The 72089-nt window shown below is 38.4% G+C and overlaps 1 pseudogene; it reads right to left on the reverse strand.

The window, feature by feature from the left end:
• Nucleotides 1-29426: 29426 nt before the first annotated feature.
• On the reverse strand, nucleotides 29427-41075 carry LOC118705460 (annotated as a pseudogene).
• Between the last annotated feature and the right edge of the window lie 31014 nt (nucleotides 41076-72089).

Here is a 72089-nt window from a genome sequence, read left to right on the forward strand (position 1 = left end):
ATACTTTTTTAGGAACATAAGGAAAAACTTCTAGTTTTATGTAACAGTTCCGTTAAATTTGAAATTGTGATGAGGTAAACAACTTACCAGAAAGTTCTCACAGGAATGAGAAAGGCATTCATTTTGAGGGGAAGTGGGTGGTGAAGGTCTATCAGGAGAGCTTGACATAAAGGGTGCCTCTGGCCTGACCAGCATGGCTCAGCGGTTGATTGTCAACCTATGAACCAGAAGGTCATGGTTCAGTTCCTGGTTAGGGCACACGCCTGGGTTGCAGGCTCAGTCCTCAGTGTAAGGCGTGCAGGAAGTAGCCAGTCAGTGATTTCTCTTTTATCATTGATAATTCTCTCTTTCTCTCTCTGAAATCAATAAAAATATGTTTAAAAAAAAGAAAAGAAAGGGTGTCTCTGACCACTGTACACCTACTGGTGGGCAGAAATAGGCAGGAATGCAAGTCTTGTTGGTCTCTTCCTGCCCTGGAAGTGATGTTTAGTGAAGTGCAGGAAATGAGGCAGAGAAAGAGAGAAAACAGAAGGGCCGTGTGCCAGAATAATTTTTGTAATAGCGTTCAAAGATTTTCTGGATTGGTGGGCTTGACATAGAGAATAGTTGCACTGCAAGAAAAATGGAAGAGGGAAAAAAAAAGATTTGTATAATATTGCTGTGGGTTATAAATTAAATCACTGAAATCTTATTTGATACGCAAGTGAAGACTGCAGTTCCTTTTAAATCACTGTTAGTTGTTGGGCTGTGCTGCTTTGAATGTGACTTTGAGTTGAGCCTGAGTCACATGGTATCCTGGATTTATGTTGTTTACAAAAATCCATGGTTTTTAAGTGTGAAAAGCTACATTAAAAACTGATATATCTTTTGGAATAAGAGACACAAACTGGAAATAGAAAGAACAATAGGTGCCTTGAATCCTTACTCTGCTCTTCTCCCAGTTACAGTACCTACTGCCACTCCCTCCGCTGGCCTTATCCAAGGGGGACACATTTCTGGACCTCCAGTGGATTCCTAAAGCTGCGGGTAGTTCCGGATCTTATATACACAACTAGAGGCTTGGTGCATGAAATTTGTGCATGGGCCAGGGAGGGGTATCCCTCAGCCCAGCCAGTGCCCTCTCCAACCCTATGGATCGGGCCTAAACCGGTAGTTGGACATGCCTCTCACAATTCAGGATCACTGGCTCCTAACCACTCACCTGCCTGCCTGCCTGCCTAATGCCCTCAACTGCCCTCCTCCACTTGCCTGGTTGCCCCTAACTGCCCTCCCCTATCAGCCTTATCTCGCCCCCAAATTGCCCTCCCCTGCCTGCATGATCTCCCCCCCCCCCAAATTGCCCTCCCTTGATGGTCTGATTACCCCTAACTCCCTTCCAGCCTGATCTCATCCCTAACTGCTTTCCCCTGCTGGCCTGATCATCCCCTAACTGCCCTTGCCTCAGCCCCCACCATCGTGGCTTTGTCTGGAAGGGAGTTGGATGTCCAGAAGATGGCCAGTCAACCTAGTCTAATTAGCACATTACCCTTTTATTAGTATAGATGTCTATATACATATATACTTATAATAAGTTTGTAAATTAGGTACAGTAAGAGATGAACAATAATGATGAAGTAGAGCAACTATAACAATATACTGTAATAAGATTTATGTGAACGTGGTCTCAAAATATCCTAATGTACTGTACTCACCTTTTCACTTCATGGCTCTTCTCTGGCTTATCCCCAGGTGCTAGCATCACGACTCTCGCACTGTGTGGCTACTATTAAGAAAAATAAGGATTACTTGAACACAAGCACTGCAGTATCATGAAAGTCAATCTGAGAACCAAGATGATGGCTACCACGTGGCTAATGGGTGGGCAGCGTGGAGACACTGGACAAAGGAAAGATAACATCTTGTGTGGGGTGGTGTGAGATTCCATCATGCTGCTCTGAACAGCACAAATTAAAACTCCTAAATTGTTTGTTTTTGGAATTTTCCATTTAATATTTTCAGACCACCACTGACTGCAGGTAACTGACAGTGTGGGAAGTGAAACCATGGGTAAGGGGCGGGAGGGGGCTACTGTAGTGTATGACTCTGGAGAACTTTTTTTTTTTTTTAATATATTTTTTATTGATTTTATATAGAGAGGAAGGGAGGGAGACAGAGAGCTAGAAACATCGATGAGAGAGAGTCATTGATCAGCTGCCTCCTGCACACCCCCTACTGGGGATATGCCCGCAACCAAGGTACATGCCCTTGACCGGAATCGAACCCGGGTCCCTTCAGTCCCCAAGCCGACGCTCTATCCATTGAGCCAAACCGGTCCCGGCAGACTCTGGAGAACTTTTGACTTCTAGACCACATTTACTTAATGTGTAAGCCAAAGGCTTGATGAGGTAATCGAAAGAATAGCCTTTATCTTTAAAAAGCTGTATTTTATGAATTAAAATGTCATGTTAGTTAATACAAATTTTCAGCAAATAGATGGTAACAATGAGATTTGAACCCAGGTCTGTCCAACTCTGAGATCAGGCCTATAAAAGGAGTCTTGAGACCACTGGCCCAAGTATCAGAACTAGCAATCTCTAAAAGGCATTCTGGAAACTTCCTTCATCCTCCAAACAGGACTTTGCAAAAAGCTATACTCATTCAAGTCCTCTGGAGCCTCAGTGTGGCATCTGGCCCATCTTCTTCAGCTCCAGAGAACTGCTGCTGATTTTTTTTTTTCTTTTCTTTCTTTCCTGAAAACACCACTGTCTATATTTAAGGCAAACCTACAACTTGGTCTGGGCAAGGTAGAACCACTCTGATGAGTTCTATGTAGAGTGGTTAGTGTAGAACAGCATTCTTACAAACTCCGGGCTACTTTTTTTTTTTTAAATATACGTACAGCATTGGGTTTCCTCTATTGCCACACAATCAGAATCTCAGTAAGTCTCCTAGAAAAAAAGCAATTAGGAGGGTTTTCTTTTGTTGTTGTTACTTTAAACATAATTTAAAATTAACCCACAGTTCAGGCAGGCTGTAAATATACTGTATTTGCCACTTTTATCTATTCTCTCTTAGACAAACATTTCCTCCTTTCCTCTAGTTTCAAAACCTAACCCCCAAACACACCTAAGTATTATATATAAGTCCAGATAGGAAAGGAAAAATGATGGATGGAGTGGTGTGCTTCCGTTTTAGCCAGCCAATATGCCATCTTATACCAAATTTATGGAGGAAATATCTCAGTTAAGTGCTAGCCACAAAGAGCAATTCTAGAAGTTTACTGTCTTGATATATAAATCAAGTTACAAAATTTTAGGGAATGCATTATCATCATCTTTCACATGATTTTGTATACATAATTCTGATTTTTTCAGATTCAGTTAGTTGTTCCCTCTTCTGTGGTTCTATAACATATTTAGTTATATCTCTACTAGAGGCCCAGTGCATGGGGTCCCTCAACCTGGCCTAAGCCCTCTTGCAATTCGGGACCCCTCAGGGGATGTCCAACTACTGTTTTTTGCCTGATCCTTGCAGGCCAGGCAGAGGGACCCAACTGGTACATGAATCCCACCCTTCCTCCCATCCCCCTTCCCTCTGAGATTCATCAGTCTGTTCCATGTTTCCATGCCTGTGCATTGAGCGTCTGCCCCCTGGTGGTCAGTGTGCACCATAGCTACCAGTTGAATAGTCGAATGGTCAGGAGGTCACTTAGGCTTTTATACCATATTTTCTGGTGTATAAGACGATTTTTGAAATGAAAAAAAAAGTCAACCGAAAATCAGGGGTCGTCTTATACGCCAGAAAATACGGTATAAAAGTATATACCGCTGAGTATATCCCGAAAAACGTCTCGATATGCCGCTAAACAAATTTTCCAACTCGATCCCGCACCAATCACTGCAAGGCTGCTCGGACCACCTCTCTAACTCAGCCAATCCAAGCAGGCTTTTTATGCATGCAAATTATACATATTCTGTACCCGAAGCTACACTGTGTTCTAGTAAAAAGCCTGCTCAGATTGGCCAGAGTCAGAGAGGCAGTCTATTAAAAAAAGAACTGGTGTTGCCTCGGAAGTGGGGGGTAGTCTTATACAGTGAATATAGGCCTAAACCTATGTTTTAACTGTAAAATTAGGGGGTCGTCTTATACGCCGGAAAATACGGTATGTATAAATGGATTATGATATGGATATTAGTTTTCTTTTGCATTACAATGACTTCTAGATTGTACACTTCTTAAGGCCAGATACCATATTGATAGACTTGAACTAAATATTTAAATCTTTAGAAAGATAGCTTAAATTTTTGATATTCTCCTTCTCTATACCTGTGAAACATCTGAAGTTAAATTTTGATGTTCAGAATAATGATGGTAATTCTTTTTAAAAATATATTTTATTGATTTTTTTTACAGAGAGGAAGGGAGAGTGATAGAGAGTTAGAAACATCAGTGGGAGAGAGACATTTCAGCTGCCTCCTGCACACCCCCCACTGGGGATGTGCCTGCAACCAAGGTACATGTCCTTGACTGGAATCAAACCCGGGATTCTTCAGTCTGCTAGCCAACACTCTATCCACTAAGCCAAACTGGTTCCAGCATGATGGTAATTCTTAGTTCAAGGTTGGCTAAAATGTTTAGCATTATTTTTTTTTTAATATAGTAAACAAAATTATAGAAAAAGGGATTAATAAAATAAATAACATGTCCTTACTATTTGGTGAAGGGGATCCTAACAGAAGAAATTCTGTAAAACAGAAATAAAGAAGGCACAAATAATATTTTTAATTGACAATCTCCCTTCATAAAGCCAGGCTTGTTTCTCAACATAGACCAGCACTTTTACAACCAGGCCCTGATTTTGAAAGACAAAGTTATAATTTCTGTACCAAATTCTGTTCCTAAGAGGATAAAGATATATAAGGTAAATAATACATTTCAACTGAAGTGAGATCATTGCTTTATCAGATTGTATCTGTTGAAATTCTAAACTTTATTTACTTGGTCTTCCTAGAGATAACCAGTTTTATTTCTATTCCCAAGCACTTTGGAGCTGTTTTTTTCTACTATTTGTCTTTTGGAATATATCCTTTTTCTATCTGTCAATAAAGGTCAAGGTATGAAGTTTTAGGAATTTTTACTGATAAATTCTAAAAGGTCAATAAAGTGATATTTAACTTTGAGATCCTGATAATCAAGATTGTGTCAAAGCTTTTCACTTTTCTTATTATCTATTGAATATCTTTTATCTAATTGCCTACCTATTATCAATATTTATCTGTCATCTATCCAGCCACCTAGTTATCTTCTTTCTTAATCCCAGATGCTGTCATTGATAAACAACCTAACTCTTTAAGCATATTTTTCCTCCTTCATTCCTTTTAAAAATCTTCCTTGTCTCTCTTCCTTCTTTCATTCCATTGTTTCTTCCGCCTGGCACTGTATACCATGGAAATATACATACAATCCATGATATCAAGGATTGGAGGCCTTTGCAGTGATGCATACTGGCAAACAAGTCATTTTGCAAAATAAGATAAGCAGTCTCATAGATATATGCAAAGTAAAATGAGAGCAGACAGAAAAGAGCAGGTAAGAGAAAGAGATAACATTTGAGTTGAAATTTGAAGGATGAGTGGGAGTTTTTATACAGATAATTCAGGCAGAGGGAATTATATCTGCCAAGATGTAGAGGAGAGGCATGAGTCAACAGGGCTACCTCACTATTGGCTACCAAGCAAGTGTGTAGGAGGAGTGGGGAAAAGGATGATGAGAGACAGTGACCTTGGCTGCCATGCCAGTCAGCTTTTCTTTTTCTTAATGGCTCTGAGAGCTATTGGAGGATTTCAAGCAGGGAATGGCAACATCTAGTTTGCATTTTAGTTGGATGGCAGGGCAAGGCTGGAGGAAAGGGATAGATAAGGAAAGATGGCTTTACTTCTATTCTTACCTGTCTTGTATCGCACTTCAGTTGAGAGCTTAGGGATGGAAAAAAAAAAAAAAAGCAGTGGTAATGACAATGGGAAGCAAGAAAATTTAAAGAATTCCCTAGGAAATACAATTAACCTCACTCAGTGACTAAATAAGGGGGTGGCGGAGAAACTTTATAATCTTTTAGCCCTTACTGCACTCCTTGTATATTTCTCAACTGAACTGTAACATTTGTTTTATTAGGCATTGAACTTTGCTATTTTATACACTGTCAAGTAATCTATTGGCCAGAATACTCACCTATCAGCATTAGTCTAAAAGTTCCATTTTGGGATATATCATCAAATCATAACATCAGACTTCTGCTGAATTTCTGCCTGAGAATTTGGATGTAAGATGAAAAATTTTCTTTCAGAGAATCTCTGTAATGATTTGTAGCCCTATATTTTAGTAGACTACTCTGATATTTTTTAGAACAAGTTTTGATCCTTAGCTAGGTATCCTTTAGCTAGTTCTCTTAAGCCAGGTTGAGGTGTCTTACTCATATATGTGTACATCTCTTTAAAATGCTCATTCATAAAAACAATTGCTATTTGGGATCCTTAGAATTCTTATGGTTTTTATAGTATAGCATAAAGATATATGTTAACTCTGACAAGATTGGAAATATATTGGTTAATTTTCAGATATGAGATGATTAGATCTATGAAATTCCCACAATTATCAACATATAAAACTTTTTGACAGTTTAAAAAATCATTTTTTTAAAGAAAATGTTGTACTTGGTGTGACTCCTGTTTTTAACTTGTATTTAACATTCTCCTTTTGTTCCATCCTGCATAGTTGGAGGAGTGCATGATTGAGCCTGTCAATTTGAAATATGATTTTTAAATTTCAAGATGTGGTAGAGATATATCTTTCCTCTTCTCTTCACATGACTGCAGGAGTTAAGTAGCTATTTTGGAAGATATTTTTGTTCCCATTTTGTAAGGCATTCCACCCAGAAAATTCACTTCTTTTCCATTCTTTAATAATAAAAATAACAACAATATTTAAAGCTGAAAATGACTGAAATAGATATATGTGATGACACTATATAAATTTTTATATGCATTGTCTTATCTAAACTTCATAATAAATCTATGAATAAGTACTTTATACCCATCTTATAGATGAGTAAACTGAAGCATAGACCATTTAAGAAGCTTCTTTAATACTAAGTAGCTCAAACAAACAGAATTGGGATTTTAAACCATTTTGTCTGCCTATAGAGTCTTAATCACTTTATAATATCAGATCCTTTATATTCTTCCTTGAATATAAATATATAAACTTCAAAAAGAGAACATTGTCAAGATTGGCAATCAAGTTCTTTTATATTGGACTGTTCCTTGTGTTTCTGGCTAAGTGCGTAATTTTAAAAGAATTACTTAAGAAAACAAAACAAAACTCTACCAGGTGAAAAATAGTAATGAATGAATATACGTGTGACAAACAGATAGGGTATCTTGGGAACAGAGATCCAAGTTTTAAGTTTTACAGAGGGGTAGAAGAGAGTTCTCAAATGTGCACTCAGCTTAGTGAGAACCTTTTGACAGTGACAAGTCTGAAGTTTTCAGCTTGTAACCACAGTGCTAATAAAAACCTCAGGAACTTTTCTCACTTCAGTAAGCATTGCATAACAATTTTATAAAAGTGGGTAACCCCGACAGGGGAACTTGTAATTACCCATTTTTATTCAAAAACTTTACACAAATGAGAAATATATTTTAATTCAAGAAATTTCCAGAAGTATGCGAACTTATAGTGGAGACTATCACTGAAAGGCAGTGAAGTTAAGGATGGAAACTAACTGTAAGCAAAAATGTGAAGTGGACAGCTGTTGTCTTGGTTACCAGCCTTCCCAGTTAGCCTTTCCTCCTTTTTGTCTTAGGATAGCCCAGGGTCCTTGGGTCCACTTCACCAAGACTGTCTTCCTGATTCTTCACAGATCTGACTTGCAAATCAGAAGAAAATCAGGGGTCCTCAAACTTTTTAAAGTGGGGGCCAGATCATGGTCCCTCAGAGAGCTGGAGGGCCGGACTATATGAACTACTAATTCCTACTGTAACACCTCGGCTGCGCTCACTGCCCAAAAAACCTGGCGGGCTGGATCAGACTCCTCTGCGGGCCGCATGTGGCCCGCGGGCCGTAGTTTGAAGACCCCTGGATCATATGGCTTAGTGGTTGAGTGTCAACCTATGAACCAGGAGGTCACAGCTCAAATCCCTGTCAGGGCACATGCTGGGTTGTAGGCTCCATTCCCAGTGGGGAGCGTGCAGGAGTCAGCTAATCAATGATTCTCTCTCATCAATGTTTCTATTTCTCTTTCCCTCTCTGAAATCAGTAAAAAATGAGTTGGTGGATGAGATACCTTTCCAAAGATATTTTTATAATAGAGGGATCAGAGATATCACTTGAAGAGGCAATAAAAATTTTTATATAATGTAATTTTTTGACAAGAAACAGGAAATAGAGATGGTTATTTGAGCTCATGGGAGCTTTAGGTTGCCTCTAGAAAGCATAGCAATGTTTGTCTATATGCGAAGCTGACTCCGCCTCTTTAGCTAATGTTATCTTTCTCTGGCTGAACTAGGTTTCCTATTCTCTCCTGACTGGTCAAATCGGTCAACCATTCAAATGTCTAGTGTATACAAAGGAGATTATGGCAATGATTCATGTCCTTTAATTTCAAGCTAATGGGACAAAAAGAAGCTACAGATAGTAAAAACCGCAATTAACACTTATTTACTGTGTTACAATTTGCAAAAACACTTTTTATAGGCATTATCCCATTTAATCTTCACCATATATCTAAAAAGTGGGAATTTTTGTTATTTCTCCTTTATAGCTAAAGACACTAAGCTTTGGAGAGGATCTGAGCCAGTCTCGAGTCATTTGGCTTTTCAACTGCAAAGCGAGGGCTTGAACCCATGTCACTGCTTCTTGTAATTCTTGGGACATGGTAGCTAAATAAATATTGATTTTCTTTCTCATTTCTCACTTGTTTTCTGTCTTCCTGCCTCACTCATTGTTTCCTTCCTTTCCCCTTCAAATGTCAGCTCACCAATTCCTCCTAATGGAAATAAATTATATAAATGTGAGACATCAGAAGTATCGCATAAGTAAGTTTTAACAATAATTAATTGAATAAAAGCTTGTGAAATAAATACATATATGTATAAACCTTAAACAACAAGTATTAGTTGACGGAATGCATAGTGAATGAGTGAGCAAATCAATAAATGAAAGCTGTAGAGAAACTAAGCAAGGTGAGTTTTGTCAGCCCAGGAGAAGTGATTGTGTGGAGTATCTGGAAGCCTTTTTTGGCCTTCCCTCTCTATTAGCGGGTGCCTAATCACTGTCTAATAAGGATCCCATTTCCTTTTTCCTTTTTTTCCCAGCTATTTACTCAAAGACAGCTTTTGCAAAGAAAGCCTCTGATTTAGATTTGAGTAGCTTACCTGTTTTGGTTATAGGAGGGTCCTGAAAATTAGGGCAAGATCTATATAATTAGGAAATGGTCATTTAAAAAATATATTTATTTATTTCAGAGAGGAAGGGAGAGGGAGAAAGAGAGAGAGAGAGAGAGGAGACTAATGATGAGAATCACTGGCCTACTGCCTTCTACATGTCCTACACTGGGGATTGAGCCTTGACCAGGAATCAAACAGTGACCTCCTGGTTCATACTCAACCACTGAACCACGCCAGCCTGGTGGGAAATGGTCATTTTTGACTTAGTTCTTTCACTTTGCCATGCTGAAGCTTCACTATGTATAGAGCCAGGCAGGCAGAGGCGTGCTGCTGCCACTGCTGCTGCTGTACATGGGCTGGGAGAAGTCCTGTCTCAGCTCAGGGCTTGGGAAGCGTGACCAGGAAGCTTGGTTCTTTAGCACCATCACCCTATCTCCATGTGGGACTGGGAGTGTGCGTGGATGGCCAAGACTATGGCTGGGAGGCATAGAGAGCACAGAGAAGTATGTCCAAGTCAGATGGGCAAGACAGTCAGGTATGCCACATTACAGCCAACAGGACACAACAAGGAAGGCAGGTAAGAATAAAAGGGCCAGGGGACTGGAGTTCAAGGCTCAGCTTACCATCCCTTTTCTGTGTGGAATCTTTCGGTCACTTGTGCGTTATGAGCCGTGGTTTTCTTGTCTGTTCAGAGAGGATGTTGGTGTGTTGCATTGTCTCTATTTCATAAGATAAAGCAATACATACTTGTTCACCTACAATACCTGAAATGTAAGAAAAATCGGAGTGTCTTACCAGTAGAACTGGGGAAAGATCCTGTGCAGGCAAAACTGAGAGGTGTCACCAGGGGAGCTGATGTTATGCATCTTTGGTACCTGTCCCTTCTTTATAAAGTAAGGGTTGTGAGAGTGGTGTGCTGGCAAATGTTTTATAACTGGCTCCCCTTCTTTTATCCCTGCCATCACACACACACACACACACACACACACACACACACACACACACACTTTTTTATAACATAAAGGATGTGTAGCACTAAACTTACCATTACTAATATTTTATACACTGCTCTTTATTGGAATTTCATATAGCAGATTGATCCTCATAAAATACTTTCATTGAGTTTTGTTCAACTTTTATACCCATAGCCAACCCATGACTGCAGTTGATGGATGAGGATAGTCACAACAGTAATGTTTATGTTAATGACTAAGATGATCAAGAAACAATGAGGATTTACGCTGGAACTTCACTTATCCTGCAATGCCCTGAATGAATTCTCTGCTGAACTAGACAATAGCTTCTAAATACTACAATAATGGCTGCTGACATGACACACTTTTGAGTTTTATCTGCTTTAGTAACATTTTCTCTACCATGTTCTGCTTGCAGAAGTTGAATCCCCCATACTTCCTATGTCGAGGCCTTACCCTCCAATGTGTCATGTGGAGATAGGATTTATATAAGGGTAATGAAGATTTTTAAAAAAATATATTTTATTGATTTTTTTCAGAGAGGAAGAGAGAGGGATAGAGAGTTAGAAACTGATGAGAGAGAAACATCAATCAGCTGCTTCCTGCACACCCCCCCTCCCCCCCGGGGATGTGCCCACAACCAAGGTACATGCCCTTGACCAGAATTGAACCTGGGACCCTTCAGTCGGCAGGCCGATGCTCTATCCACTGACCCAAACCGATTTTGGCAATGAAGATTTAATGAGGTCATAAGGGGGGGGGGGCCTTGAAACAGTAGGACTGGAACTTGTTCTCTCTCCACCATGTGAAAACACACTGAGAAGGTGCCAGTCTGTAAATCAGGAAGAAAGTTCTCACCAGAAAATGAACCCTGCTGGATCTTAATATGGAAATTTCCAGCCTCCAGAACTCTGAGAAAATGAATCTCTTTTTTTTTTTAAGCCACCCAGCCTATGTTATTTTGTTAAGCCTGACACTCAAGGGATAGTAATCTGTGAATCACTTAAGCAGATTTTTTTTTTCTACACGATGACAAATCTTTTTTCTTCTTCTTTTTAAAAACATGTTGTTAAGGAGAAAATTAAATCATTTGTGTGTTACCTACCTCACATTTTGTCTAAAGAATGAGTCCAAATCGGTTAGAACTCTGCTTCTCAGATGGGCAGTGGGGTATAATCAGTGCACACAGAATCAACACCCAAAGTTATTCTATGACAAACAGTTTTCAAATGACTTTCTCTTACAACCAATAAAGATTCATTCCAGGGCATAGTGCTTACTTGCATTGAATTTTAAGCTAAGCTAGGAGAGTTCAAAGGTATTTTGAAATTGTCCCAAATAGAATTTTGTGCCCTTTCTAGACTATGGTGGGTTCACGTTTTCACTCTTCTCTTCCATTTTGGGTTCTGCTTTATGGAATCTCTAGAAACTCAGTATGTTAAAGACTCAATGTCTGCCTTTTAGGATGCTAACAGTGCAATTTAGTTTGCATTTGGATTCCTTCTCCTCACACTTGGCTAGTCCTCCTATGTGATGCTCATGCACATATAGACTCTCTCCCTGCCCCCTCCCTGCAGCCACAGAGCATCCTTTTAATTCACCCCTTACACCTGTTCATGGTGGTGCCGGTCCCCCACCTGAAGCTGACCCTAGGGCCTGCCTAGGGGCTCGATGCAGTCCTAAACACAGACATTTTCTGCTTGGCTGGTGTCCTCTAGCCCCATTAAAGTAATTCATGTAATTCAAATGAACTAATGTGAAGACAGGCCCCCAGTTCACATGACTTCCCAATTCTTGTATCATGGACTTGGACAGGGAGGGTCACAGTAGTTGGAGAAACGAATAGAGGAAGCTACAGCATTTCTCCAGATGTTTCCCTCCCTGCAGACTGCTCAGCTTAGAGAGGACTTGGAAGAGCATTAGAATTCTCCCATGATTACAGATACCTGCAAGAGACTTAACCTGCCCATCTGTGACAGCCAGCGCAGGCGACACTCTTATCCCCACTCCCATCACACCAGCAACAATTTTATATTGATTTTTTTTTTTCATGGCTGAGAGAATAGAGTTTAACGGTTAGACTTATCTCTGCCCCAGTATGGCGAGGCTATTTGGATTGGAAGGCACAGGGGCAGAAAATCTTGGTTATGTTTTAAAAAAGTTTGGTTAGCTCTCAAGTATGACGCTCCGTGGGTGAATCAAAAAATCATCTTGAATCTGAAGGTTAACTCATGGAATAATTAAGATGACACATTTCCAGCTCACCCTTCCTGACAAATGTTTCTTTAAAGAGACGCTGATGCCTCAGAGAAAACTTGCAAAAAACGTGACATATCAGCAGAAACTGTTTCTGCACAGGATGTTTTCCGAAGATTTTTTTTCCTGAGTAATCACTGGCATTTCCCCCTTTTCTCTCTATCGTCTTTGCACAACCTTCTGTTACTTCATGCTTGTTATTTTTGTGCTGTGAGTAAAGTTTTGCTTTGAAAACAATTTCTAAAGCCACCGTATATGTAAGATTGGGTTTAAAATCAGCCGAACCTCCTGATTTGAATACTGATGAGGGCGAAGCACTCTCATCAATAAACATAGAGTCACCGATGGCCTGGGGAGGGCAAGGAGCTTGTGGTGCGTGTGAATTGTGCTGGGGAAATAGCTTTTCCTTGTGATTCCTAAGTCTGCTTACATTCAGGTCCCCAAAGGCAAAGGACACGAAGCAGCTGCCTCACCTACCAGCGGGGCATCAGGCCCGGCCTCTATGTTTGCCGGGAAGCCAGGCAGCGTTATAACGTCTGCAGTCCTTTCCCTAGAACGTGGTTCCTTTTCCCTCCCCAGATGGCTTTGTAGGGGTTTCGGGAGTGGTTTTGCATCCTGGACATGCACTTAGGGAGGAAATCAATTGCCAATCTTCAGGCTTGCTCTGACTCTATTGCACAGATTTAAAAACAACAACAACAAAAAAATCAAATGTACTAGTAATTTCCTATGCAAAGAATAGGATGGTTTCATTGCAGTATGACTAGATATTGATCTCCTAACAGGCTGGTGGAGGGCCGGCGCTGATTGGAATTCAAGGCCATTCCTGTGATTGCTGCAGGAGGGGCTGTTTGGGTGCCCAGGGGAAGAGCCAGGGAATGACTCACCACACCCATTTCAGCCTCCCCTGGGGGACCTGATTGGCACACTTGCATGGCATGTCCCACTGGGCTCCATTGGTTAGCGGGGTGAGGTCAGGTGACTGCAAGTCCAGTTCCAAGCTGCATGTTGGGATGGATGCCAGCCCTGAAGGAAGGTGCAGTGTGGCAGGCCAGAATGGGCAGCTCCAATCTGCTTTGTTGCCAGCTGATGCTGTGTGGCTGCCTGGTTGTCCAGGGTCAATGTATGGGTGACACTCCATTTGTGCAGAAGAGACGACCTGCTGCAATATTTGTGCCTGCTGGGAGCTACTCTCCCACTCAGGCCCCCACCCCACCTGTTCACCCCGCTCCTGCCTCTCCCAGTCCTCCAGGCTGTGAGTCCCATCCCCTGCGGGCAAGCTAAGACTCAACGGAGAGAGATGGTCCTTGCTTGTTTCCGAAGAGCCTTCTCACAGGGCATAGGTTCAGTACTAGTGTGAAATCAAGGAAAAACAACATGGTGGTGGGGAGGAGTAAGATGAAGGTGGAAAGACAGAGAAAAAGGGAGAGAAGCTACATTCCAGGCCGGGAGAAGTCCCCACATGCAGTCACCATGAGAAGAATTTACAGCCCTGCTGATGGCTAGTTCGTCACACATCTGCGAGATCCAGGGCAGGTTAATGAGCTCTGACAAGTGGTGGCTCCATCTGATTTTTCCGCAGCTTTACGAAGTACCCTCCAGACCCCGTCTTATTGATATTAATGCTGGAACAGCTGCATGGGCCCACCTGGTGTGCTATCGGAGCTCTGCATGTGGTGCTGCCAGGTGCTCAGGGCTGCCTGGCAGGACGGCAGGCACCAGCTGCAGGTGTGTGTGTGTGTGTGTGTGTGTGTGTGTGTGTGTAGGGGGGGACGCAGTGCCTCCAGCACAGGTGTTCTGTGCCGCTTCAGAATCGGGGTCCTGGTGCCTTATTCAGATGGGACAGCGCTTACTATTGTAGATTTCAAGGTGTAAAATGTCCTAGAACCCAGGTGCTGGGAAACTCTGCTTTCATCCTACACTACTTTTTGGCCTCATTTTCTCCAAGGAAATAACTCCTGGTAAAATAATGAAATGGGTCTTCCAGATTCAGGGAGAGATGCGAGTGTCTTTTCCTTTTAAAGCAGGTGTGATAGGCATGGTGGCCATGCATGATGTGAGGTTTTACACTGAAATGCAGCCCCATGAGGTCATGGACTGACTTTTAAAATGGAAGCATCTTCTAGGGCAGTGATTCTCAACCTTTCTAATGCCACTACCTTTAAATACAGTTCTTCATGTTGTGGTGACCCCCCAGCCATAAGATTATTTTTGTTGCTACTTCATAACTGTAATTTTGCTACTGTTATGAATCATAATGTAAATATCTGTGTTTTCTGATGGTCTTAGGCTCTACAGCAGTGGTTCTGAATCTAGCAGGGTCACCTAAGACCATCAAAAAATACAGATATTTACATTATGATTCATAACAGTAGCAAAATTATGGTTATGAAGTAGCAACAAAAATAATTTTATGGTTGGGGGTCACCACAGCATGAGGAACTGTATTAAAGGGTCACAGCATTAGAAAGGTTGAGAACCACTGTTCTAGGGGCTGAGTGCATCACTGAGGTTTTAGAAAACAGCAGATTGTATTTGATTTACAAAAAAAACAAAAAAAATCACTTATTAAGGAGTGGCAGGGTAGACGACATAGTGCTCCCAGAGAGTGATCTTAATATTGATTCCTGTTTGTGTTTCCTAATGGAAATTGCTGCAGTAAAATGCAATAAATATTGATGGAGAGAAAAACTAGTATTAGAGAAGTCATTATAGCTAAAGGGTACTTTGATAATAAATTAGTGATTATTCCAAGACATCAGCAGCTGACAGAAGGTATTGCAATGGAGAGCGGTCTCCAGCAGATGATAGCTCAAAGGGAGTCCAGCTGTGGCCCTGGAGGTTTGGGATCATCTTGATCTTTACAGCTGAAACTTCCTTACCTGTGGCTTTTGTCACATCAATGTGGTGCTTCCGCACAGCAGTATGAAGACATTTATTTATGTCCTCTACAGAAATGTGTGCTGCAGGTGTGGCGGATAAAGGAGATTCTAGAAACTGAAGCATCGTTTGAAGAAAGAAGGCAATATGACCATGTGTGATGTGCTCTATCTACCTGCGCGGATGGGGAGGAGCGATGTCCTGGGAGAACCACTCTCCAAGAGTGGGCCACCCTGTTCTTTCTTGCCTGTGCACTGCAGTTCACTCTCTCACGGTGCAACTGAGGGCAGCTATTCGCCAACTGTGGTTGATTCACACATTTGTAGAATGGAAATAACCACATATGCAGCTTAACTAAGGTAACGTGAGAAAAGGCCTTTGGAAAGTTATAAAGCTTTTTTATAAATAACAGAGACCCTTGGGTAAAAACTTTCAGCATGAAGATTATGCCGAATGTGCCAGTCTGGCATGGGGTGGGCAGTATGAGAGGAGATGCCTGTCTTAGTCTCATAGCAAAGGCAAAGAGGTACGAATAGTAAGGTGCTTGAACCATTCACTGATCATGGAGTAACAGGGATGGTTTGCTGAGGTCTGGAGGTATTGGTCCTTAAAGAAAGCATAGAATTTCATTGGGCAGCTAATGAAGGTGAGAAGGGGCGGGAAGTGGAACATCTGCTCAAGTTTAGGAATCTGGGGTGCCCTCGACTATGAAATCTTTCCCAAGCCTCTAGTAAAATTGACCCCTTCCAATTTGGTACCCGGTGCAAGATTTTATAATAGCACTTATACCATATTTTAGAACTTAATATTTACATATGTCTGATGCACTTTGCTGAATTGAACTCCTGAAAGTTGATGGGGGTGATTTATTTTTAAGCAGCAAATTCTTACTACAATGCCTGGCCTGACATGGTTACCTACTGTGTATTTTTTGGAGAAATTAACAAGTGAATTCAAAGGTGTGAGGGCCTAAGAATCAAGGTGTGAGATTGACATATTTATGAAGCTGTAGGGCAGCTAGTCTAGTTTATAGGCTGCTTGAGCTGGGGAAAACAGAGAATAGGGTACAACTTTATAATTTTCAACAATAAAGATAAATTTAAAAAATCTTTAGAATTTCATAGGAAAAATTTGCAATTTTAAATTATAATTCTTTCATTAATAATGAGTCAATGAGTCTGAACATTTTCCCCTATCTTATTTAGACATTTGCATTTCCAATTTTAAAATAATTTATTCATATTCTTTGCCCATTAATTCATTGGTTTTTAATGTTTTTCTTGTCAATTTGAATTTATTATAATTTTAAAATATGAAAATTATAATATCCTATATAATAAAGAGGTAATATGCAAATTGACCATCACTCCAACACACAAGATGGCCACCACAAGATGGCCAGCATGGGAGGGCAGATGTAGGTGATCAGGCCAACAGAGGAGGGCAGTTGGGAGTGACCAGGCCTGCAAGGGAGGGCAGTTAGGGGCAATCAAGCCTGCAGGGGAGGACAATTAGGGGTGACCAGGCTCACAGAGGAGAAAAGTTGGGGGTGACAGGGCCTGCAGGGAAGGGCAGTTGGGGGGAACCCAGGCTTGCAGGGGAGAGCAGTTAGAGGTGACCAGGCCTGCAGGGGAGGACAGTTGGGGGGCACTAGGCCTGCAGTGAGGGAAGTTGGGGGCAATCAGGCCAGCAGAAGAGCAGTTAGGCATTGATCAGGCTGGCAGAGGAATGGTTAGAGGGTGATCAGGATGGCAGGCAGAAGCGTTTAGGGACAATCAGGCAGACAGGCAGGTGAGTAGTTGGGAGTCAGTCCTGGATTGTGAGGGATCCCAGATTGCAGAGGGCGCAGGCTGCGGGACACCCCCTCACCCCCGTGCAGGAATATTGTGCACCAACCTATTTTCCAATATTGCTTCATATATGTGGAAACACACACAATTTCCTTTAATTCTTTTTTTTTAAAATGCAAAGGATCTAATGATTTTTCAGAAATCTTTTCATTTTCTATTTCTTCTTTTTCATGTATTAATGTTTCAGGTAAATGTAGGAGGATCTCCTAGGTAACCTAAACTGGGATTCTGAGGTGGTTGAGTCTTAGAACATATCTTTAACATTTAGAAAACGTCCTACTCTCCAGAAATTTGATTAATATCAGAGATATTTTGAATGTAGAATTGACTGGACTTAGTGACTGTTTAGTTCTAAGATGTAAGAAAAGGAAGCTTCCCTTGGCTGTGTTGCAGTTTCCAACACAGGAAATTGGATAGTTTTTTCTCCCCCTAAACTTTTTTGTTGTTGTTGTTACTGTGGTCTCATGATATATCTAAATAGAGAGTATTAGAAAGCCACTTGGAAATAGGAATGGTTGAGTTTAGGAGAGAGATAACACTGCAGTGGGAAAAGCTATCTTGTAAGTAGGGAGAGACCTCAGGGAGGCACTTATTTCAGGTGAACCAGGAAGCATTTAAGAATCCATTATTTCTGGGCCTGCTGTAGCTCTCATGTGTCTCCTATGACTTTCTCCTCACCTCTGCAACAATGGAGGTACTCCACATGGCTCCTGGTTTCTGGCTGCTCCTTAATGTGCCCCAACATGTAAAATTCTTCCAAGTGCATTTGATTTTTAAAAAAGGGGAAGACTGTTCCTTCATGTACTCATATCTTGAGACTTGTATTTAATATTCTCCAGAAAGAAATAAATGTGATAGATAAGACCTACCCCAGGATGTAGATGGTCTGAAATCAAATGAATTGCTCACTGTTTTTGAACACCCCAAGGATTACCCTGAAGCTGTGATGAATTTTATTGCATTCTCCTCCTGGCACTTCTAGTTGGCTCCCACTTCTTAGTAGAGGCCCTCTGCTGCCCAGCTTTTATGATAAGGGGCTATTTGAGAGGGTGCAGGAGCAGGAAATGCTAACATCCTTCAGCAATTTTCATAACATCAACAGCAATGTTCAGTCAGTACATTCTAGGCAGAAGCTATCGATCCATGGACCGGCATAGCTCTCTAGATCAGACAGGCAGAAAACATGTGTTCTGTTTCGTAACAACACAATGTCCTTAAAAGGTGGCCTTGGAATGATGGAGGGAGGCGTTGGGTTGAATAGCTATTTCTTGCTTCCCTTAAATGTAGTGCTAATATTCTTCTCAAAACTTTCTATATAAAGGTCACAGTGTACACCGTCCCCCCTTCCTCCCCTTTTTTCCCTTTCTCTGAGAATGAGGATTTTCCAGGATAAGCTTTAACTGGTGAAACAGACTTCAAGCTTCTCATTTGCATTATGTTATGCTCTTTCATCGTTCCATGAACAATAACCTCCCACTTCTCCACAGGCTGATGGGATAATTAGCTCTGCTGAGGAGATGAAAACCAGAATATAGAGTTGTTTTTTGTTTTATTTTTTAAAGCACAAGGTTCAGTGGAAAAGCTTCCAGCAGTGCAGGCAGTGAAGTCTTGGGCCTTTTAGATTATAGCCTGGAATAAAAGGTCTTCCGCTAAGGAGGACTACGCACAGTCCATGTGATCGATATTTTTAGACTTCAGCTAAAGTCCTCTAATAATACAGCTGTCTCTCCTGTGGGTTTCTGGTAGTGACTAGGAGAGAGAAATCTACCAGGCTTGGTTCTGCCTCTGCCTGCCATTGGAATCATGTCAGGAAGGGTAGACCTCTTTTCTTCACGTATCTGGTGTTTCATAAATGTCCTTGTCTTGATGACTAGGACAAAGTAGATTGTAGAAGATGGCCTTTGAGAGAGAAATTTGGCCCCATAATCTTATTTAGATCCAGGCTTTTCCTTGGGCGCCCCCTGTTGGTGGTACATTTGAGAGCTGTAGCATGTAGTTCAGTTCACTCATACTGTCATGTGAAAGCCACATTCAAAAGGATGGTGGTGGGAACAGAGAGAAAAATTTGGGGACTTTTTTGATGTCCTGCCTAGAGATACTGTCTCTGTGAATATACCACTGGCTAGTTAAAGGACTGTTTCATTTAGCTTTTGCCTCTGAGACTATTTAAAGCCTGAAGATGAGACCTTTGGCTGGCTCCCATACTTTCCTAGTGTCTGCTGGTTGGTAAGGAGAACCTTCCCTTTGTTTCTCTTAACATTTCTCCCAGGGTAAGAAAAAGCTACTATCAGCCCCTGGCATATTTTTATTAGTGCTTACAGGAGAGTCTGCCTAGACTCTAAGTAAGCCCAATGCCAAGAACCAGTACCAAGGGATTATACTGGAGATTAACTTCTGGGGCTGAAGGTTTGTTTCTGAGTGACTGATTCATGGGAATATTCTAATGGGAGCATTCTGTGATTATTACCGTTGTGCTTTCTATGGGAAATGCCATGATCTTAACAGATGTTGTTCATATTTGTGGAAATGTCTACTGCATTTTTTTTTTTTTTTTTTTTTCACTAAGCCCCATACTCTGTAGCACTGAAATGTGCAGTGAGTGTTGGGCACATCTGGTTTCCCAAGCTGTTCCTCTTCATTTCCTACCCCCCACCCTACTTCTACTGTCAATTTGACACCTCAAAGCACCTACTTGGATCCCCAGAGGGGTTGAAGAGATGTACAGGTGGCTGATGTGACAATACACCATTATTTTTGTGTGTGAAAAAGGGTCGTCAATACTTGACTACTCCTGCCCTCTAGAATGAATTTAATCTGCTGTGTGGGGATTCCAGTTAGAGTAGGCTAGGCTGTGTGACAGAGACCCTCATTTTCCATTTCTCCTGGTAGCTTTGACAATGTTTGTTTGTAAGATTTAAGCTGTTTCATATATATATATATATATATATATATATGTTTCATATATATATATATATATATATATATATATATATATATATATTAGTTTTTTTTATTAGATTAATTGACTAATTTTTCTCCTTTTTTCATCTACCCATTTTAGAAACCATGTACTCCATTTCTATTATTCTTTTTTTTTGTATTGACAATATGCATGCTTCACTTATCAAAGTTTAAATTTTCCATTTCTGCTCTCTTAAACAGTACAAAAGGTCTTAGACACTTAACCCTATTCACCCTCTATTTTCTGTGTGGTTGTATATTTTAATGGCTTTGTTGATTCTATAACACATCGTTGACATACTTTTGAATAGGTAACATTTATTTAACTGTGATAATGGATTCCTATGTTCTTCAGTTCTTCTTAGAACACAGGCTGTCTTTCTGGAGTCACTTGCCTTGCTCCTGAAATGCATTCTTCCAAATTGTTTTAGTGAAGAACAGTTGAGCATAAATACTCTGGGATTCTGTTTTCATAAAAATGTTCTACTTTGTCTCTTGATAGATATTTTTGCTAGATATACCATTCTATAATTTTCTCTCAACATACCAAATGCATCAGTCTAAGTTTAAGGCTTCCAAGAAGCCGGGTGTTAGTCTTGTTTCTTCTTCGAAGGCAGTGGTCTTCTCCCTCTGCCTACTTTTAAAGTTGTTTCCCTGTTTTGGTCTTCATCAGGTTTACAATAATATGTGTAGGCATAGTTTTGTTGGGCTTTTTGGATCTGTTAATCTGAGTGCTTCAATGGTTTTGGATAATTTTCAACCACCACTCCACTAAATATTACCTCATCAATCCATGTCTCAGTTTTGAATTCCAAACAGATGCATGTAATGCCTTTTCACTTTAATGATTTATGTCTCTTAACCTTCTTTTTAGTTTCTCATCTCTTTCTTTTTATACTGCCTAATAATCTTGGTGATTTCTTCATATCTATTTTGGAATTCACAAGTTCTCTCCTCACTTATGTATTATTAAATCTATACACTGTGTTTTGAAATTTCATCTCTAGAAAATATTTGGTTTGTTTTAAATATATTTTGTCCATCTAACACATATATTCTGGTTTTAGAATGTTTCTTTAAACATAATTATTTCATCTTAGACATAATTATTTCAGAGTCCGTGTCTGAAAATTTCCTCTTTATCTGAAGTCCTTTTAAATTCTGTTTTATTTCCATTGTTTCTTGATCATGGAGCCTATTTTCTTTTGTTTTTAGTTTGTGAGCTGACTATATTCTTTGAAATGAAAGGATTTTCTTTTGAGAGGATTTTCATTTGCTTCTGTCAGACAACAATTGATAATGTTTACATACTAGAGGCCTGGTGCACAAATTCGTGCCCTGGTCGGGTCCCTCAGCCTGGCCTGTGATACTGGGCCAAAACTGGCTCTCCCACATCCCCTGAGGGGTCCCAGATTGTGAGATAGTGCAGGCCAGGCCGAGGGACTCCACCAGTGAATGATCGGGGCTAGGGAAGGATGTGGGAGGTTGGCCAGATGGGGAGGACCATGAGAGGGCTCCAGGGCATGTTTGGCCCATCTCACTCAGTCCCAATTGGCCAGACCATAGCAGCAAACTAACCTACTGGCCAGATCATCAGCCCCCTGGTGGTCAGTGCATGTCATAGTGACTAGTGGACTCAAACAGTCTACTGGTTGACTGTCTGACCTGTGATAGTCAGTGCACATCATAGCAAGCAGTTGAGTGGCCTTTAGCATATTACTATTTGATTGGTTGAATGGACGAGCAGACATTTACCATATTAGGCTTTTATTATATAGGATAATACTTAACTTGAAACTTTTTCAAGCACTAAGGTAGTGATATTTCTCCTATGGATATTGGAAAGATGTGGCTTATGCTCCCAAGTTTCTAGTAATCTTTCCCCTCTGTTCCCCACTAACTTCTGAGACATACAAATATCTTTGCAAAGCTCTGCAGTGGCAGGGGAGGGGGAGGTTGGGACAGAGAGTGAATTTTGGTTTGCTGTTACACTGATGGGTCATCTCTTTGGAGTTACAACTTTAATATACAAGAGTCTATGAAAATTGAAACCTAAATTTACCTGGTTAGGCAAATAGTCTCAGATAGAAAGATGGCTTAAGAGTTCTGCTTACTTCTTTGGTTTCTAATTTTTAATTATATATTTTTTCCTTGATAATTTTTTTGCCATCTTATTGTTTCTTTTAAAAACATTTACAAATATTTATTATATCTAGATTATTAATTATTTTTAGCTAGAAGTTGTTCCCGGTACTTAGCTTGTCATATTACCAGAAACAGATGTTTCTGGTAATATGACAAGCTATATTTGAATCTGAATTACAGTAATTAAACTGGCCCTATTTGAAACATATTAGCATTTGTTATTTTTATAGGTCAATATTTTCCTTATTATTTTGTGTTTTAGCTTATGCGGACAATTTTTATTATTTTTCTTTTTATTCCTATTTGTCTTTAAAACCTAGAAATTCTAACATATAAATTTTCTACATGTACATTTCTAACCTCCAGGACTATGTTGTAATACCTAAAGAATTAGGTCTTTGTCTTTTTACTTCATTTTTTCACTTGATTATTAAAAATAAAGTGCCCAATTAATCTTTGATTTAATATATATTTGGTCAACTATTGTCTTCCACAGGATCATAATAGTATTATTTTAGCAGTGTTCTTAAGCAATGATAGCATTTATTCAAACAAGTTAGAAATATAGTATTTTTAAAGATCAAAGTAAAGTTCATTAGTTTCCTTAGCCAAGATACTCTGAAATAGTTGATTAAAATCTCAATTTGACAATCTGTAAAATCTTTTCATATGTAAACACTGGAATGTGTAGGTTTTACTTCACTATAAGATTGTATAGAGGCATTAGATTTGTTAGAAAACCTGAAGGTCTGAGCCTTTTAAACAGAACTTAGATGCTTATTTTACTAGCATACAACTTCTGAAAGGATGGTAATTAAAAACCTCATTCATCACTTAATGCCCAAAGTTCATTCATCACAAATACTTTATGTCATTTAAAAAAAAAAAAAAAACTTTGTAAAAGATTCACATTTCTGTAAGGCTCATTGTGATATGTCCATATGGTACATTTTGCAGCTAACAAAAGAGGAAGGGAAATAAACATCCTAATCTGTTTTATTCATTCATCTGTTCTCTTTATTTCATTCAGGAGGCTTTTTAACAGAAAGAGTTTCAGCATGAGACGAGCTGCAGAAATAATGTTGGGAATGCATTATCAGATGCAAATGTTGGAGAAGAGTGAGGAGACTAAGCACTTCTTCCTGTTTTGCTTTGTATATCTGAGCTTGTGTTCCTACCAGCAAAGAGAGAATTTCCAATAGTATTTTCTGTAAGGGTAAAAGCACACAGGACTTCTCCTTTTTGTGGTATGAGACTCAGATTAAAAAAAACAATTTAGGAGTGTTTGGGGGTAAACTCTCATAAAAATGGTATAACTCTTAAAATATACTAAGCCAATTTTTGTTTTTTGAAATCCTCACCCGAGGGTATTTTTCCATCGACTTTAGGAGAGAGTATAGAAGATAGAAGGGAAGACAGAGAGAAACATCGATGTGAGAGAAACACATCGATTAGTTGCCTCCTGCATGAGCCTTGACCAGGTCCACAGGCCAATGCTCTATGCCCTGAGCCAAACTAGCTAGAGCTACTAGTATACTCAGCTGATTTAACAAGCAGTTGGTCTAAACCAGCACTGTTCAGTGCAAATACACTTTAAGACAGATATGTAATTTTAAATTGTCTAATAGTTACCATAAAAAAGAAACAAGTGAAACTAACTTTTACACTACATTTTATTTTAGCTCAAATATTCAAATATTATCATTTTAGGATAGGAACTATATGAAATAATTGAGATATTTTACTCTCTTTTATTTTTTGTATTAAGTCTTCAAACTATAATACATCATGTATTTTAATAATATATATACTTATGTATTTAATATAAATATATAGTTGATACTGACATAATTTATTATTATTATTTTTAAAATATATTTTATTGATTTTTAGAGAGGATGGGAGAGGGAGAGATAGAAACATCAACGATGAGAGTGAATCATGGATCGGCTGCCTCCTGCACGCAGCCAGGCATGTGCCCTTGGCCGAAATCCAACCTGGGATCCTTCAGTCCACAGGCTGATGATGCTCTGTCCACTAAGCCAAACCAGCTAGGGCGATATTGACATAATTTATATAAAGTTGCATAAACAAAGCAATTTTTGCAGTATTCTTGTCCTCAAGACCTAACGTTCTATGCTAATTTTGGCAGGAGTCCCTCTAAATACTCATTCACCCAACAGTCCCACAGCTGAGCACATTTATGTCCTGGTGAAATCTATTCTGTGTGGAAGAAGGACATTGTTTAGATTGGGAGGAGGAGGGAAGAGTGGAAAAATATTGGTAGGACTCACCTTTCCTTCAACTCCCTGTAGCCCACCTCTGGTTTCCTGCAGATACAGCATTTTCTGGGCCGAGCCTGGTTTAGCATCTGCTCTTGGCAGATCCATCTTTTGCTCTCCTGCCTGCCTTCTTCATGAGTCAATGGTACAATAGTCAGTGGGTTAGCAGAGGGTCTCTTATCATTATGCTTTGGAATTGTCTCCTACACTTTCCAGAAAATTTTGCTTCTCTTGAACTGTTTCTTGTCATGAAGCTCTTGAATTTTTCTGTTTCTGAAATGAACTTGATTTAGTTAGGACACATAATGCTTCTCACTCTTTTTTTTTCCCTTGCAGTAACTTCCTGCTTAGGAATGCTTGCATTCTTTATATAAACAACCCCCATTAAGAGATCATTACCCAAGCTGTTGATTTAGTATCTGGGTGGAACCTTCTTTTTTTTTTTTTTTTTTTAATATATTTTATTGATTTTTTACAGAGAGGAAGAGAGAGGGATAGAGAGTTAGAAATATCCATGAGAGAGAATCATCAATCAGCTGCCTCTTGCACAACCCATATTGGGGATGTGCCCGCAACCAAGGTTTATGCCCTTGACCGGAATCGAACCTGGGACCTTTTAGTCCGCAGGCCGACGCTCTATCCACTGAGCCATACTGGTTTCGGCTGGATGGAACATTTTCTAAAGTAAAATGGGTTCTTTAGGAAATAAAGGAGAATAAGAAGAGAAGCCATTTTCTAGTATATTAAGGAGAGGAGCACTTTATCGGAATAAAACAGCTCTGGAGCCCAGAGTCTCAAGTGGCTGCATCAGATACCTTTTTTTTTTTTTTTTTTTTTTTGTACAGAGAGGAAGGGAGAGAGATAAGAGAGTTAGAAACATCGATGAGAGAGAGTCATCGATCAGCTGCCTCTTGTACAGCCCCCACCAGGGATATGCCCACAACCAAGGTACATGCCCCCGACCGGAATCAAACCCGGGTCCCTTCAGTCCCCAAGCCGACGCTCTATCCATTGAACCAAACTGGTCTCGGCTGCATCAGATACCTTAAAAGTAATCCAATGGATTCTGAGACCCAAGAGAAGATGACTTCCAGAGAAAAGAATGCCCTTCACTGCCTGACTGATAAGGCGGAACTAGAAATTATCAAAGGCGTTGCCTACCTTGCAGTTCCCTGTTTGTCCGTTGTGATTCATATTGATCTTTTTTGACACTGGACAAGGGTAAATTTAAGAACTAATACCTTATAGCAGGAAAGAGCCATTTCTCTTTTCCTTAGGCACAGATTTAGGGATAAATATACTCAGACACAGATAAGTAGCTTCGAAAAGAATGAAAAGAATGTTTCATATCCTTCCTAGTGTCATTTATTTGCTTATTGTACAGATGTGTGGCTTTCAATACATATAACAGTGTTAACATTCATTTGAGCTCTGGAAGGAAAAGGATTATGTCTTCTTCATGTGATTTGTACAGTACCTAAGCTCAATACTCTGCTTATACTCGGATTATAATGTTATTTGAAGATGATATTATGTTTGGATAAATGAATGATATTTAATACTGTACAGAGTATAATAGGCATTTATCAGAAGCAGAAAACTTTTCCTTTTTCGATCAGTAGTTCTATACAAGTAAACAATTAGGATGATTTTTATATTTTTTCCTTGATGGAATTGTCTTTAGGTCTTGGTTAAATCTTTAGCTGTATCTTGTACACTGTGACATAGTCTGTGGCACTGGAGTCTGACCATTACAATGTTTGCCAAGTAGACACAAAGGTTAATTGAAAATCTGTAATAGCTACAATTCTACACAGCAAAATCCTCATAGCTATTTTCTTCATTTATAAAGGCTTGAACCTGCCTTGCCGTTAATGTCAAAAGCACAAATGATTCCTTAGAATGGGATTTTAGAGCTCAGAATCTGCAAGGGAAGAAAGTGTTGATGCATGTGGACTGCTTTCCAGGAGGTTTGCAATTTCTCTCTCAGGCTTACCTTAAAATGCCTTCCTTACATCAGCCTAACACATGTATGTGCTAAGAGCAGAGTAAGGAATTAGTTGTAAAGTGGATATAAGTTTAACTGAGTCATACACATTTGAGATTTTTCCCCCCTTGCAGATAACTAGTATTTAAAAAAAAATATTTTATTGATTTTTTACAGAGAAGAAGAGAGAGGGATAGAGAGTTAGAAACATCACTGATCAGCTGCCTCTTGCACATCCCCTACTGGGGATGTGCCCGCAACCAAGGTACATGCCCTTGACCGGAATCGAACCTGGGACCTTTCAGTCTGCAGGCCGACACTCTGTCCCCTGAGCCAAACCGGTTTCAGTGATAACTAGCATTTAATTAGAACTTTCAGATGATATTATAAGAAAAATATACTAATTTTGCCTTGGAGAACAAAAGATCTCAAGACAAAAAAAAAAAAAAAAAAAAAAAAAAAAAAAAAAAAATTGAACTAAACCCAGAGCCTATAAACCTTGAGCCTTAATGCTCTTGGTGATTCTCTCACTTAATACTCAGAGAATTGACCTTTTGGGCTGGACTGTCAATTGAGTCTAGAAAGGCTCTGATTTTGAGATTGTTTGTTTACTGACATTTGATCTTGGCTCACTCACAGAACTGTGTCTGCTCCATTTTCTCATCTGTAAAAGAAAGATGATCCTTGACACCCATTCAGCTTGTAAAATGTTATTAAAGTACCTTTGGTTAATGTGTCATCAAAGAGCACTTTTAGTATCTTAAACGCAGGTACTACTTAATGAAAAGTCTCTATTGCTTTTATGTCATTGCTATTGCCTTTTTGTGCATATAGGAAGAAGCATCCATGTGGCCTACACTTTCTGTTTGTAGTTATTTGAAAAGCATATAAATAACAATATTCTCCTTGTTTTGTATGGAACCACTGATATAAAATATAAAGTCAAACAGAATTGCCAATTGTTCCATTTTTTAAAATTAATTGCTTTTCCTATTCTATTATCAAAATTTGAAATCTATTTGCTTCATATAAAAACATCTAGTTAATTCTGCCTGGCCAGTATTGGTCAGCGGTTGAGCATTGACTTAGGAACCAGGAAGTCATGGTTTGGTTCCGGTCAGAGCACATGCTGGAGTTGTCGGCTCAATTCCCAGTTGTGGGTGTGCAGGAGGCAGCTGATCAGTAGTTCTCTCTCATCATTGATGTTTCTATCTCTTTCCCACTCCCTTCCTCTCTCTCTGAAATCAATAAAAATATATATTTAAAAATCTAGTTTATTCCTGTAATCATTTTGCATTTTAAAGCCTAACTTTACAGCTAAGAGACTGCCATGAAAATATTTTAAGTCATAAGTTCCCATCAGATGTTAACACATGATTATTCTTCATAGTAGAAATACAAAGAGAATCTTTATTAATGAACATCTTGTCTTTCCCTGTTGCTGTGATATAAAAGTGAAAGGTCTATATAGATGAGATAATCACTCAGAGGAAGGAAGAAAAAAGGAAAAGCAAATAAAACATATCTGAGAACTGATCTCAAGAGTTCTCAAGACAGAGTTTCTATCATTCATATCACCTTGCAATTTAAAATATTGTAATGCTTTCATGCTATTGCTGCCTATTTTGAGTGCTACCTAAGATTTTTGGCCCTTTGTTACTGCTTTACTGCTGAGAATTGCTTTCTCCTGTGATACTAAGATTATTTTTCCTTGTGCTTTTCCTTACAACTTCATAACTGCAGAATTTGTTCCCCTCAGCAGAAACTAGTTCCTTGTTATTTTCCCATCTTCGCTTATTTCCAATATACTAGTCAGCCAGGCAACCAGTAAAATGAAAGGCCCGTTGGCGGCATTATGAGTGAGGTTTTCAAAGGGAAAATATTTTTTTTTCTCATTAAAAAAATGCTTTATGAGATGAGGACATGAGGCAAGAAGCTCAGATTGGATTTTTAAAAATAAAAATATAGAAAAAGACACTACCCCCAAAACATTCCCATGACATCTTAGTTCTAAGAACCGAGTATATCTCTTTGAATTCAAAGAGTTCTTCATTTTGAGATCAATTCAGCTTAGAGAACTGAAGGCACCATATGGAATAAGCTCTAAAACAGTCATACCAATTAACAGTTTGTAATGAAATGGTTTAAAAATGAATAAAACCTGGATTAAGTAGGACCCAGTTAATTGAAACTTTCCGTTATTTATATTTAGTCTGCTTTTCTCCTTCAGAAGAATAGCTAGGTGATAAAATATGATAAAATAAACTATGAAAGTAAAAATCCCTTCTATTATTGGAGGAAAATGAGGTTCATGGCCTCTTGCGGAAACACCTTCACAGACACATCCAGAAATAATGTGTAACCAGCTACCTGGGCGTCCCTTGGCCCAGTCAAGTTGACCCACAAAATTAACCATCGTCACAATGGGTTTCTATGGCAGAGGAAGAAGAGTCATTTAGGGTACCATGTTTTGCTTGTGGTTTTGATTGTACCCAGGAATACTCTTAAGCCACTGTTAGGAACCACTAAAATTGAAGTATGTTGTGATTGATGTCTGGTACTTCTATTGCAATCCATAGAGGCTGGTCTCTTAGGCACGAGCAAGTGCTTGCCTCGTAGGAACTTGTTTTTGCGTTTATTGGAAACATCCAAACACTACAGGTTGCCGTTTAGTGTTCTTGGACAGAGGCGCAGTGTGGTCCTTCCTGTTTTTCCTGGGGGAGCTCAGATGAAGACTGCAATGTCACTTTAACATTGAAGATGGCCTGTTGATGCCAGTAGTCCCCGAAGATAGCTTGCCTTGTGAAAGTTACACCTCACGTTCTAAGCCTGATACCAGAGCTGCAGTGACTCTGTGTATCTGTGTTGGGAAGTATTTCCCAGGAACAACTCATGTGAGGCATAGACCTCTGAGCAATGTAAACCTAAGCATGTGAGAAAACATACTTTCCTTGATTTCCCTTAAGACAAGTACCCCTTCCCTTTATTGTCTTCTTTGCAAAATAAACCTATTTGTTTTACATGCTGATGTGTGGAACATTTCAAATTATTTGTCATATAGGCCTAAAGGATTCTAACCAACGGGAAGACATACACAATCCTCAAGATCCTGGATGGACAGGAAGAGCTTTCTGGGCGGGGGAACACTGTGATGCTCTTTACTGCTAAACAAGAATTACACAATGACGCTATCTTGCACACTGAAAAGTTAGGTCTGCTTTTCCTCTCGAAGAGTCCAAGCTTGGTGTAAAGGTTCCCATTAAGGCTGATCTTTCAGAAATGAAATTGGAAGGGCCAGAACCGCTGGTGCAGATAGGCAGATTCCAGGTTTTACCGCTCCTGCCTGTGAATCAGCGCATCCTATTATGTGCTAAGGAATCCCATTTTGCTGCTCCTGCAGGCTTGCAGCATTCCTAATTAAAAGTGCCCGCTCTTCCGAACAGGTTTTGTAAGCTATCAAAAGACACTTTTGTGTTTATTTCCCTTTATTTGTGTTTTCAGTGCCATTTTTTTTATATTGCCTTCAGCAAAGTAGGAATATGGAATACTTAGATAGAGTGCTGTTAAAGTGCTGATAGCAGGAGTGTCTGGTTACTTACATAAATGAATACAAAACATCTGTTGGGATATAGAAATTTTCAAATGGACCAATGGTTTCCTGAGAGCAGCAGCCTTTGGGATGAAGGTAGATTGAGTGGCTTGAAAGTCCATGTCATTTAGGCTTTAAAAGGAACTGGAAATATTTAAGCATAATTCAGGAGAGCTACAGAGAATAAAATGATGGGAAATAAGGTAAGAATATAGAAAGGAAAGTCTGAAATGGCCAGAGTGGAAGTGAAAAGGCCGAATAGCATGGAGACTCAGGCACCTGTCAGAGAACTGAGATATCTGGAGACTGAATCCTGGTCCTGTCACCACACCCTGTTCCCAGATGTCATAGCACAGATAGATTAAATAACTTTCCCCAAATCATCTGACTAGAAGATGATAGTTCTAGGATTTAAAGACAATGTTATCTCCAGCATTGAAAATGCCTTTGTTTTATGTGTCCTACACTATACAGGAGTGGCCAGATTATTATGATCTCTGAACGCATAATAATCTGGCCACTCAGTGTATATTCTATGTAAGAAATGGCTAATATGCCAGTTGTCCCCTTGACCAGGAGTTCGACTAGCAGGCAGACTGGCCAACGTCCCATGTGCCTTATCCCTGGCCAGACTGACTGGACCCCATCCATGAGAAATTCATGCACTGGGCTTCTACACACACACACACACACACACACACACACACACACACTGAGTAGCCAGATTATTATGCATTCAGAGATCATAATAATCTGGCCATTCAGTGTATTTTCTCTATTTTAGGTACCAAATTCACCTACGATAACACTCTTATTCATGCCCCTTGCCGCCACCAAAAAACATTCATTAGCTATTTGTGTTTAAGACCATCTATTGATCTTTAACGAGTGTGGATATTGCGTCACCATGTTTCTGCCTTCTGTCCTACCTGCATCCTGGGGTGATGCCTCAGTGTTGAGGGGAACAGCTCTGACTCAGATTCCTGTAACACCTTTCCAAGGGTGATTGACCTGGAATCTTGTTCCCAAGTTCAAACTCATGGTCTTCTTTTTCTCTTCTGTTTCTCTTCTGTTTCATTCTCAGATCCATCTAGGAGAAGAAAAAAAAAATATTACCAAAGGACCCAGTGGGAGCAAGAATTTGAATATCTTAAAGAGAAGGAAATAACCTTATTTTTCAGCAGAGGGGACTAAATTGATGTTGGGGACCAGCTCTATTTGCCTGAGAGATGATTTTCATTTATTTAACAGTCTTTATGTGTCAGGGTGTTATTTAGTTCACCTTAGAATCCCCCGAGTGCTCTTTCACCTTGTTAATCTATTTGATGATGTTGTTGACTTGGCAGGAGAAGGTATTTGAACATGTTAATGTTCAAATTTTCTTGTTTGAAAAATAAACCAGCAGAACAAACTGTACCCCTCTGGGTTGCTGCATTTGTAAATCTCCTTATTTTGAAAGTCACATTATGTTCTTAACCAGTGCCCCTTGATCTCACCCACTCCAAATTTTTATGACAATATAATGGTTACTGTATACTAGATACTAGAGAAGGGAATGCTGTTTATTTGTTTCACCTAGTCATTGTCATAAATGAAAAAATATTAAAGGAAATTGCTGGTCAGTAATGGGAGAGTAGATTATCAGAAGAACTCTCCTGCAGCCCACCCTGTTGGGCTCCAGTGGAATGAAGGGTTCTGGGTTCCAGTCAAGAGCACATGCCTAGGTTTCAGGCTTGATCCCCAGTAGGGGGCATGTAGGAGGCAGCTGATCAATGATTCTCTCTCATCATTGATGTTTCTATCTATCCTTCCCTCTCCCTTCCTCTCTGAAATAAATAAAAATGTATTTTAAAAAAGAATTCTCTTGCAGATATCAGTGATAAATTCTAAACAAAATTAAAACATATATGCAATTATTTATAATGGTTTTAAGAGCCACCATAAGCAGGGAGAAACTGGCCATAAAAGTTAAGTACTTTGCCCTGGCCAGTGTACTCAGTGGCTAGAGTGTTGGCCCACATACCAAAGGGTCACAGGTTCGATTCCTGGCCAAGGGCACATACCTGGGTTGTAGTTCATTCCCAGGTACATTCAGGAGGCAACCCCTCAATGTATCTCTCACACCAATGTTTCTTTCTCTCTCTGTCTCTCCTTTCCACTTTTATTTAAAAACAAACAAACAAACAAACAAAAAATAAAAAAAAGGAAAAATATCCTTGGGTGAGGATCAAAAAAAAAAAAAAAGTTAGGTACTTTGAGTGAAGTCCATATTTATGATTTAGTTTATACTTTTACATCAAAAGCACCGAATTCATAGAATCTAAATATTTGGTTAAAAGACTGTCTGGAGTGCTTTATTGGTTGAAAAATCCAAAATGACTGCATGCTTACAGAATGGGCTGCAGCTTGACGGGATGATTTCTCTGGACCAAATCCTGGGAAGTCATTAAGAAAAAGGGAGATACTCTGGAAAAGATTACAGCCAAGCAGCAGGATGGAAGCAGGACAGCCAGCGCCGCACCACTGACTCCTGACACGTGGATAAACCCAGCCATTTTCCATCTAATTGAGGGGAGAAGCAGGTAAGGGATATTACATTCGCCTTTGTCTAATCAGGAAGCCAAAACAGTGAGATTTATAGACTCTCATCAGGGAAGCTGCTAGATGATGTGTCTGGTGAAGGACAGATTGTGACTTTCAAAAGAGGGAAATTTACAAATGTAGTAACACAAAGGTAGCGACAGATGCAGAGCTGCAAAGCCTTGGGGTAGAGGAAAAAGCTTTTGAGCTGGAGCTTATTAAGAAAAAAAACAAAAAAACACCGTGTGGGAAGTGAGAAACTTTCCATTCTGCACCAACACATTCATCCAAGGATATTTGTCTTTATAATGCGGAGACAAAATCTTTATGGTTCTTAAACATTTCTACCAAAGTGCCCTAGTAGTGCATAAAATCACACATCTTATTCAGGAATCTGAGAGGAGAACTTAGAGGGAGAAAAGAGGTTTGGCAGGGGAAGAGAATATAGTCTAGAATGGTCCTATGCAAATGGGAAGTTTCTTGAAATATCATGTTTTATCTTTAAAGTGAATAGCACCCACTCTTATTTGAAGAGTTTAACAATTATTCTCAATTAAAATTAGTTTGCCCCATGTATCATGTGGATTTTTGTTTATGGTGACCTAGTTTGGGAAACTAGATGAATACATGATCAGTGACCTTGATTTTCTTGTTAATCTTTCCTACCCTTTCAGAGGACCATACGTAATTAGGATGTGTGGAGCCTTCCTCTGTTATTCCTGGCTGCACTCAACCCTGGACACATGGTGGTGGTGGGTTATAGTAAGGGGGTTTGGAAGGACAGGCAAGCAACGAAGAACTGACATCTACTTTCCTTCAATTGTGTGTGTGTCTTTGACATCTGTGTTGATGTCTAAGCATCAACATGGGCAAATATAACTTGGGATTTATTGCTTAATCTGTTGCAACCAAAGTATTTGGAAGGAGCTATAGGTCAGTAGCCTAAGGATACTCTCTGATAACAGGCTCAATGTAACCTTTTCTAATATGCTGTATTCTTCTTTTTCATGACATCATTCTTTGAGACACAGATTCTTCCAGGTGTGCTCCCTAGATGATTCTCAAAGAACTATGCTTATGTCAGCCATGATTCCTCATTTGCATGTATATTTTATTATTCTAATGTGGGCAACATAGGTGTGATGCTAGAGCAGGAAAACCAGCAATGGCATATGCACCGAGCAGCTTGGCCTGAGGTTATTTAAAAAGTGCCAATGAGTTCCCTGCTTGCTCAATCCCTCCTCAAGGCCTGCCTGGGGACCTATTTTTCTTCTTTCTGTTTCCACTTCACTTCAAGGTCTATATAATTTCCAAAAATTTTCCTGAATTTACTAGTTTAACTTCTGTTTCTATAATCTAACCTTGAGTCTTTCTCCTTCTTATTCTAATCTATATTTCCTTCTCTAATTAGCATTCCCACACAACAGTCTTGCATGAGCTATGATGGTAGCAATAATGGTAATACCTTCTATTTGTAAGGCTCTGCAGGTAGAGTACATGCATGGATAATGATAATAGCCAACATACATTGACTGATTGCTATGTGCCAGATACTCATTACATGTGTTAAATTAATGCAAATTTGCAATGATTACTATCACATTTTGCAGATTAAGAAACTGTAACTCAAAGAGCTTAACAATTTGTGCAAGATCCCAGTTCCCATAGCAATAATTGTAGATCTGAAATTTGAACCCAAATCAGTTGATTCAACATATTGTGCTATGCTACCATCAACATGGATTCTTAAATTATTGTGATTGTGGTTATTTTGCTCAGCCTCTTTGCTTTGCTAGAATATTTAAGACTAGCTCCTGATGTTTCAGTTTATTTTAATTTTTCCATAATCTTCTCATTGTAGTGAACCAACAGCTTAAAAATTATAAATCACCATCAGAACATCTATTTATGTTAATAGTCAGTTAGACAAATGATCAGTTCAGCATTGACTTGAGTCTTCAAGAAAAGCATTTGTTCAGAGATTGATGATGCCATTGAAAATGCCATTATAGAATCACTGAATTTTAAACATGAAAGGGATCTTGATAATAATAATAATAATAATAATAACAACAACAATAATGATAACAATAGTAGTAATAGTAATAATACTGCCAACTACCACGCAAACCAAGCTCTCTAATTCTAGGTTTTTTCTAAGATCATTATAGACATTATTTTATTAAATCTTCAGGATAACACTATGAGGTAGGCTATCATTGTGTACTATAATTATTTTACAAGTGAGAAAATAAACTTGTAATAGTTTGATTACTTTCCCAAATGGTAATTGGCAACATTGAGATCCAAATACTGCAGAGTTTGTGTTATAAAGCATGCTATTTATTAACATTTATTACACCCACACATTTTTACAGATGATAAAATTCATGTTTAAAGCAGTGACTTCACTTTCCTAGATCCCACAGCTAGTTAGTGGTAGCACTGAGACCTCGTTGAGGCTTCTTCCCATTATTGGCCACATTTTCTTTTGTTACCTTTTCTGTACCAAGTTTCAATTACTACCATTTTTTTCTTCGTCCATCCCTTCATGCAATGCAAAATCAAGGGCCAGGCTTATGCAAGTCACAAAATACAACAAAGGTTACAAAGACAGATATGCGTTCTATGATCTTATAATCTAATGAGAGTAGAGAAGAAAAGTACACAAGCAGCTGATTATGTTTCACAGAAGAAAGGATTATATATTAAAAGTACAAGCAGAGTGTTATGGCAGGGCAGAGCAAGATACGAGCAATCTCAATTTGAACTCAGAAAGGATACTTGGAGAATGTGGAATTTGAAATAGCCTTGAAGAAAGGGCATGGGGTTGGAAGGAAAGGAATTCTACCTAGGTAAGTGTATAGGAGAGCTAGCTAGATGCTGTGCGAGGTACAGAGGCAGTTCAAAGAACAGTCTCTCATCATAAGGAAATGAATTCTTCCTGGTGAAGCAAGACATATGCACATAAAGCGAAAATGAGCAGTGGTGTGTGAAAGAGCTCTAGGAGGTCAGGGATACAAAAATCTGAGAGCTGGAGTAGGCAGGGAAGGAACATTGAGCAAGCAGAGCTTGAATAGAAACTTGGAAGATGGGCTGGGCTTCTAGGGGAGAGGAGAGGTCGTGTAGGCAAGGGGAGGGTCCCAGGTCCAGGGAGGTGGTAAAGCATAAGAATGGTTATGACATAGTGAAGAGATATACAATAGAATACGTGTGTGTGTGTGTGTGTGTGTGTGTTTGTGTGTGTGTGTGTGTCTATGTCTGCCCGGCAATGGTCGCCAGCCTTTCAGACCTCACGGACCACCAGTGGTTTTCCCAGACCACCGGTTGGCGACCACTGGTTGTGGCAGTGTGATGACATGTGTCAATCAAAAGTGAGGAATCCAATGTGGAATCTTGAATAATGACAGGCCCTGGGGAAGGTTGTTATATGGCCCTGCGTGATTCCGGCTCATGGATCAGTCATTTGAGGGCCCCTGGCTGTGAGTGATCTTGGAATCAGCTTTATCTTTAAATATAAAGAGCAAAAGTAGTCCATGATTTCTGAACTTAAAGGCTTTTTGCTTTTTATAGGGAAACAACAATATGGTTTAAGTGCAAAACCCATAGCACAGATGTTGAAGGGGCCTGCCTTGCTTCTTCATAATTACTCGTTATGGTGGTCTCTAATATATGTAAATTTAAAGTGGTTGCCAGTGATAAAAAATTGAATTCTAGAGTATGAAAGTAGTGGAGTAGGAGAGGCAGCAGCAAGATGGACCTGACTTTGGTGGAGGAAGTGGTATGAGGTGCTCTTGTGATCTGCTGCATTCACGTGGAGGCCATGCTTCCCATGAGCTGCTTCTAGGGAATGTCAGAGCAGGATGGGGTGACAGGGCCTGGCCGTTTCTGCCCAATACAGAGCTCCTCTGGGACTGAATTGGTTGGTCTGGCTAAGACTTTGTTAAACCTACACTGTTACCTGAGACTTTTCCTAATGAATGCTCCCTCCACCCACTTCTCTGTGAACAGATGTCAGCCTTGCATCTTTGTTTAAAGTTTTTCCCTCCTCCCTATCCCCCCAGTACATCTCTAGACTTCAAATTCTTTCTGGGTTTCTGTTTCCTGTAGGATCCAACTTACACATATCTTTATGATGACTTCAATCTAGTACATATACTTATGATCTAGAATATGGTCAGCAAACTTCTTCCATAAAAAGCCAAACAGTAAACACTATAAAGGTCTTTTTCTTCATGATTGTCAGATTTTCCACAATAACTGAGCACAGATTTTAAACAGAAAATTGTACACAAAATACCCAGATTTAGAAAAGACTAATAACTGAATCAAAACTGGAAAAGATGATAAATTACCTACATACACACAATAAAAGGGCGTGGATTTGAACTTTGGAATTTTCAAAAGTCTTAAAGAAGCTGTAGCATTCAAGAGCACATTTGATTTGGGTATAGTAAGAGAAGTTTAACAAAGGGATCACCTACTAAAATGTTCAAAGTACCTAGTGGAGCTAACAAGAGGGAGTTCAGAACCCCGCTGCTAGCAAAATGAAGAGCTATTTCTATCTACCTCTGGATCTGAAGTGGCAGTGGAGGAAGTGGTAGCCAGATCCGGGGAAGGGTAGTCACATGGAGAAGGTTCCCTGGAGGGGTCCACCAATACATGGAGACCAGAAGATGGAGCCAGAGAAATAAGGACCTCAACTTTATTTTAGTATTGTTGATCCTGACCTGAGGATATCGTGTGTGTGTGTGTGTGTGTGTGTGTGTGTGTGTGTGTGTGTGTGAAAGTAGAAAGGAAAGGGAGAGACACATAGCGAGAAATGGTGTAAGAGAGACACATCTATTGGTTGCCTCCCGCACACACACACATGCACCCTAATCAAGGTGGGGGATGAACTTGCAACTGAGGCACATGCCCTTGACTGGAATCAAACGCAGGACCCTTTAGTCTGTGGGGCCAGTGCTCTATTCACTGAGTCAAACTGGCTAGGGCATGACTTTACTTCTCTCTTACCCTCCAATCCCTTGCTAATGCTTCTCCTTGAATGGCCCCCTCCCCACCCCCAACTAGATGTCAGAGGGCAAGGGAGCCTGTTGGTGGAGATCAGTTCTCACTTGCAAAGAAGGGTGAAGGGAGGAGAGATTCTGGTGGATAAGTGAAAAATAGAAGCTGTAGGGATAAATAAGTGTTTGCCACAGTGGATCTCATACAAAACTTTTCACATAGCAAACTCTTGGTTTAAGTTTATATGAATTGAGGGATTGATAGAAAATCTTTTGAATGAAGGGGAACCTGGTCAGTCAAGGTTTGGACATGCCACAGAGAGCAAAAAGATTTTTGGACGTATCTAATATTGTGGGGGAAATAAAGTAGACTATAGCAACAAACAAGCAGTTTATGGAGTCTCGTTAAGATACAAGCTGAACAACAAAGAATCATCAATTTATGGATAAAAATCCCCTGAAGTAGCAAAAATGCTGTAGTTTACAAATAAGTGTGACTGGAGGTCAAGGGAAAGGACTAAGAAGGCAAATTACAGGGAAGAGAATACAAGAATGAGTAGGGAGAAATGAAAGTAATTTTAAAAGTTGTAATGTAGGAGAGGCTTATAAACATTAGATACCTTTTGATATATATCTTTATAAAAAAGTGTAAAACTGAAAATTTAAGAAGGGAAATTTGAAATTAAACATTCGACATTATTAATTATTATTTTATTATTTGTGATTATTTAAAGCAAAGAATAATTTTGCAATTTTCCTGTCTGCTTGGAGCATTACATTTTTAATTCATTTGATGTTTAGTTCATTTAAAACACATTTTTGTGAATTAGGAATGAGGTCATGTATAAATGGGAATACAATAGCTTGCCAAATATTTGGATAATTGTTTTAAATAATAGTATGACCTTAGAAAAAGAAAATGTGGCTGTTTTGGAAAGATACTATTTCCTTCAAACATAAAAATATATTGACAGGCTCTGAGATTCAGCAGGAACTCATCTTTAGGATAAAACACACATAAACATTTTTAGATATTGCCTAATGGCGGAGAGAGAAATGGTTGTCAGAAAATGGAAAAGACTCATTTGCAAAGTCTGAGTGGCAATTTCCCTATAACTCTGTGTCACATGGATAAAGTACTTTCTGAGTCAGGCTGGTTGATGGGAAGGAAGAAATGGCCAAGATTAATGAGATAAAGCAAAATAATGTTTATTTTCAGAGGTACTCTATTCACATCTCAGAGTGGGTCTGCCAGAACCTTTCTCCCAGTATCACTGTGTGAGTGACATAGGTAAGACATTTATCAGGTTCACGGAGGAGGAGAATGGAGATGTCTGCAGAAACATCTCTGACAAAAGGAAGGGATCTCTTGCACCTCTGCATTATGTCTTCTTCTGCCTGATCTTACCTCCGGTGTGTTTGAAGTTTGCTCATTGTTCTCTTCATTTTAGAGCTGGGCGAAGGAAACTTGGAATCTATATTGTGTCATTTTTAACTTTTAAGAATACAGATAAGCTATAGTTGAGAGCTGGAAAGCCAATTTCAACTGCAACAGTATTGCTTATATCACAGAGAAAGAAAGAGACAGTGAGATAGAGAAACCGGGAGAAGAGTTGTTAGTAGAAATTGCAACCTAAAACTTCGAAAGGACTTGTAATCATCTGGGCACAGTGTATGTTGGCCTGTTTTATCCTTTTATTTGCCTGTATTAAAGAATAGGTCCACCCAGCAGGCTTGGCTCAGTGGTTGAGCTTCGACCTATGAACCAAGAAGTCACAGTTCAATTCCTGTTCAGTACAAATGCTTGGGTTGTGAGCTCAATCCCTGATGTGGGGCATGCACGAGGCAGCCAAACAATGATTCTTTCTTATCACTGATGTATCCATCTTTCTCACACTCTCCTTTCCTCTAAACATATATTTAAAAAAAAGAATAGTTCCACGTCTGGCTGAGTATCATTCCCACATTCAGGAAAGGAAAGCTTATGAGAGATAGTGCTGTCAGATACAAGGGTGATATATTTGTTAATATATAGTGTGATACAAACTTGGGTAATCTCTCTATCATTTGCCCCAAATGGTAACCCACTGGTGATAGTATAAAATAAGATGTTAGGTGATTTTGAACTTGTATGTTATTTCCCTGCCAAAGTACTCATTATTTCATGAATGTACCTAACACATCTAGAAATATCTGATGCAAAATACAACAATAAAATGACCAGCAGCATGTGTGTGCATGCATGGGCATCTTACCTTGCCCCATCTGGCCTTTTGGTTGCTTTGGTCTAATCTTCAGGTCTGCAAAAGTGTGAGAGATTCTTAGGACCCAATTATCCTATCTTTTAGAAATGAACAATTATTAGGAAAGTATTTTTCTTTCCAGTGTTCTGCATTACACATTCAAATATGTATATTTTTATATTAATGCATACTGACCTATAATCTCCATTTAGAAAATGATAAGCTATTGTAAAACCTACCAATTACCTGATCCTTTCTAATGGCTGCATAGTATTCTGCTGTCTGGATATATCTTTTTTTCTTATTAATATAGTATTTTATTTGTCTTCCCTCTGTCAAACCCTGGCCAACCTCCTTCCCCAGGCTGCCTGGGGAGGTCCAAGAAAAGGAACAGACAGGGCAACAAGGAAAAGAACGATGGGAGGTGGAGACAGCTCCTTCCTATAGAGAAAAGGATGAGAAAGGCCACCACTAGGGAAAAGAGCCCCAGATCCTCTGAGAGGGCAGAGCCCAGAATGGCGCAGAAGAGCTGTTGCCTCACGGAAGGGTTTCTGGGATAAGCAAAGATGAGGTTCCCAACACAGTTGCAATTCCAGCCCCAGAGCCTGCCACCTCTACTGTGGCAGCCTCAGCTCCAAGGAATTTGGCTGCTGTTTATGTGTCTATGTCCTCTGAAATGGCGCTGGTTTGGAAGTTGCAGCTAGAAATAAGTGAGGTCAGGGGACATGGCGCTGCCAAGCTGCTGAGGTTCCCATCTGTCAGTGTTGTGGGTTGTTTCATCACCACTGCAGAGAGTGGTGGCTCTGCTGAGAGGGGCTCCTGACCAAGGAGGGGGTGGAGATAAACTTGGCGCAGGCGTACATTGTCAGGGGATGAGGAGAGCTGCTCCCAGTGCAGAGAAGACAGGGAGCTGTGTAGATACACTCTTAATTTATCTGAAAAAGTCTTTATTGGCCCTGGCCCGTGTGGCTCAGTTGGTTGATTGTCCCGTCATGCACCAAAAGGACACTGGTTGGATTTCTGGTCAGGGCACATGCCTGGGTTGCAGGCTCAGTCTCCAGTAGGAGGCATGCAGGAGGCAGCCAATCGTGTTTCTCTCTCCCCCTTTTCCGTCCTCTCTCTCACAAATTAGTAAAAACATATTTTTAAAACACTCTCTGTTAGACAACTTTTAGGTTATTTCAGATTTTACTAATGAAACAATGCCCAACCTGAACTTCACATTGACATGTATCTTTGCATCGTTGTGTTTCTTTCCATATGAGAAACCCAAAAGTGAAATTGTTATGACCGTGCACGTTTAGATTGTTGGGATACAGTGCAACGTTGCCGTGTGGAAAGCTTATCCAATTTATATTCCAGGCATCAGAACTCTGTTTTTTAAAAAACATTCACCAGTCTGGTGATCCATAGCTCTTTTTAATTTTTGCAAGAATCAGAGGTAAAAAAATGATATTTTATCATTACATTTCAACTAGTTAAAGGTTGAGTCAGATTTTACTTTTTAAAAGATGAAAATTTAAGTAGTTCCCTCAAAAGAAGGAGAGAACATTTTCCCCAGATAAACTCATTTTACTTCATTATTTGGTGCATATGTTGCATGTTGTCATTCCTCTCTCTTACATGCCACTTGAGGAGCCCTCCGTGTTTGCCCGTGCTCTTCCTGAATGTTGTTAGTAGAGTTACTGATCCTTATTATAATGTGTGCGGACTCTCTTTCTGGAAGAATGCATTTTCTTTAGCAGGATTCACTGAGTGGGAAGGTTTTCTGTCATCTCACCAGATTGATGCCGACCCTGACACAGCTCTCTAAGTAGATCCTATTTCTAACTTAATGGTGGGGATTTTTGCAGCTTTGAAATGGCTTCTATTTAAGATTGGCCTGATACTTAGGGGTTTATTTTCCTGGACGATTTCCTTTGTATGGAAGTGTGTGCAATTTCTGGTTCTATGAGTTTTCAGCTGAACCGGAGCATAAATGTCCACACTCAATAGTCATGAGACATTGATAGTTGTTAAAATGCGCACATTGTTACATGGTGGTGCGAATTTGGATTTCACAGTTATAGTGGAATACTCTTTTGCATATTGTATTTGAGAAATCACATTGAACCTTATGAATCCAGGAAAAGGAATGTGCTTGAGATTTAAAGTCTTGTGTACTGATATTTCAATGATAGAATAGAATGTGTTGGGATAGTAAAAAGAGTCACTTGCTCTGGCTTTATGTGAGATTGACCTTATGATATATATGTACTTGAAAAGAATTGATGAGAAATGGAACTGCAAGTAATTTTTTCATATCAGTTGTGCCAAAGACCATGAAATATGATTACCCAGAATAAATTTTTTTTTGAGTTTTTAGCACACAATGGTTTCAAAGTCCAAGACCTTAACATGTAAGCAATTTAATTGGAACAAAAGTTATTTTATCTGGAAAGTGAAAACAATAATATCATTCCCATTTCATATAGAAAACAATGTATTTCTAATAAAACCAATGTATATTTAATGACATAGAATCAAATGTGCATCTAGTGTTGCCTTATTCTAATCTTTGTTATATCCTAAATTTTATGTTTTTGCTGCCTATGTAAAAGGTTAGGAATTTTAAATGACTGCTCTTTATGCTTTATATTAATTGCATAAGTTATGTAAGTGCATAGATTATGTGTTCATTTTGTAAAAAGGATCACTCTCTTTATAGAGAACTAGGGTTATAACTGAGTTGAAAATGCCCAAGACAATATGCCTATTTTGTACTTTCATCTTGCTTTTCACTCTTCTTTTTCATATTCTGGATCTGATATTTAATGCAGTATCAAATATATGCACTAAACTAATATCTGAGCTCTCAGATATTAGTTTAGTGCATATATTTGCATTAAATATAGTATCTGCATTAAATAAAAACAATTTCCAGTTTACAAATGAAGAAACTAAATTATAGGGAGTTTAAGAGATTTGTTGAGCCCTAGGTGGTTTGGCTCAGTGGGAAGAGCATCGGTCTGCAGACTGAAGGGCTCCAGGTTCAAGTCTGGTCAAGGTCATGTACCTTTATTGTAGGCTTGATCCCTGGCCCTGGTCAAGGCATGTGAGAAGGCAATCAATAGATCTATATCATTCACATTGAAGTTTCTCTCTTTGTGTCTCTCTCTTTCTCTCCCTTCCTCTCTCTCTAAAAAATGGAAAACTATCCTCAGGTAAAAATTAAAAAAAAAAAAAAAAAAAAAGATTTGCTGAGGCTCACAAAGCTAGTAAGTAAGAGAGCTGGGCCTGGAACACAGAGCTCTTTGGTGCTCAAACATTACTCCTATCATGCGTCCCCTGTCTCCTGGGCCATTTGTGTTCATGTACCAGCATTCTGTAACCTTTGTATTTCCTGAGTACCAAAGTGGTAGAAAGAGAGTCCCATTAAAAGTCAGGAATCTGAGGTTCTAGGTTGACTTTATTTTGGTCTCATTAGCTTTTTAAAAATTGGTTATGATTTAAATTTCCACGGAATTCTACTTTATATTCCAGAGAATGAGGCTAGTAACACTACCTACCCATTTTACAGGAATGATATATGTGCACAATGAAAATTTTATGTAGATATTGTAAAGCCTTGTGGTAGACTGTACTATTGCTCCACTGTTTCTTCCAAAGGAAGGATTTATAGTTCCCTTTCCTGCTGATATAAGATCGGGCATGTTTTGCTTTGGTCAATGAAGTATGAGCAAAACTGATAGGTGTTGCTATAAGAAGCAGCTTTTTATTTCTCTTCTGACTCTATTCCCTCTCATTTCTGCTTGCAAACAAACTTTTTTTTTCTGAGCTCATCTCCTTTTTTGTTATAAGTTGCTGAACAGAGATAAGAGTAGCCCACACATGGTATCAAACAAGCTCCAAATGTTAAAGGTAAAGCAGAGAAGGCCTCACAGCAACATGGGTAATTAAAGCAGACAAAATCACTCGAACAAAAGAAAGGGTGTGGCCATAAGTATCATTGTAAAAATCTTCAAATTGACAAAGGGGATACCCACTAAGCTCTCCCACCTGGATAAAATTTCCCAGAATCGACCACGATCATGAGCTCTTATATAGACCTGAGACGTTTGGTCTAGAATGGAGGCATGTTTGAAAAAGAACTGTGATTCTAGTTCTTGGCACATGTGCTAATATAAGTCAAATAAAACAATAAACTATGTTTTAAAAAATATATAGATTTGTGAGACCCCCCCCCCCCACACACACACACAAAATCCACTAGCCTTAAATAAGAGAGATTTAATTTTTAAAACTTAATGTGACCTTTAGGCTTCCCATCTTTTCTGGGGAGGAAACAGGATGTGAAATGTTCTCAGATTCTAAGAAGGCCATTTCCAGTCATGCCCTCCTAAGGAGGTCAGGGAGATAATAGAAAAAGACCTCCCAGAGGGCTGAACCAAGGGCTATGGACAACAATGGAATAGAGATCTGCTCCTGCAGAGGAAATAGGGCTTAATCCAGAAACCAGCCCTGCTGAGTTGGTCTCCTAGGGCTGCCATAATAAAATGACACAGACTTGAAGGCTTAAGCAATAGAAATTATGTTCTCACAGTTCTGGAGGCTGTAAGTCTGAGATGAGGGTGCCGGCATGGTCCCTCTCCGGTGAGAATGCCCTCCCTGGCTTGCAGACAGCTACTTTCCCCTCTGTGTGCTTATGTGGAGAGAGAGAGAACAAGTGAGAGTGCTCTGGTGTCTCTTCTTATATGGATGCTACCAACCTTACTACCCCACTTAACCTTAATTCCTTTATGAAGGCCACATCTCCAAATATTGCCAGTTAGGGCTTCAAGGTGTAAATGTTGATGGAACACAAACATTCAGTCCAATACACCCCTTATAAGGTAGGCTCCTTACAATGCCTGCCAGCAGGATTTTAGAAAAATGACTGCATATATCTACCCTGCTTCCTGTATCTGAATGATGTGCTTATTAATGGAGGTGGGTTAGGAAGGACCTGATTACTACCTTCTTCAGTTTTGGGTCTTCAACTCTAGAAGAGGCACATATACTCCTAGTATAAAATTTCTCATGGGAGCTCTAACTGGTTTGGCTCAGTAGATAAAGCATCAGGCTTTGAACTGAAGGGTCCCAGGTTTAATTCCAGTCAAGGGCATGTACCTGGGTTGTGAGCACACCCCCAGTAGAAGGTGTGCAGGAGGCAGCTGATCAATGGTTCTCTCTATGACCTCTCCCTTCCTCTCTGAAAAAAATAATAATTCTCAAGAGAATGTGCACCTCATGCTTTGATGGGATGATGAAAGTTACAGATGACCTCCTTGTGGAGATAGGATGGGAATTATTATACCCTATATATGGGGCAGAGGGTATTAATTATTTGTGAATCTGAGTAGCATTAGGAACAGAGAGGTTTAATTTCTTTCTGCCCTTCTTGCTGTGCCCCTTCATGTCATGTATCTCCCTGTGGAAAGATTATATATCTGAATCTCATTGATGCTAGACTTTGGCAATATGATGTTCTATTTTGCTAAGAAAATGTGAACAAAAGTGATTGTTACTTTCCAGTGGGAACGTTAAGCCAGAGTATGTTTCACTACAAGATGGACAACATCCTATAAAGGTTACTCTGTCAGCCTGAATGGTGTTGAGAAGATAATATTCAGCAGAACCATAATAGGTTTTCTGGTATGAATGAGAGGAACGACACAATAAAAAAAAGCTTTTGTTGTGAACCATGGGAGTTTGCGATGGTTTGTTAACACATGTAACTCAGCCTAGGCTAACTGATAGCAACCTGTACCTATATGGGGACTTCATGTTACATTTAGTGTGCAAGTTAGACTTAATTTATCCAAATCGACCAAAGGATTGAATGTACTGTTTTATTTATTTTGCAAAGATCTTGAGGCTGGCTAAGACAACTGGAGAAAGGTACATTTTCATATTGGAAAGGCACCCATAGAAGAATTGGATACCATCTTTCTTCGGTATGTAATTGATAAGATCCACTAAACTGTTCTTAAACAAGTTTGGGAGACATTTTTAAAATGAAGAGCAGAGAGTTTGGAAAAGAATTCATTTTCCCAGCAAGTGTTCCATGACTCTGGCTCCTTTACTGTATCATGAGAGGGGAATAGTGCACTGTTTCTTCTCCCAGGGATGACAAACATGCTGACTCACCCAGTCCATTCCATTATCATAAATTTAGGATGACTTCAGCAACATTTTCTATGAACTGGCCAAGGCTATTAAGAGGCTAACTCCGTTTTCTTCCTAATTTAAATTCAATTGGTGCACCAGTGAGAGCTCTCTAGCTTATCTGGTCTTCATTAAGGGCCTGTTAAACTATAAAAAAAGCATTACATTTTTTTGGACATTCGCACCATTACAGATAATATTAATTGCCAAAGTATACTAATAAGCTTATTAGAGTAACTGTTCTTTGGGTATATATAATTTTGCTTATTACAGAGTCTGCATTCTGAGTAGCATTAGGAACAGAGGGGAAATAATTCTATTTAGCTATAAGGAAAAGGGTTACACAAGCAATCCATGATCATCAGTATTCTCTTCAAAGTGGTACCCAACTCCTTTGGCCACCTCCTTGTCTTCAATCATCTGAAGGGACTGGATGCTCATTAGTAAGTGTCTCCACCCAGTTCCTGGTGCTGAGCATAGTATGAGGGAGGGAGATAAAATAGACTTACTCAGCACTGCCGGTTGAGTCAAATGATCTTCCAGGTGGCAAATACTTGATCACCTCTTCTCAGACTTACCAGCTTCTCTATGTGGAGAATTTCAAAATCAAAGAGTAGTAGTAGCTTTGACAAGTGAGATACCAATAGGATGTGTTACAAGAACATTCTGTCTGCCTACATTAAGACCCACAATCATTTGTGCATCTAGGTTAATTAATAAGACTTTTTTTTATCCTTCACATATTGTATAGTCATAAACCTTCTGTTCAGTTTTTATCAAGTGAATATACAATACTGTCCCTGTACAAATATCTTAATTTTATAGATCCGAAGTATCAATACAAATATTTGCTTGAAGTTCATACAATGTGAGGGGGAAAAAATCAAAGCAAAATGATTCCACTTTATCTTGTTACAAGAATGCCCACGAGTTTAATATGATCATTAATAATAGACTAAGTTGGGGAAGTCTTGGTGGCAAGAAAATTAAGTGTGTACTGGGAGTAAGGTCACTAAAGTTCTGCACTGAGAACATCATAAAATAGGTGACTCACTTTACAAAAAGAAAAAAGAAAAGTTATGTACAGCATCAACAGTGTGTTATTTGAGAGGCCCATCTCTATGTTTTCTGAATATTGTCAATGGAAATGCTAAGAATAGCCATGGCAAGTTCCAAATGTTGTGGTTCCCAAACTTCCTTTAACATTATGTATTGCGTACGTATTGTCTTGTTTGGCTGTTTGTTTAGCTTTGCACTTCATTTTCATTTTAATCAATTTATGCTCTCTAGATATTTGAAGAAGGTAATTCCTTATTGTCAAACATTCCTGCAGTGTAACAGGGATAATTTAATATTCGTATTCATATTTATTTAATACCTAGTTCTCTCTGAGTGCTTATTCAATTTTAACAATCAACTTATGAGTTGACAACACATTTCTATTGATCACTCAATTACACAATTCCTTGTATAATAGCATGCTAAGACTTGTATTTAGTTTGGTGCACATTTTCAGCATTGACATCCCTTGCTGTGTAAATAGGACTATTGTTAAGAAAGAGTACAGTTTTTCATAAGTATGTGTCGAAGACAGGTTAAGTATTTACCACTGGAAAAAACTGTTGAGATGATTACTCAAGAACTTGATAATCTGTATTGCTATTCCCATATAGAATATAGTATCTAGTATAGCCTATACAATGCACATCTAATTTAGGACTAGTATAGGAATCTAGAAAAATAATATTAAGAAAGAGAGAATCAAATATGAAGGTATTTCAAATAGTTTTAACTTGTTTCATACATACTTAATATTTTTAAATAACATTAGAAGTGATTATGGATAACAGATTGACACTTTAGATTTGAAAGAACCCCTGAAAACCACTTTGCCCAGTTCCTACAGTGCCAGTGCACAAGGAAGTGAGATTTGAGGCTAGAATAAAGGACTCTTTGCAACGAATCAATATTCTTTCTTCTGCTACAAGTTGACTCCTTATATTTTTAAAAAATCATAACTTTGTAAATTTATCAGGGAAAGTTAGGGCCCAATTCTCTTATCAAGAAAGGGTGAGTTATCTGATTAGAGACTTTGGTAAAAATGAACTCATCATGTTTATCTCATTTTGTGCCTTTTTTTTTTTTTTTTTTTTTTCCTATGAGGGGCTAGCTGGTCCAGAAAGCAGTAGTTATCAACCATTCCACTTAGAGTTAGGAGACCTTCCCCTGTCTATTACCTGTAGTAGTAGTGTTATCATGGTTCACAATAAGCTATGTCCTGTAACTCAGATCAGTCTTTATGAGTTATAAATGTGATACTTTGATTTATATTCCTTATGTGTTTAAATTTTTAATGAAAAAAACAAGGGTCCTACTGACCTCAACAGATGTTCCTGGCATACAATACTAAAAATATAACAAAATATGATATTTAAAAATTGGCTTAAAATACGGTAGGGAGAAGGAAAACTTCCATTTCCCCTCATCCCCAATCAAATATATTAGTGAACTCTAGAATGGGTGCACACCCTTAGGCGAGCTCTGAATGGGGGATTTCTCCTCATGATACCATCTTGATGCTGCAGACTGCCCTGGTTCTATATGATGAGAACCCCCTCTTCCCATCTTCTGGGAGTTGGTGATGGGCCCTCTCTCCTCTTGGGAATCCATCAGCCTTACACATGCAGTATTCTGTAGAATCCCGGCTATCTCACACCTGCAAACTTCTTTCTGAGAAGAAGTTCACATTTTCATTTTTATTTATTTTTATTTTACATCCTCTCTCCTTCCCCTAAAACTCTGTTCTCTCTGCAACCTTTTCTTTCTCATACATTTTTGTAATATTTCATTTCCTATCATTTCCCACACTCACATATAATATCCCTATGTGCATCTCTATTTTCGTATACTATACATAATTTTTAGATTTTGTACTGTAGAAAAAAATGATGATTGATTTGTAGTGAATTACTCTCATCCACTTTTCCATTTATATTATCTGCTATATATATCTGCAATTACTTTTTAAAGTCACCAAAGAGGAGTTTCTGGGATTGATAGCCTGAAAGAATCTACCAGACTTCACTCACAGTCCTTGAAGAAGAAAGTGAAGAATGCCCAGGGAGAGCCTGTTGCAATCTGCTGTGTTACCCAGAGCCTGATATTGAGGTGTATTTGCCAATTTCATTTTCTTTAGAAGGAGATATGTGCTACTGTTAGGTGGGCTTCAGTGAAGTGTCATTTTTCTTTATCTGTTGCACTTTCTTTGTTCTGACTACAACTTTTAATATTTTATATCTGACAAATCTTCACTTGGAGCACAGTAAAAATACCAATTGAGATTTCCTTCTTTTGGAACCATACTGTTATGAAAGGAGAAATTTTACTACCAAAAAAAGAAAGAAAAAAAAAAAGAAGAAGAAAATGGTCAGTGTCTCTTTTGCCAAAACAGAATAAAGTCACACGAACTTATGAAAAGGCTAGGGTAAATTTAACTTGTGTCAGGATAATCTTGTCTATAAGTACTTGAAATTCAGGTCAGCTATTGTGGTCAAATTATACTATTTAGCAAGCTTTAGCTATGATGCTGGTGTTACCTGGCTTCATGGACAAAGGCTAAAGTCATTTAAAGACTGAGGTGAACTTCACTACAAATCAACTGTGTTGAGAAAATGTTGAGTAAGAAGTTGCTCAGTGATGGACTGAGGAAAGAGAACTCTGTGAAGAATAATGAAGGACCTCGGTTAAGGAGAACGTAGTCTTAGCCTGCATCAGCTTTGAAGACAGAGAAACAACTCAGGTCATGCTGATATGAAGATCAGTGGGTGATCAGGAAAGACATCCGATTGATCAGGAGGTGTATACAGAACCCAAGGCAGGATTTGTTCTAATGGAGAGGAAGGGAGTTATAAAAATGAATCTTTGGTTTCATTAAAAAAAATTAGTTCTAAATATCAACAGGAAATGAGCTATTGACTATGTGTTGACATTTCAGGCCATAAAGGGACTGAAAATAACACAAACATATCTTTTAAATATGCTGATACACTTGAGTGACATTTATGTGGGAGAAAGATATTAAACTCATATTTCCTCTACTCTTAAGGCTATGCACCAAGGTTAGGGAATTGAGCAATGGTCTTTCATAAAAAAGTTTTTAATTTATAATTCCTGGTTTTGTACAATGCCTTATTGGACATTGAGACTGATAGCTAAGTTAACCCCAGGCCCTGGTGACCTTCAGGTCCTCTCTGTTGACAAATATTGAACTCTCAGGGCAGTTTTGTGTATTTTTTTCAACATTAACTAAAAGGGTAAGCTAAACTGAATCAAGTTCCAGAGCTAATGATGATAAATAATAGTGTTCCCAAAACTATGTCACATTTTTGTTATTATTAGCCAAATTACAAAGCAAACCTTTCTTTGTATCTTGTAATTATTTCCTCCTAAAACAGAGGCCACATATAGCAGATGTTAAGATTAAAATGACTAATACTTCATTTTTGTTTGTCCTTTTCCATTTTAAAAAATGGGAACATTAAGACAAAAATTCGGATCTTCAGATTTTATTGAAAAATTAGTTCTGGCACCACTATTCCCACTTCCCTCATGGCTATGACTTGATGGAATAGAACAGTGCTCATAGCGAAGCAGAGCAGGTGCTTTCCAATGTGTGCCATTCCCTCTGGCCGTATGTCAGACCAGCTTCATTTCTTACTTTTCTGAGTAGCCTTGCAGGTATTTAACTCCGTGACTCCACTTTCACTAGTGCCTGATCCTACTTCAAATTGTTTTCTGTAGGCCTTTTAACCTATCTTGTCAGTAACATTATTTTGCTATAATATATATTGAAACAAAATGTTAGAACTGCCTTTCAAAATCAATTCTTCTTCACTAACAATTGTGTCAGTCTTTGCCATTTAACTATCCTTTATTTTTTTAAAATTTACTACATCAGTCATATTGATGTGGTTGGTGGTGGTGGAGAAGATGAGAAGATTAAATGAATAGGAACTGATAAATAGACATATTTCTTTTGTGTAAAACAAAACTCATATTGTCTTCTGGGTTCCTGTCTCTTATTCTGACAGGACTTTGATTATGTTGGTTTTTCTCCTGAGACCTAACTAACCTATATCAAGTCACTGCCTCTCATCTCTTTGGCAATGTGTTACATTAATGATTCCATTTCAGTGGGTGGATGTGTGAACACCTTAGGCAAGTTCTTCTGTGGAGAAGAAATCTGTTCTAGCTGAAACTGGTTCGGCTCAGTGGATAAGCGTCCGCCTGTGGACTGAAAGGTCCCAGGTTCGATTCCTGTCAAGGGCATGTACCTTGTTTGCGGGCACATCTCCAGTAGGGGGTGTGCAAGAGGCAGCTGATTGGTGTTTCTCTCTCATTGATGTTTCTAACTCTCTGTCCCTCTCTTTTCCTCTCTGTAAAAACTCAAAATATATTAAAAAAAGAAATCTGTTCTATTATGATATCTTTATTTTTATTTTTTTACTTACATAGTAGCAAAATCACAACTTGCTGCCCTGATTCAGTGAGTGGGATAAAGTAGGATTAGATAAATCTGATTAAAGTGACAACAGAAAGTACCAATGTGGGGTGGCATTTGAACATCAAGAAGACCAAAATCATGACTACAAAAGAAATACAAAATTTTAACATAGACAATGAAGACCTTGAAGTTGTTCAAGATTTTGTTTACCTTGGTTCAGTCATCAATTCAGAGACTGCAGCCAAGAAACCAAGAAAAAGTGGAAAATGAAAAAGGCAGCCCTGGAAGAATTGGGGAAGATCATCAAGAGCAAAGATGTGTCCTTAGATACCAAGGCTAAGATCACCATACCCTAATATTCCCAGTTACTATGTTCTGATGCAAAAGTTGGACAGTAAAGAAGGCTGATAGAAAATAAAAGTGATTCATTTGAAATATGGCATTGAAGGAGAGCTCTACAGAAACCCTGGACCACTATAAGGATGAACAAGTGGATCCCAAGTTAAGCCTAAAACATTGCTGGAGGCAAAAATGATGAAACTGATGCTATTCTAACTTGGGCACATCATATGATGGCAGGATTCTTTGGAAAAGACTATAATACTGGAAAAAATAGATGGGAAAAGACCAAATATGAACTGGATTGAATTAATAAAAGCAGGGGTCTACAGGAGCTAATTAGGGTTGTGGAGGACAGGCCACTGAACATTACTCATTTATAGAGTTGCCACGAGTAAGCTGATTCAGTGGTGCATGACATACTCAGAGATAACTGTGTTATAATTCCAGTTATGGTGGTGACCAACTGTTAAATGGGTTCCAATTTATTGCCTGTAGTGCATTAGTCTTATTTTTTAGTTTTTAGTTGAATTTTTAATATATTATTTAGCCAGACATTGATGACTGTGACCCTTTTTTTGACATGTGGAAAGAGTGTTACTCTTTCCTTATATGTACAAACCCATAAACATACACAATGAATATGAAATAATTCTCATTTTATTATACTCTCCCTTTCAAAGAAGGCTTCAATTCAATATTTCTTTGTAAAAATTAACATGATTATTGAGGTTTCCCCATTCCTTTTAGCTACTTTCTGGTCTAATTTTAAGTGAATCCTGGGATAAAACCAATACCTAAAGGTGAAAGGTAAAGTTATATCACTTCACATTAAAAATTTGTTATTTATTAATTAATATTTTGGAAAATAATGACGTGCTTGTAGATTTTGAAATCTATACTGCAGTACTGTAGGCAATGCAGTTTGGAAGAACTTTATAAATACAAATATCTTGATCATTTGCTTAAAATCCAAATTTACCCTACAGGAAAATAAAGCAGATGACAGCATATTCAATGAGACACAAGTAGACTTGAGAGGAAAGCAAACATTCTGAACAGAAGGAACAGAAATTAAAACAAAAATAAAAAAGAACATTGACAATATATTCTAGGGTTGGAAATGTATAAATGCTTTGAGCACAGGGACTAGTTTTATTCGTCTTTGAATCTCCAGTGCTCAGTCCCATGCTGGTGTGTGGGGGAAGCCACAGTAGCTGTCAGGTAAATTGCCTTGATTATGGTTGCGTGGGGAATTAGGCTGCTACCCAGATTTCTATGGACAGACAAGTTCATAGAACACTTGGTTCTTAAGCACCTATTACTCATAACGAATGTCCTTCCAAAGATGAAGAAATGGTATGGAAAAATGATAGTGCTTGTAGTAATAAAAATGCTTACTTATTTAAAGATAAGTTAAAATTAATGTATTTAAAGAGGCCAAATACGGCTAGGTCTTGACGACTTACCTGACTGATGTGAAAGGATATGAAAACTGATGCTTCAAAAGTTATATATTAAATATTAAGAAATCATTTAATTTTTCTAGGAGAATTTAATACTATAAAACTACAGAATTTTAGAATTCTTGAATGTTCTTTACAGAATAATACAAAATAGTGCTAGACTTGACTCTAAGGGTAATACTTACTGAAGTAAAAGCTTTGATAATTGCATGTTAGTAAAAGAGTTCTCCATAATCAAGATTAGTGGCTTTCAAAGATTTCTGATGATTATGTTTATACTAGTGGTCTGGTACACGAATACATGCACATTGAAAGGAAATTAATTAAAAGAAATATCTTAATATCGCTATTTGCCCTTTCTCTATAATAGAAGTGTCAACCAAATTCACGATTGACAATGAAGGATTGAAATACATGCCTGTGATTCACCAGCTAGAGCTTTATATGTATTGCACAGGTGCGAGTCAATTTAGCCTTTCATATACATAGATAAACTTGCTTAATTAGACCTCCTTTCTGATTTAGCTAAACTTTTTCCAGCCCAGAGAAGCACCTCAACTTCTCTTTCAGGTAATTGTTAGCAACACAGCAGTAAATATCAACATGAAGCAGATTATTATTATAGATCACCCCAAAAGAACAAAGGATGAAATATTTAACTGAAGCAGTGTTTGACTATATTCTGTGCAGGAGAAAATGTGAAGTCATTTTCAAGGTCCACCATTTCTTACTTCTTTTCTGTTGGGTCAAGCTTCTAAACTTTTTAAATCTCCATTTTCTGTCTAATGAAAAAAAAAAATAAGATTCTACTGAATCTTCTGTCTACCTACTCCAAGACTTCTGTGAGGATCAAATGAGATGAGACATGGGAAAATGCTTCACATACATTTCATTAAAATGTAAAATGTTTGTATCCAGCAATAAAGCAAGTCATGTTCTTGGGCTGAAGAAACTCCAAGGAGGCTATTTGCTAAAGAGAGGAAGCTGGGTGTTGCTATCTGACACCATTACCCAGTGCCCACAGTCACGGTTTCTGAGCTGGGCCAGGCTGTGGGTTGCATTTTGTGCCATGGAATTTCAGCAGTGTTGGATGAAATTTGGTGGGGTCTCCCTCTGGGGTGGTGGTGGGGACTGTGTCCCACTTGGGGGAAGCTGAGTGTTGCTTTGTCTGTGCAAGGTCTGCGGTGCCATTTCTTTGTAAATGGCCAGTGTGCGTCACAGCAGCTCCTGTGTTGAGTGTCTGCTCTCTGGTGGTCAGTCCATGTTATAGTGACCAGTCAGATAGTTGGAGAGACACTTAGCATGTTAGCCTTTTATATATATCTATAAAAATAAATGCATAATATGCTAATTAGACCAGAGAGCCAAATGACCTTCCTGATGAAGCCAAGGCTGCAAGGGCTGAGGTAAGCCGCGGTGGCTGCAAGGATCAAGCCCCTTCAATGAATTTCGCACATTGGGCCTCTAGTATATGTATATACATACTAGTATATATATCTATATATACATACATCTATATATATCTGTGTATATGTATATATGTGTATATATATCTATTAATACATACATATATATATATATATATCTGTATAACTATATAATATATATTTCCTTGTATACATGCATATACATATAGCTAAAAACAAGTTGATTATAGAGGGTTTCTTTCCACCAAGAGATATTTTTGGATTGATTTTAATATTTTAAATGAACTCTTGATCACACTTAAAATCATGCTAAGTTGCTTGTGATATTTCTCTTTTTTTCTATTTTATTATTTCAATTAAAAAATAAATTGGTTGTAACCCATTGAACTGATTCCATGACCCACTAAAAGTGTGTAATCCATAACCTTGACATTCACTATAGTAGAGCTACAAAAAGCACAAGAAAGTCAATTGGTATCAATAGTTTGCTTTTTAAAGAGTAATCTCAGTACTCAGTCAAAAGTCTTCCATGTCTTTTTTCATTAATCATTGATAATAACCCTTGTAGTAGGCAAACATTTAAGGTGGCTCTCAAGATTTCCCACTCCCCTAGTGTTCATGGCCTGCCTTATCCCTGGGGCAGGGAATATGATGGGTTTTATACATGTTTATGTTGCTATGGCAATGTTGGTCTTAAGGAAGTTTATCTAGTGGCCCAACCTAATCATATGAGAGCAATCCCCCGTAACAGCCAGTAAGGAAATGAGAATCTCAGTCCTACAAAAAAGAAAGGAATTCAATTCTGCCAACAAAAAGAATCAGCTTGGAAAGAAATTGTTCCTCAAAACCTTCGGACAAAAACTCTGTATGACTGACATCTTGATTTGGACCTCGGCCATTCTAAGCAAAACATGCAGCTATGTCACACCAAAGTTCTGACCTGCAGGACTGTGAGCTAACACATTTGTGTTGTTTTCCGCTGTAAGTTTGTGGTTCTTTGTTATGCAGCAATGCAAAATTAATATGACAACCAAGATGCTTGGCCATTTTTGCCATAAAATTTCTGTTCAGCTTGTTCTTCTACAAGGCAGAAAAAAAGATCTAATTCAGTTTAGAGCATTACTCACTTTTGAAGTATAGAATTAAACAAAAATTTCATTCATTGTTCAATCATCCTGGTCAATTAAGGTGTTACCACCTGAATCCTTCTGTCAAGAATATTTCCCCCCCTTTTTAAAAGCTGTCACATAAGATTTAAATGTCTCATTTAGACCCCTCAACAGCCTGGCAAAAAAAGAGAATAAACTATCCTCATTTTACAAATGAGGAAAAGATACATAAACTGGGGAAACTGGTTTAATGTGGTTAACCTAGAAATGGTAGACCTGGGTAGAACACAGATATTGGATTAATTTGTGCTTTCATTTGTTCACTTACTCAACAGTATTTATTATGACAAACATTTTTATAGGTGCAGAAAATACTATAGTTATCAAAACAGATAAGTACTGCTGAGGCCAGTTTTGCTCAGTGGGTAGAACATCGCCTGTGGAATGAAAGGTCCTGGGTTCGATTCTGGTCAAGGGCATGTGCCTTGGTTGTGGGCACATTCCCAGTAGGGGGTGTGCAGGAGGCAGCTGATAGATGATTTTCTCTCATCAATGTTTCTAACTATCTATCCCTCTCTCTTCCTCTCTGTAAAAAATCAATAAAATATATAAAAAACAAAAACAAAAGCAACAACAGATAAGTACTGTTCTAATGGAGCTTGCATTCCAGTTTGGCAATTAGGAAATATTTTCACTATAATACGGTGCTTTTAAGCTGTTTTAAACCTATGAAATATTACATACATATGTGCATAAAATTGCACAAACCTAGGATGCACAGATCAATGCTCTATAACAAAGAAAACAGCAAGTGGTTCCAAATACATAGACACATACCCTGGGGCCTCCTCAGATGCTCTCTCAGTGACTAACTTCCCTAATGGCAGTCATTTTCTTGACTTTTATACTAATCTATTTCTATGTTTTATCTCCAAGCTCAGATCCCTGATTGTTTACTTTTCTTTACTTTTGACTTCTCAAAAATGGAACCATAGTGTGTGTGTGTATCTGGCTTATTTCAACATGAAAAGTTTGTGAGGCTTACTTATTATATGTTGTTTTGCCCATTTTCATTGCTGCAAGCATTTATGTGACTATACAATCTATTTGTCTGTTTTATTTGATGGACCTTTGAGCTGTTTCCTATTTTTGAGTATGAAAGATATATATATTCATACTAAAAAATAGGAAACAGCTCAAAGATATATATATATATATATATATATATATATATATATATATCTTTTGTGAGCATGTGAGCATGTATTTGCATTTCTGAGGACTAGAATTTCTGGGTCAAAGGGTATATATTCAGTTTTTGTGGATACTAGCAACATATTTGCCAAAATAATTTGGTTCTATGGTGACTCCCATTATATTCTACTTCCTGATGTGCATGTCTTGTGTAATCTTTCCTTGAGTGTGAGCAGAACCCGTGACTTGCTTTTAACCAATGTGATATGGCAAATGGCAGTTCCTTGATTAGATTATGCTAGAATACCCGATATATAGCAAAGGTGATATGACTGTTGCATAAGACTGTCCCAGCAGACTGCATACTGGGGCAAGAGATGACCTGGCTTAGAAGTGTACTATAATATTTTGAGAGGGCCTACAGAGAGGGCCATGTGACACTGAACTGTGGGTAGGTTCTTTGACTTGAAAGAAGTCCCCAGCTGAGAGCCAGCAAGAAAACAGAGACCTCTGTCTACATGGAAATAAATTCTGCCAACAGCCTGAATGATTTGGAAGACTCTTTCCCAGTATAGACTCATAAAGAACTCATCAAAAAGATCTATAGAAACTATGAGATAATCTGACCCACAGACACTGTGAGATAACAAATGTGTGTTGTTTTAAGCTGTTAAGTTTTATGCAGCAAAGAAAACTAATACAGTAGTTATACCAATTGACACTCCCAGGAACTGTGTATAAGTAGACAGGATTGGCCGCATGTGATATAGGTGGTATTTTAATTTTAGCCATTCTAGCAGATATCTAGAATTATTTCACTGGGTTTTAACTTGTATGTACCTAGTTCTTATTGATGTTGAGCAGCATTTCCTAAGCCTATTAATCATTTGGTTCCCTGAAGTGCCAGTTAAAATCTCTTGCCTGCTTCTCTTGAATGTGTTTTTCTTATCGATTCATGAGTTTTTAATTTTTTCAGATATGAACTCTGTGTTGTTAAATGTGTTGCAAGTGTATTCTCCTATTTTGTGACTTGACTTTTCATTGATTTGATACATACTCAACTTTATCATTGTTTTCCTTATAGTTGATACTTTTGGTGTCTTTTTATCTACCTTGAGATCATGAGTATATTCTTTATTATATTGATGTTTTATTGTTTTAGCTTTCAAATTTAAATTTATATTTACTCATAGTTAATTTTTGGGTTAAATGTGTAGTAATAATCATTTTCTTTTTGTATAGATACTCAATTGGCCTAGTACTTCCAAAATCTGTCCCCTTTGTTTACAGAGCTACCTTATCATAAATCAGCTGTAAATAGATTATGTTTCAGGCTCCCTATTCTATTCCAATAGTTAAATTATCATAAAATTCCTGTTCAATACCATCCTATCTTAGTTAACAGAAATTTATGATAAATCTTGATGTCCAGTAGATCAAGTTCTCCCTTATTTTTCTCTTTCTCCATGAGAGTCTTGATTACCCTGAGATTTCTATTTAAATTTTAAATTTAGCATGTCAAGATCAATATAGAGCCTAGCCGGTATTTCTCAGTGGTTGAGCATCAACCTATGAATCAGGAGATAATGATTCAATTCCCGGTCAAAACACATGCTGGACTGTGGGCTTCATCCCCATAAGGGGGCATGCAGGAGGCAGCCAATCAATTCTCATCATTGATGTTTCTATCTCTCTCTCCCTCTTTCTTCCTCTCTGAAATTAATAAAAATACATCAAAAGAAGATCAACGTACAAAATAAGAAATCTTTTTAGATTTTGGTAGATATTGTAATGATCTATGGATCAATTTTGGAAAAACAATCTTTTTCTAATCCATGAAAAATAGTGTATTTATCTACTTATTTTTTTCTAATTTTTCCTCAATAATATTTTATACTTTTATGTATAGAAGTTTTACTAATTTGTGGCTATTAGTTATTACCTAGGCTTTTAATATTTCTATCTTATTCAAAATTTTATCATTAATGCTTTATTTTTTGTTAATCTACACTAATAAAAGAGAAATATGCAAAATGACTGTACCTCCACAATGCATACCAGTCAGTCAGGAATGAATATGCAAATTAAACCAATAAAGATGGTGAGTTAATTCGTATACACAGGCACAGAGTGAATACTGAAGACTGAACACAACTGAAGACTGAAGAGGCTTGGCTTCTCCTCTGCAGCGGAGTGAAGGCCTGGGTCCTGGAAGCCGAAGGAAAACTGGTGCCAGCACCAGGGGAAGGAAGGACTATTGCACAAATCTTTCTAGTAATGAAATAAGAAATGTAATTATTTTGCTAGACTCACTTATCAATTTTAATAATTTCTTTATAGATCTTTAGATTTTCTGTGAATAATGATATATTTACTTCTGTCTTTATAATTATTCTTTCTTCTTCACCCTCCTGTACTGGCTAGGAATTCCAGTACAATATTAACTTTAAGTGATGAGAGCATGTACCCTTATTTCTTTATTGATCTCAATATTGAAGAGCTCAATATTTCACATTAAGTATGATATTTATTGTTGTTTTTAAAATGACCTTTATAATATTAAGGGAGTTTCCATCTGTTTTTAGTGTATGCATTTCTTTTATGAAAAATGAATACTGAATTTTATCAAAAGACATTTTGTCATTCTATGAGTATATTAACTTTAAAATCATTTATTCTGTTCATGGCATGAGATACCGTAATTTTGGGATCTTAAAAAAGTTGCATTCCTGTAATGCATTTAAATTTTATACTTGCTTTTTCTTTTGTTGTTGTTGAGGTCATAGTCTCTTTTTGTTGAGGACATGTCTTGTGAAGTTTGTTTGCCTCCCTTGAGTGAGGCAAACTTCAATGATAACAAACATCATAAGACATTTGACTCATGAATTCTTTGAAGTTGGTATAGTGATTGGGAAAAATCACCTGAGAGCCAATGTTTGAGCCCAGTAGACAATCCAACCATCACCAATTTTTATGCCAAATCTTGATTCTCTATGATATTTTAAAGTTTTGGATTGTGAAAAGTTCCAGGAACTATCTGATATAAATGTCAAGGGCCTACTGTGCTTCATTTTAATTAGTAGAGAGAATGTGTTTTCCTCACTTGTTTTGAAATCTTATCACAGCTTTCACAGAAAAACAGTTGGAATATGGAGTAGCAAAAATATCTTGAAGAAATGAGATTGTGAGCTAAAAATTGTATGAAGAACTCTAGCCTAAAAAACTGGAAGCCAACTATAATAGAACATTTGTTAACGTTTGCAGCTTTATCTATGAGCATCTCAGCATCCTTTAACATATCAAAGTAAGGCCAAAGTGAATCTATGTCCTTCAAGATATGCAAATTGTTTTTTAGAAGGTCAAAAACATTTTGGTCTTGGGCACTAAAAGTGAAGTGCTTAAAATAGGTTTTGATAATTTAGTTAAGAAACCTCTACTAGAATGGTATAGCATAATTATTACAAAGTTATTGAGCCATTTTATTTAATTTTCTTCTTTATTATGTTATTTCTGTCTTTTTAATAAAAGCTTAATGAAAGTCTTAGAGAACAGGAGTTTTGGGTTCATTGAATTTTCTGATTAATTAGTGCTCAAACTTATAATCATTTTATGTCAGTGGAAATAAAAAAATGTGTCCACTTGAGTGACTTAGTAAGATGTACTGAACACAATTGAATCCCTTTTTTAAAATTATAACACCGTAAAAGATTCATAGTGGTCATTCAGAACATCAGTTTCCTATGTTGTTTATGAAATTGAACTAAATTTCTTCTGATTTTTGGAGTTAGCAGAAATGATTTTCTAACTAGTGTGACATTAACTTGTGTTCTTGCAATTTGACTTTGTTCCTTAGGGTTGTAGATTATGAGAATGTAAGAGAATGCAAATAAATGGTTAATGGCAATAGTACATCTAGGTATTGGGAATGGCTTTATTTATATTAAGTTTTGGAGTTAGAATGTTAATTTTTTATGACAAATTTTAGAGAATCAAGCTAAAATGTCCAAACATATCTAAAATAGAATTTACATAATTTGATATGGTATTAGTATAAGTTTGGTGTCGTTTCTGGCTTGCCAAATGATTGATACTTAATCTGTAATTGGAAAAGCTATGGCAGCAATTTCCTGTAATAGCCTACAAGCTGTATCTAATTTCTCCTTGGGGGAGAATTTTAATTGTATGTTACTCCCAAAATATGGACAAATTTGGCTGCCAGCTCTTTCTGGAATTTGATATTAATCTTTCTGCTGAGCCTGCAATTTTCATGTGTTTATCACAATTATTTTTGATATGAAGAAAACAAAATCCTTTGTTATTTTCACAAGCAGGAGTTAACATCTTGGTTTTCAGAAAAATTCACAGCAAACATGAAAATCAATCTCTTTCATAGGAGTCTCTGATTTCAGCTTTTAATGTTAACAGTCATAATCATAATCATAGTTATTCAATAAAGAGTTATTGAGAGCATGCTATTTTGCAGTGTCAGGTACTGTGATAAGCATTCCTGTGGACAGATTGGGGAGCATGGTAAGCAGAGCTCTAGATCTCATGTAGATCTAATGTGTTATCAATGTTACTATTTTATACATGCATACAGATTTCCCATGTTTCTTTTTCTTTTTGAAAATATGTTCTTGTTGATTTCAAAGAGGAAATGACAGAGAGAGAGAGAGAGAGAGAGAGAGAGAGAGAGAGAGAGAGAGAGAGATATCGAGGATGAGAGAGAATCATTGATCACCTGCCTCCTGTATGCCCCATACTGGGGACAGAGCTGCAACCCGGGCATATGCCCTGACTGGGAATTGAAACCATGAGCTCCTGGTTCATAGGTGGATGCTCAACCATTGAGCCATGCCAGCTAGGAGGGTTTCCTATGTTTCTAATAGCTTTTAGCATTTGCTCCTCAGGAAACATAAGGTTCTGAAAGTGAAATTTAGAAATCTGTTAAGGTTCTTCATTATGTTACAGGTATCTGTCCACTGCTGTGAGCTTTCTGGTGATTTCAGAAATGGCTACTGTTCCTATATTGTGTGACACACGGGAGAAACCAATGTTGACAAGTGGGGGCTCTTTGTTGCTTGCCCTTCTTTTAGGGCAGAACAGTGACTGAGAACACAAGGTCAAGCACTGTCCCTAATTCTGTCAGATGTTAATAACAAGTGTTTTTAGAGTCTTAACTTCTTCAACTGTAGACTGGATAAAATGGGGGAATAATAAGGTTTAACTTATAGAATTGTGAGGATTTAAGTCACTGAAGAACATTGTAGGTCTATGATATTTCTTGTTGCCCATCAAATTAAATTGCCCACAAGCTTGCCAACTCAGAAGACTTCTTATCTGTAGAAAAAGGCATGGTCAAAAATATTTTTTTTCCCTTCACAATCTAATTTTGTTAACACAAAAATATATATTTAAAATATTTGGATTAACCAATAGGAAACTAAGAAGGTTCTGTGAAAAACAGACAAACCTCTCTCTGTATAGGATTCACTCCTAAAGTGATAAAGATGAGGGTCTTGAGAAACATAGATGGTAACAAGTTGCGGTAATCATCCATGTTAAGTGAGTTCTACTGACTTTGAAATTTAACTGTTATGAAACCCACACTTGCCGAAAACATGGAGAATCCAAAACAAAAGATACTTACATAAATAGGAGATTTCTGAGGGTGCCTATTTTTCTGTTGACAGTCATATGAAGAAATGTACTGGTAAGCATTTGGAAATATCATTAAGATGGAATTATTTTTTTTCTCCTTTTGGGTAACCTCAAGCAAGGGATGGGATAATAGTATTGTATTGTTCTTAATGGTGATACAAATTCTGTGTATGGACTGTGGAATTAAGTGTAAAACCCAGAATTTATTTTATTTATTTATTCCACTCCCATCCCCATTACCCCCCCCCCCCCCCCCCCCCCCGCTCTGTCTCCTTCCAGGTCTTCACCATACTATTGTTTGTCCATGGGTTATGCATATAAGTTCTTCGGTTAAAATTCTGACTTTAACTTTATATTGGCCCCAGTTACCACTATAATGCTTACCCTAGGAAAGTAGTATCTGGCATCTACCTACTTCCCTATTTAGAAATGGTGATGATTTCTGTTCCCCATTGCCACTCTGCCCCTTATTTGTACATGTAGATTCAAGAGTTATTGATTGTGAATTCAGAATTCATTGCCTCAGTTTATGTCACCTCATGAATCAGATTTATATAGTTTAATGTGACGTAAGAGGACAAGCTATTCAGGAGAAAAAGTCTCGTTTCCTTTGACCTTCATATAAAAATTTAATATATATGTAAGGACAGAAGTGCTACCCAGGCTTGAATTTCACTTCACTTTTAATAGTTATTTTACCACGAGCAGATTTCATTGTATAGATGTTACTGTCTGACCCCAGGAGCTGCTTCCGGGACTGTCATTTATTTGCTGGGTATTAAGTTCACAAGAAAGCACTATAAAACTGCTCTCAACCATTAGCCGGGGGGACAAAGCTCCGTGTTTTACATCAATGAATTTGGAAAGGGCAATATATTTAGTTACCTGAGTGTGAGGTGATTATACAATTGCTCTGTGTCTTTTTATGTCGCGATCAATTGAGAAGGCTTTAGAAAGCTTATTTGAATTTATGGCTCTTGCCTGGCCCTCCTCTGGCTTTATATCAAAGCAACATAAACAGGGTGAATTCACCCATGTGGGCTTAATGTTTGACAGCCTGCTGGGGCTTGCAGTCATTGTTTCATGCTCTCCGGTCACTCCATATGAAAATGCTTATTAACGACATGGCAAAGGCTTAACTGTCTTCCAGGAACTTCTGCCAATCCATGCCTTTGTGGCTGATCTCTTCAGAGCGGCAGCCGGGACATGCTCAGCAGTCAGATTCAGGTTCGTGTGCACAGGAATTTGCAATGAAACTCTGAACATGCCAAGCAAAGGGGTTGGCCTCCAGGCCTGTTTCTCCTAGACAGCTAAAAGCTATTCAGCAAATTAGTCGGAAGCATTGATTTTTCTTCCCCACTTCTCATTTTATTCTAAGAAAGGTATTTGAAACAAAAAACAAATGTCTTTCATTTTACCCAGGAGAGCCAATATTAGTGTTTTATATAAAAATAATCATATACATGAGGTTGTCATTTTTATTGCCAGTAGCAAGAAGTGCTAATCAGGTAGGGTCATTTTCTTGAGTTGTGACACTGAGTCTACAAAAAAAAAAAGTATCTTATAGCCTCTATGATCTACTACATAGATGCCTATATGGGTATTTATAAAGAGGTCATGGCTCAGATGTAGAACAACTATAGGAGTTGTGAAATGAGGCTCCAGACCTTTTTCTGTGCCAGATTCCCATTAAGCCACACTCATGTAGGATCTCTAAACTAGAAGGATGAGTAAAACCAGTTGGAAATCAAGTTAAAAAAATCTTCTCACCAAAAAACCCCCAATTTTTTCTCACTCATTAAATTCTTATGCACTCTAAAATCTAACCTAAATCAATCAAATTTTAAATCAACCTCAAGCAGTAAATAGCACTAGCTTACTTCACATTTGAGGAAACTTAGGTTCAAGATTACATGGCTAGTAAGGAAGCCAGTCTATCTATAGTAAAAGGTTATTGAAGTCCCACCAGGATGGTTTAAAAATACTAGGCACAATTTTTTCCCCAGATATTTTTCTTCCTTGTGCCTGATAGATGACCTTTATGGGTTTTATTTCTTTTGTTAGGTTTTTTGTTTTATGTGCAATTCTAACTTTTCTCCATGATAGTCATCTAGGTTGGTTTGGGTGAAATAGAGAATACCCGGGATTTACATCAAAGGCATTATCAGTTGCCCTTTATTTTTTCCTTTCACTGACTGCCCCATACAAGAAAGATGTGTCACGAGAACAAAGAATTAGGAGTTTTCAACTGGCCCAAGGGGAAGAAACAGTCTCATTACTGTCCTACATGACATAATAAATTAGCAAGGACAATGCCCGGCTGACTATAATCTGGCATCAATTCTGGCACTAAAAATTTAATGCTTCCTTGGCCAATGCTCAGCAATGTTGGGGATTAATAAGGAATTTTTACTGAGGGACTCTGAGTTCCTCTGGAGGTGGTTGGAAATTCGTGAAGTGAGTGTATTATTATAAATGACGTCACCAAATCCATCCTGGTCTATGGAAATAATGGGTTGAGTATCTTTCACAGTTCATTCTTTATTCTTATCTGGATGGTAGTATAACTCTTCAATTGGGGTATATAATAAACCTTAAGTGTTCAAATGTTTATTAAAAATATACTCTTCTTCATGGATGCATGGACTAATATTCATTACCAAATGGAGCAAATCATCATTTTTTCTGCAACTTTATTAATCTAGACTTGCCACATAAGTGACTATCTATGAAGCAGGACTACAGATCCTGGACTATAGCATAAGGCTTAATACATATTCACTCTGAATAGTTCCTGTTCTCTTCATTGCCTAAACCAACACTATGAATAGTGACATACTAACCCTATGTGGAGAATCTTTCCTAGAAGAATGCTTGAATAATGGAATCTGTATATTTTCACACATACAAAAAATATATAAATTTATCTTTAGCTGAGCCCATGATAAGAAGTCTCAAATACCTTTACATTTCAAAGTGAGGTGCTAGACCCCCAAAGTAAGATGATGAAGGAGTTAAGAACCATACCCAGCCTCACCCAGTGTAAAAAGGAGAGAGAGAGCACTGTTGTAGAGACCCAAGAGCCTGACCCACCTCAGAGAGTATTAAGGCACTTCTGGGGGAATTAGGACACTCTGATAGAAAGAATCTGATTGGAGGCCTATTGCCTAAGACTAGGGCCATAGGAGAACTCGGCGTCAAGACGGAGGGTGAATATTTATGTCAGGGGATTATAGGGGAGAGATTTCCAGAGTTAGGGTTGGTTGTATTTAAAAAAAAAATATATTTTACTGATTTCAGAGGGGAACGGAGAGGGAGAGATAGAAACATCAATGATGAGAGAGAATAACTGTTTGACTGCCTCCTGCATGCCCACACTGGAGACTGAGTCTGTAACCTAGGCATGTCCCCTGACCGGAAATTGAACCATGACCTCTTGGTTCACAGATCGATGTTCAACCACTAAGCCATGCCAACCTGGCTAGAGTGGTTAAGGTTTTGAATAATTCATTAAAGTGTCCAAGAGAGAAAGGGAGAACTTAAAATATCTGGCAGGGCCAGAGGAAACCAAGCCGCATGACACTGATACCTATCTTGGAAGGGTTTTCCTCATTTTTTTCTCTTCTCCTCAATTATGGAAAGTGCTGGAAGCTGCAGCTAGGAGCAAAGAGTGGAAGAAATGGTAAAGGGGATAGGAATCTAGTGAAAAAGAAAGAACCAGCCCATGTGCCCCCTTTTCTACTATAGAATTCTTGCAACAGACTTAGGCTGGGCAGAGATATTTTAATGATTAAATTTCTGAGTTTTTATATCAGCTGGAACTAGACATGCCAATTATGGATTTGTAACTTTTGGGGGCATCAGGGTGCAGATTTTCTCTGAAGCAGATTGTTTATATACTCCTATAGATTTTGTGTTTGAAGATTTTATTTCACATTAATATCTATCTATCTATCTATCTATCTATCTATCTATCTATCTATCTATCTATGAGATCATTTTTGGTAATCATCATCCAAACACTTGGATAAGTAAGAAGAATTGATAAGTGCTTTTCTGTGGAATGTAGTTTTTTAGTTAATTTCATTAAAAGACAATGGTGGGAAGCTTTTTTGGCTCAGCTGGTCAGGGAACAGTTCTCTGAGAAAAAGGGAGCCACACAAATATTGAGGGGTAACAGTTCAAGCAAAAAAAAAAAAATCTCATGCAAAGACTCTCAGGATGGAATGAGCTTAGTGTATTTGGGGAACAGAGAAAGGGCCAAAGTGGCTGCTGACACACTGGTATAGTCAACAATGGCGTGAAGTTGGAGAGCTTAGCTGGGCACCTCACATGGAGCTTCATAAGCTAGAACAAGGCAGGGAAACATTGTAGGGCTCTAAGCAAGGGAGTGACAGGACCTGAGTTATCTTTATAAAATTCTCTCTCAGGATTACATATGAAGAAAGGATTGCAGGAAGGCAAGAATGGAGGTTATTTCAGAGTTTGGACTAAAGATGATCATGACTTGAATGAAAGTAGTAGAGGTAGAAATTGAGGGAATTAGTTGGATTTTAAATATGCTCTGGAAGTATTAGTAGCTGTGATGATGTTTTGGATGTGGGGAAAAGCAAAAGTGTCCTTAAGGATGTGTCCTAGAATTTTTTTCTGGAGCAACCAGGTTGATCATGCAGCTATCTCTCAGTCCCAAGCCGAATAGACTTGCCTTGGTTCTACCCTAAGAGGGATAGAATGAAAGACTGATTGGGGTTAAAAATTAACTTTTTATTGGTGTCATGATAAAGTCAACATTGGGCATCTGAAGGGTGGTAGTCGTAATCCAGGCTTGGTAGCAGTATTGGCTATAATGGTTGCTGCCTTGACAACAGCATTTGTAGCACTAGGGATGGTAGTGTGAGGGGAAAAGTGCCAGTATTAGTGAAGGTGGACTAATATTAGGTATCAGAGATAGTGTTGACTTCAGCATCATTCCTGATGCTGACAAGAGCATCTGAAAGAGCAGTGCCTATGGCAGGCATTAGCAGTCATGAGGGTCGTAATCAGCAGTGATGGTGGGTAGGCCTTTGGAGGACTGGGGCAATATAGCTACCACTTTTGCTATTGGCTACACAACACATGACCAATGGAGACCTAAAGCAGGACAGGGAAAAAGTTATGGGGGAGAGACTTAATTAGTTTTTGGTTTATGTGTGAAAAACATAAAACAAACCCCATGTTGACTCCTAGAACATTTGTCAAGGAGTTTGTGGGATGCTTGGGTCCTCAAAGAACAAGTAGAAGAGGATTCAAAACAGTTGTTTTTTAATTATGTGCTTAAACAGCCTGCAAACTATAGCTCACACAGAAGTGTAGCAGCTTTTGAAAGAGATAAGTGTATAAACATGATGCAATGAAAAGCACTGAGGCTTAGAAAGGCAAGCTATTTGTTAAAAACGATGGCGTGGCATTGACATTTTTTTGGGTGGGAATGATGAAGTAATTTTGGTTGCAGTGGAGGTTTTCATTTAGAACTGTGATTTTGGTTTCGTATCCCAGTGGAACATGAACTTTTAAAATACTTGAAAGGATTCAGGGATTTCTGATTTTAGGGAGCTAACACCATTGAATGGATGCTTACTGCTGGGTTCAGATTCTGAACATCGAGGAAATACAGCCTTAGAATAAGTCCAGGTTTTCCTAGCATGTGGCTTAGCGGACTGGCCATAATGTTTGTTGCTGTATGGTTTCTGGGACAGATAATATTCCCAGCAAGACTGTTACTCACTCTTCCAACCAACCAGATGAAATGCCGGAAGGATGAGGCCATGAAAAATGCCCACTTACCTGGACCTTGTGGGGATGCAAAAACTCATGATCCGCTCTGAGATGTTGTTCTGATCATCTGAAATTGGTTCAAAACACCCCCTTTCCTTTTTCATCATTAGGCTCTTTTCTACTTTCTTTTCTTCTATTCCTGAAGGGTTTCTACCTCTTTGGTGAAACTGCACATGTGGGCTTTTGAGAAATGCTTCAGGGTGAAGTACTACCTATCATTCCAAAATACTACCAAGAGATTTATTTGTTTGTCTGTTTCTCTCACGCCCTCACATCTCTGCTTCCTAACACATTTTTCTTTTCTTTTTCTATTTTCTCTCATTTTCAGCAGAGAAGGGCTGACTATTGCTTTTCCCTAGAGACATTCAGCAGAACAGTCTTAGAGAGGAGTTAAAATCTTCAGTGTCTCCCCTGACAGACACTAGGACGTTTTCAAACTCTGGCATCACTGATTTTTGCCACTAAATATCCATCACCCTGCTCCTCTGCGCCCCACCTCCATGGGGGAGTGGATGGATGAGTGAGTGGGTGTGTAAACAAAGAACTCTATTATCCAACCAGTTTTTACATTTTATTTTCAGGAGAGAAGTTTGCCTCGCTAGACATGTTTTTAGGAGATATTAATAATACTGTTCACACGATTTAAGTTGGCAAAAATAACTCATCTAGCAAATTTTGGTAGGGTAGAAAAAGCTACTAAAGTCTAGACATTCTAGTGATGATGAGCATGAGGAGTGTACCCATCTGCCCAGCCAGTACGGCTCAGTGGTTGAATGTTAACCTATGAACCAGGAGGTCAGGGCTCATGTCTGGGGTTACGAGCTTAATCCCCAGAAGAAGGTTTCAAATCAATGATTCTTTTATCATAGATCTTTCTATCTTTCTCCCTCTCCCTTCCTCTCTGAAGCCAACAAAAATATTTTTTAAAACAATGTACCTTTCTCAGTGAAAGACCATTGTTATTATTAGAAAATCAATAGCATATAGAATCACCCCACTTTCTCCTACAAATATGTCCCTGTACATTGTGCGTTAGTGTGTGAACATCCACATCATGCCAGCTCTTCATTGTCATACTGCTGAAGCTCTAAAAAGGATACTAGCTTCAAAGGCTTTTTGCTCAGCATGACTGCAGTTCTTGTTTTTAGGTGCTGTGCTGTCCAGATTCTTCAAGCAGTCAATAGTGTTAGGCGAGAGCTTCATTGATTGTAGCTCTGACCTGATTTTAAGAATCAAAAACCTTGGGTGATTACCTAAAGCCTATAGGCACTTAATCACATTTCTTTAGTCATGGGAATAAGTCAGAATTCCACAATCAGCATTTCAAGTAAGATATCTGTACATTTAGGGTTGAAAGAGAATAATGCCATCCTTCTTTTAAATCAGACCTTCCTTTTAGAGCAGGCAGTGATGAGTTTGTGTTCTACCAGATTCAGGCACCATGTAAGAGGGAGGTCCTTGCTGCTGTCATTAATGCTATTTCACAGTTTCCAACAGTTGATACTAAATGGATCATGGTTGAGAATTTAAAATATCCAAATTATTTCAGTACAACTTAGTAAATATTTCTTTCTTTAGAGCTGTATCAAAAGCCATTTTAGATGCAGCTCAGTTCACTTTTTATATATGCCTCTTCATAATTTTAAAAGATTGAATTGCTATTTTGATAACGTGTTCAAATTTTTAGTTAATGCTAAGCCAGCCTCTAAACAGGTATACATCATTACTACCTTCCCTCTTGTGTAAGGTCAACCTTTGCCCTGGATCCCACTCTTCTGTCTGTCATAAGACACTTAGGGACCAACAAACTACTGCCAGGGGGCCTCCTTCCACTCATTTTATTTATTTATTTTTTTTAAATAAAGTTGTCGGAACACAGCTACCTTTTGTTCATATTTTGTTTTTAGCTGCTTTGTGCTACTAGAGCAGAGATGAAGAGTTGCAACACAGACCTTGTGGCCTCTAAGCCTAAAATATTTACTATATGATCTTCTAAGAAAAAGTTTTTCAAGCTCTCCATCAGCCTATGAATATACAAATCTCTCTCTCTTTTTTATTATATTTTATTGATTTTTTTTTTACAGAGGAAGAGAGAGGGATAAAGAGTTAGAAACATCTATGAGAGAGAATCATTGACCAACTGCCTCTTTCACACCCCCTACTGGGGACATGCCCGCAACCAAGGTACATGCCCTTGACCAGAATCAAACCTGGGACCTTTCAGTCTGCAGACCGATGTTCTATCCACTGAGCCAAACTGGTTTCGGCTGAATATACAGATCTCTTTATTACCCTACCAACCCTTTGACTTTATTGAGCTTCTAGACCTATCTAGTCTATTATACTTCCTTTTTATTTAAAACTAGAGACCTGGTTCATGAAAATTTGTGCTCTCAGGCAGAGGGGTGGGGGTTGGGGGGTGGTCCCTCAGCCCGGCCTGTGCTCTCTTACAGTCCAGGAGCCCTCAGGGGGTGTCCAACTGTTGGCTTAGGCCTGCTCCTCTGTGGGAGGCCACTGGGTAGGCTGATCGCCCCCTCCACCACTGCTGGTCACAGCCACCCTCTTCCCCCATCACTGTCCATGTACCTTGGCTGGCTTGTCACTGCCTGCTTGTTAGCCCTGCCCTCCCCCTTCACCCCCCTGCTGGGTCGTTCCACCATTCAATTTGCATATTATGCTTTTATTATATAGGATTCTTGAAAATACTCTCCACTCACTGACTCACTCCCTGTCTCCCATTCACTCCTCAACTCTGCATTCTTATTTCTGCTTCTATGCTATTATAGCTGCTGCTGTTTAGATTAAAAATGGTTCCTTAATTGTAAAATCCAATGGCCACATTTATAGCCTATGCCAGGGTCATCTAGACTCTCATGCTGGACTCTATACTGTTGGTTTCTCTATATTGTGAAGATATGTTGTCCTTTTAACTCTGACCTCTATGATATTACTCTTTGAGGTCACATTTCAATGGCTAGACCTCTATTTCAGGCCTCCTTTAGACAACCTTAGCAAACTTCTAACTGGTTTGACTCTTCTGGATCATTGTCCTCTTTAAATTTCTTCTCAAATAGGATGATCTACATTAAAATACAATATTACTGCCCTGCTGACAAAGATTTAGTAATTACTATTGCCTATAGGATAACTTTACAGCTACAATGAACAAGTCAGATGGCAGCCTTACCCACCATTTCATCCTGAGTAGAATTACC

This window comes from Pipistrellus kuhlii, unplaced genomic scaffold (assembly GCF_014108245.1).
Source record: "Pipistrellus kuhlii isolate mPipKuh1 unplaced genomic scaffold, mPipKuh1.p scaffold_m20_p_5, whole genome shotgun sequence".
Taxonomy (NCBI): Eukaryota; Metazoa; Chordata; class Mammalia; order Chiroptera; family Vespertilionidae; genus Pipistrellus; species Pipistrellus kuhlii.